Source organism: Mesoplodon mirus (genome assembly GCF_964341445.2).
Source record: "Mesoplodon mirus genome assembly, chromosome: 6".
Classification (NCBI taxonomy): domain Eukaryota; kingdom Metazoa; phylum Chordata; class Mammalia; order Artiodactyla; family Ziphiidae; genus Mesoplodon; species Mesoplodon mirus.
The window spans coordinates 15806621-15878709 of NC_138982.1; the positions used below are offsets into that span (position 1 = coordinate 15806621).

Consider the following 72089-nt stretch of genomic DNA (forward strand, 5'->3'; position numbering starts at 1 on the left):
CCTTCTTCTTCTCTCTGTGTTTCCCCTCAGCTTTATTCCTCTGCATTTGATTATTTTACCATCTCCTTCTTTCTAATGTATTTAAATGCTTTCTACCTGATATGCATCTTTGAACTCTTTTCTTGCCTGACTTTTTTCCTTTTCCATCACATGGTATCTGTCTCCTCATTTGCTATTGTGCATTATACTCACATTCTAGCTGATATATTGCACAGATTTTCCCAAACTTATAATTTCAGTTCCCAGTACATAAACAGACAATGCTCTTACTTGTTTTTCCATGATACTTTGATTCTCCCTGAAGTTTTAATTTTACTGCCCATTGTCATATTTTTCTATTCCCTTTTACGCCTGTGAATACAGACTCAATCATTTACTTGTGCCAATTTTCTACGCTGTCATACAAATTCTGTGGCAGTTTCCTCGCAAATGATGGACTTGAAGTGATCAATCCATCGCGTGTCTTAGAGCAACTTTCTCTTCTCCGGTTAAAATCAGGAGTGGGTTTAAGTGAGCCAGAGATTTTTGAGGAAAGAGATTTCTGTCATGAGAGGAGTGACTACCGTGAAGGGAAAAATATCTCAGTGAAAACTTCTTTCATGTTTCTGTTGACAGTTCTTTTTTTCAAGCAACTGAGTCAGTTATAATTTTTAGCAAAATTTAATTACATGCAGAGAGTAAACATCTGGAAATCATCTTGGGTAATCAGTGTGAACTTATACGGTAAATCAGAGACTTATATGCCAGAGTTTAGAGATTACAATCTTAATAATCATTATTCATAAAAACCTTTGTTTTCAATCTGTCTTTAAGAAATAATTAGAATTCAAGGCATTCATGAAACAGGAAACTTGCCACTTTTTTTCTTACTTTATGTATATCTCCCTCAGGACAGTGGGGGTTTTGGAAGAGGGAGTTAAGTACTGGTTTGTTTTTGGTGTGTAAGCTTTTGTCTTTAAGTCATTTATTTGTGAAATTTAAGAAGCAGTAGGGATTCTAAGTCAGGCAAGTAAGCTGGAAAACAATACAACTTGAAAATTACCCAGGCGTGAAATCCCCTTGATCTAAGGAATGCTTCCAACATTAAGTTCTCCATAAGCATGAACTATAAATGATAACATTCCAAAATTAGTTTTTTGAAGGAAGGCTCATAACAGGAAACTCGATCATCTGAAATTAACCCAACCTACCTTCTTACTAACCTAAAATGATAGCCTCCGCCCCTACCCAATATGACCTAAAAATAATAGATTGCATCTCACACCAATGTAACTTGGCTTGAGCCCAAGGATTAATACATACATGACACTCAGAATTGCATCCAAAAGAAGAAGCAGCATTCTCTTTCTTGTGAGCTGTCACAGCGCGGTAAGCCTCCCTGGCTCCGTAATCCTAATGAATGTTCGTCGTCTACACTGTGTTCCAGTGTGAAATGCAGAGCGGCAACACTCTTTGCTGTGACTCTCAGGAGGCTGCAGTTTCAGAAGGTGTGTCTCAAACTCTCTATTCTGAGTCTTCCATTCTCAAAGGGATTTTGTGTCTTCACTCTGAAAGCTGATAACCTGAGGAATTAAAAGGCTGAGACAGGGAAGAAACACAAGGAAAATGCTTGTTTTTATTTTTTCATTTTACACGAGATAGTCGTATGGATATAGACCAGAAAATGCTAGAGGTAGGAGAATAATCGGTTTAAAACAGTGAAGAGTGGGGAGAGACAAGGAAGAGATGAAGGTGTAGAAAATAATGGAAAACAGAAAAAGTGACCAAAGGGCAGAAGCAGATAGCAGGGCTGCATACTGACTTTTGTGGGCCTTGGGAACTTTTGCCTTATGGGTTTCATTCTCCATAAGAAAATATTAAAAATTAGATTTTACTACAGCGTTGGAATAAAGGTGAATATACTGATATTTGTATTAAACTGTTTTAACCTGAAAGGTCATGTTTTTCTGCTGATTTTAAAAGAAATAAAAACATTTTTGTGTGCTTCTAAATTATTATGGGCCCAAGGCACCTTTCCCCTTTGCCTAGTGGAGAAGTGGGCCTTATAGGTAGAGTGAGGGAGGGGGAGTTAGCAAGAACTCTGCTCAGAAGTGCGGGGAAGAGTTTAAACTAGCAACGTAAAAATTAAATAAATACAGATAGCAGTGCCTCACCATAGTCTAGATCTAAATTATGTGTTATTCCTAATCACTCCAGCTAACTGTTATTGAACAATTACCATGCGTTAAACACGTCACATGCTGTATCTCACTCATTCCACACAACAACCTGAAAGTTAAGCAGACAAAGATGTGCCTTGAAACCTTAGGGCCCCTCACTTGCTCCGCTTCCTTCCAAGCCTCTGTACCCAGTTTTTAAGAGGGTCTCTCAAGATTGTATATGCGTCAAGACCTACAAAACCTGAACTTGTTCGTATAGGTGTATATGTATAATCGGTGTATGGACAGACAATATCCCCCCAATTCACTGTTCAGCTCACTGAAACACAGAAAGGCTAAAGGATTTGTAGATTGTTCAGAGTCACAGGACTACTGGTTAAAGGATAGACTTAGGGAGATTGAGTGTGGCTAAAAAAAAATCTTGATTCATAGGTTAGAATCAGATTGGATGCAAAAATAAGTGCAAGGTGCCCAGAACTCCATTCTCAGCCTACGTTTCCCAGGTAATCTCTTTAACATCTCCGGCTTTAGCTGTCACCCCATGGCTGGTGACCATCAGATGTATAGCTTCAGCCGTTTCAGTTAGGATGCTTTCAACTGCCATTAATAAGATCCTCACCCAATGATCATAAAAGATATGAAAACGCTCATGTGAGAGGCCATCCAGTGGTAGAGTAAGCTTCCAAGATGGCTGATGCACAGATTCAACAACATCGTCAAGGAAACAGGTTTTCCCTCTGCACTCTGCAGTCTTCAGTGCTGGCCTCATCCTGTAGCTTAACACCTTTGTGTCTGTAGGAAAGTTGTCAGCAGCACCAGAGCTATAGGCTTCCTCATCCAAATCCACTGAGAGAGAAAGCCTGGCTTCCCATGCCTTTCCAGAAGCCTCCTTGCCTCTCATTGATGGGAATTAGATCACATGCCTATTCCTGAACTAATTTCTGGCAAGTAGGATACTTTTAGATCAATCAGGCCTACCTTCGAGATGAGGCCAATTTCCTAATTCACTGAGAGAGGAGTGGAATGGGTGTTGCAGAGTTGGCAACAGTGTCTGCAATGTGAGCTCCGACCTGGTCTGATAAGTGCCCAGCAAGCATCTCCCAATCTTACCATCCACAGTCATATTTGGTGCAACATGTCCAAAGCTGAACTCATAGTCTGCTTCTAGAAACTGCTCTTCCTCCCATGTGCCTTATTTGGAAAAATACAAAACCAGAACTCAGAAAATAACCTTCAACTCCTCTTACTTCTTCACCCTCCCCATTGCCCAGTCAATCATCAAGGCTACTGCCCGCCAGTATCCTCAGCATCACCCTATTTCATCCCCTCATTACTCCTTACTTGAATTATCATAATATCCCCTTACGTGGCCTCCTTTGACCCATATCCCCATTTGCTACCAGAAGTATGTTTCCAGATGGAGTAATAAGGGAAAGAAAGCTCATGTCATTACTTTAAATAACTTCCATTAGTAGCTCCCCATTAGCTTCTGGATACAACTCATTTATTCATTTATTCAATATATACTTACTTGGGGTCTCCATAAGACAGAATCTGGGCTCAGTGAGATGGATAAAAGGATGAATAAAATCAATGGGGTCCCTGCCTTCACTGGGGTTTACAGTCTAGGGGACTTTGGAGGGCATGGATAGGAGGCACCTGGAGGGAAGTCCTGATCCAGTTTTTATAGTAAATCAGCACTTTGAGCTTGCACGTGGGAGGGAGCTGGGAAAAGAGCAAATAGCAAGCAGTGTCCCCAGCTCCCAGTGTCCCCAAAATTTCCTGAACCTTAATAAATTACTCATTGTATTGTCCTCATAAGCGTTTGATTATGTCCCCATCTCTCCATTTAGACTATTGTCTTGTTCAACTTTATATCCCCAAAGACTAAAATTTCTGTGCAGCTTATTTTTCATTTCATCAATCTGTTTATTTATACCCTGCCTTGGTTCCCCCCCACCCACCAAAAAAATATTTGGGGCTGCCTGATCCACAGTAGAAATGCAACAAATATGGAACAATTTTACAAGTAAAAAGACCCCGAGACCCAGAAGCTTAAACCTGTTGACCAAAGTCAACCAGGTAAAATTCTTCTGAAAACTTTTCCTGTGAAAGTTGGAAGAGTTATCACGAAAGGCAAGTTCTCAATCATAGGAAGTATCTGAAGACAGGCTGGATGTTGTGGGTCATTGGTTATTCTTAGGTTCTTGTGGTCTTGTCCAAGCTGTGATTCTACAAAGCACAGTACAGGTAAGTGATTTACAATACCTTAGAGAAGTTCTTAACTTTAAATACATTTTACAGTGATTTTATCTCTCAAGTTCAAGATTTTAGATATTTTAGGGAATTTTTGGTTAATACCTATAAATAATATTTATATAAAGTTTAATAGTCTCCAGGCCAATACATACTCTAATGAGAATCCAAAAGTATGTTTACCTAGATAAATTTACCTTTTAGAATATGAATGTGGGGCTTCCCTGGTGGCGCAGTGGTTGAGAGTCCGCCTGCCAATGCAGGGGACACGGGTTCGTGCCCCAGTCCAGGAAGATCCCACATGCCGTGGAGAGGCTAGGCCCGTGAGCCATGGCCACTGAGCCTGTGCTCCGCAACGGGAGAGGCCACAACAGTGAGAGGCCCGCATACCACAAAAAATAAATAAATAAATAAAAATAGAATATGAATGTGTATAATAAAGATAGCACATTTTGAATTTTGTCCACAAAAGCAGTTTCAAGTGAGTGAGTTGTGCTAAATGCCTTTAAAGAATAATGCAACTTCTGGAAATCCCATGGAGGCAGCCAAAGTTGTCAATGAAATAAGAATTAACCTTGAGGGATATTTTAATATACGAATGCTCCTAATGAGTATGCTAAAATCATGTGAAATATCTCTCATCAGTATCAACAATTTGTGAGGCTTATCACGTGGATGGAATACTGAGGATATGAAGGCATTAAATGTCCAAAGCCATTGCCTTAGGATGCCCCTTGGATTCTTAAGTGCAATTTTTATTTAATTGGAGTTCATAACTTTTCACTGGACATTCTACCTCCAAATTATAATTAAAGTAACTGTGAAAATTATTGTTCTTATTTTGACTGTGTGACCAAAATTTCTGCCGTACATTTTGTATGGAGCAGGGTGAAATTATTCTGTAAAAAAATAAAAATAAAAAAATAAAACTTTGAAGACATTTTGATAGAATTTACCTCTCCTAAAAACTTTCTGGTCTAATCCACGATATCTAGCTGAATAGCATTGCCTACATTCTTCTTTATCTATTAAAGAGTTATTTGTAGACTCTACGATGAGCCTTCTCCTACCTCTCTAGAAATGCCAGAAATACTACTAAACCCATGAGATATAGTAATATTTTTCTAAAAAACACCTAATCAAATTTCTCCTTTCCAGGCATTTTCTTCTTTGTGGAAATGAGCTGCAAAAGACCTGGCAATTCAACTCTCAATTATAAACAAAGCCTACTTATCTTAAAACTTGGTCAAGGCAGAACTCAGTCCACAAATCTCTTTTCAAATTGTGCCTAGTAATTTGCTTTGTGTTTGTGGAAAGACACAGCTTGTTAATAGTAGGGCTCAACTGCTAAACTTAGAAAGAGAGTCCAAGAGGAAGAACCCAAGGTAAACAGAAACTTCCAAAAGTTGTAAATAACAAAAGACACACAGATGAGGTGTGTTTCATTGAGTTGCCACATCATAGGCTCATAGTAAATTAGTACAACATGGCTCAAGATCTATGTGTACAGTTTCTCCTATTACCTAACACAATGTAGACACACTTATCACACTCCAGTCCTTGCCTTCAACTAAGAAAAGTAAACAGTGTCATGACATCATTCACAGCCAATCACAGCACAGCCACGAGGACGAAGGAAGTGTTGGGAGAGTCCTTTTGCAGCTGAGAGACAAGGTGAGAGACAGTATGTTTGATAAGTTGTCCTAACATATTCCTTGGGGGTTCTGAGCTGTATTTATAAAGTAACATTTGTTGGTGGCTCAAAAACTGTCCTAGGAGGTGGGCAATATGTCACGTTCCAAAGAGGAGTGATTGTGGTGATGGACCTAAGGTGACCAGGAACAACCTTTGTTCACTGTTCCATCACATGGCTCTATAATAAATATTAGTCATCCAGTGTACACATAGGATGTGGTGAGGCTTCCTGTTGAGGGCAAAACCTTCTTCCAGAGATCAGAGTACACTCCCTGTTCTAGGCAGATCCCTAATCAGATTTACTATCTTTACCTTGGAAAAAACCACGGCTTCCCCATTAAGTAGAAGCTGTCACAGAGCAGCAGCATTGGCGCCTATATATTACAAGTTCTCCTTTTTCCTTCTGAGTCCCAAAGAGTTCATGGTTTCCTGGTTTTGATTAAACCAGATTGTATGTTAAAGTTGTGCTTCTCTCCCTTATCTAGCCTCCCCTAATTTAATGTAAAATGTTCCAAATGATCTCACCCTGTGGCTTCATTGACTAGAGATACTGCAAAATCAGAAGGCACCTCTATTATACTAGGAGGCACACGCGCATTTTATCAGACTCTATCTCTTCTGTTCTCTACGAGAACACAGTTCTCTCAACACAGGTTTGTAGATCCTTTACTGGACTTCAGAAGTTTTAAAAAAAATAGACACTATGATATCATCAACCACACAAAATATTGTATTATTTCTTTCGCTGATTTTTACTTAAAAATGTAAATATAATGTGGTTTTGACTTTTTCCGTACAATAGAATAGCCTGTTACCTTAAAAATTCTCAATATAGGACACATCATATGCTATCTCTTCCTATTCAAAAAAGTAACAGTGAGTTAGAACTGACAGAAAGAACTGACACTTGATAACTACTTGGGATTTATGGAGAAACAAAATAACATGTTATATACACAGAGCAAATCCTCTGAGCAGCTTTACTGACCAGCCATACACCCACTTTATAGATACTGCCTCATAGAGGATGAAGCCTGAGCCAAGTTAGATCCTTTCATTGTGACTGTTGCCTTTCTAAGAAGGATTGTAGAGTTTTAAGGAAGGCCAAGCACCCTGTTTGGGCAGCCTGGTGACTGTAGCAAGACTTTCTCTTAGACCCCAGCCCATCCTTCACTCTCACCAGGCACTTCACACTTGCTCCGATCCTCCTAGATGGAGCGAAATATTAATAATTAGAACTCATTGGGTAGCTGGAGTCTCTTGGTATATTTTAAATTCCTCCGCCTTCAATAAAAAGCTCTCTCAGTGACACTGACTGGCATTTAATAAGATGTACAGCTGGTTCTGCATATAAGGTGCCTGAAAGTTGCCACTGTGTCTTAACAACAAGTAAAAAGCCGAACAGACTGAAAAATCAACAATTCTTCCTGGATCCTTAAGAGCAGGGAGGACACAGGGCTAATCACTGCCCCCAAGATTGAAGAGAGAGACATGCGAACACAGGGAGCTGCTGCTTACCAGAACAGAGACTCAGGAGTACGTCTGGGTAGGAAAATTCCCTGATCTGTAATTAATGAATTGCTGGAGGCTGAGTGAGAAAAAATATGAGAGTTAAAAACTCCAGGGGCACCCAGTCATACGGGGACCCCAACAATATTGTAAGATTTACCTCCAGGAGCTTGACCAGTTTCCCACAGTAAATTTGGGGGGAAATCCTCTTGAGCTCCCTGCAGGAGGAGGGGAAAATAAACCATTTTGAAATATGCCAGAGCATTTTGTTCCTAACAAGCCCTGCCCTCAGGTGGCACTATTTCACCAGACCCTACCTGCTAGGGTATTATCACAACCTAACTGACATGGGGAGGGGAAATACCCAACTCCAGCCCACTCTAGCCATCCTGACACACCTAAGAGGGGAGAAAAATACAGAGAAACACTTTTGAAGTCCATAGTCTAGAAGCATAGGCTCACTGAAAGACTGAGATCTAATCATAGGAGTATAGAACACTTCCCCTCTCCCCACACCTCACTGTCACATTACTAAAGGTTTATTTACAGCAGTTCCTTTTATCTAGTACATTATGCCTAGCTGTCAACAAAAACATACAAAGCATACTACAAGACAAAAAATTTGAAGAGATAGAGCAATCATCAGAACCAGAAGTGGCAATGGTATTGGAATTATCAGACCAGGAATTTAGAACAACTATGATTAATATGCTAAGGGATCTAATAGATAAAGTAGAATAGGTGGGCAATGTAAGCAGAAAGATGTGAATCCTAAAAGAAGAACCAAAAAGAAATGCTGGAGATCAAAAATATTGCAACAGAAATGAAGAATGCCTTTGATGGGCTTATTAGTAGACTGGACACAGCTGAGGAAAGAATCTCTAAACTTGAGGATATCTCAGTAGAAATCTTGAAAACTAAAAAGCAAAGAGAACAAAGACTGAAAAGAAACAGAACAGAATGTCCAAGGACTGTGGGATAACCAAAAAGGATATAACACATGCATAATGGGAATATCAGAAGGAAAAGAAAGAGAGATAGGGACAGATAAAATATTTGAAATAATAATTTCAAATTTCTGAAATTCATGAATGGTATTCAAAAACTGAGAATTTCCCCAAATTAATGTCAACACAAACGACATATCCAGGAAGCTCAGAGAACACCAAGCAGGATTAAAAACAAACAAACAAAAAACAAAAAAACCCAAAACTATACCTAGACATATCATTTTTCAAACTACAGAAAATCAAAGAAGAAGAAAAAAGTCTTGAAAGAAGCCAGAGAGAAAAAACCTTGCCCACAGAGGAACAAAGAAAGATAAGAACTACATCCAACCTCTCTAGAAACCATGCAGGCAAGAAGAGAGTAGATACCAACCTAGAATTCTGTACCCTATGAAGTTATCCTTCAAAAGTGAAGGAGACGGCTTCCCTGGTGGCGCAGTGGTTGAGAGTCCGCCTGTCGATGCAGGGTACACGGGTTCGTGCCCCAGTCCGGGAGGATCCCACATGCTGTGGAGTGTCTGGGCCCGTGAGCCATGGCCGCTGAGCCTGCGCGTCCGGAGCCTGTGCTCCGCAATGGGAGAGGCCACAACGGTGAGAGGCCTGCGTACCGCAAAAAAAAAAAAAAAAAAAAAAAAAAAAAAAAGTGAAGGAGAAATAAGGACTTTCTCAAACAAAAATTGAGAAAATTTGTTGCTAGTAGACCTGCCTTACAAGAAATGTTGAAAGAAATTGTTAGAGAGAAGAAAAATAATATAGGTCAGAAACTCAGATCTACATAAAGAAAGGAAGATCATTGAAGAAGGAATAAGTGAAGGTAAAAAAAAAAACCTTTATTTTACTTATTTTTAATTGATCTAACAGATAACTGTTCAAAATAATAATAGCAACAATGCATTCAATTATGTATGCATGTGTATATTGCTCATGCATATATATGCTTATGGATGCGTATATATAAATGAACTGAATGACAGCAATGATAAAAGGGATGGGAGGGAAGAATTAGTATTATTTTGTTATTATAAAGTACTCACACTACCCATGAAGTGGTAGAGTGTTATCTGAAAGTAGGCTTGGATTAGTTGTAAATGTATATTGCAACTCTAGGGCAATCATTAAGAAATGGAAAAGAAAAAGCATAACTGATATGCTAAGAAATAGGAGAAGATGAAATCACATAAAATGCTCAATAAAACCACAAAAGGGGGCTTCCCTGGTGGCGCAGTGGTTGAGAGTCCGCCTGCCGATGCAGGGGACATGGGTTCGTGCCCCGGTCCAGGAAGATCCCACATGAGCCATGGCCGCTGAGCCTGCACATCCGGAGCCTGTGCTCCGCAACGGGAGAGGCCACAACAGTGAGAGGCCCGCGTACCGCAAAGCAAAACAAAACAAAACAAAACAAAAAAAACACAAAAGGCAGAAAAAAGTGGAAGACAAAAATAGGAACAAAGAACAAGGACAACGAATAAAAATCACAGTAACTAATATAGTAGCTATTAATCCCACTATATCAATAATCATTTTGAATGTCAGTGGTCTAAATGCACCAATTAAAAGGCAGAGATGGTCAGAGTGGATACAAAAACAGGACTCAACTATATGTTTTCTACAAAAATTCCACTTGAAATGTAAAGGTGCATATAGATTAAAAGTAACAGGATAAAGAAAAATATACCATGCTAACGTTAACCAATAGAAAGCAGAAGTAGCTGGACTTCCCTGGTGGCGCAGTGGTTAAGAATCCACCTGCCAATGCAGGGGACACGGGTTCGAGCCCTGGTCTGGGAAGATCCCACGTGCTGTGGAGCAACTAAGCCCGTGTGCCACAACTACTGAGCCTGCACTCTAGAGCCCGTGAGCCACAACTACTGAGCCTGCACTCTAGAGCCCGTGAGCTACAACTACTGAGCCCTCGCTCCACAACTGCTGAAGCCCACACACCTAGAGCCCGTACTCCACAACAAGAGAAGCCACCTTAATGAGAAGCCTGCACACCACAACGAAGAGTAGCCCCCGCTCACTGCAAGTAGAGAAAGCTTGCATGCAGCAACAAAGACCCAACATGGCCAAAATTAAATAAATAAATAAATTTATATAAAAAGAAAAGAAAGCAGGAGTAGCAATATTAACTTTAGACCGAACAGAAATCAAAGTGAGGAAAATTATTAGGGATAAAGAGGGGCATTACATAATGGTAGGGGCCAAGTCTCTGAAAAGATGTAACAGAGCGTCAAACCTCATGAGACAAAAACTGATAGGAGAAATAGATGAAACTACTATCATAGTTGGAGATTCAACACCCCTCTAAAAGAAGTGGACATACCTATCAGACAGAAAATTAATAAGGATATAGTTGAACTCAATACTGCTATCAACCAACTGGATATAATTGACTCTTTCATAAAACAACAGCAAAATATATGTTCTTCTCAAGCTCACATGGAACATTCCCCAAGGCAGACCACATTCTGGGCTATAAAATACACCTTAGCAAATGTAAAAGAATAGAAATCATACAATATCTGCTCTTGGACCACAATGGAATTAACTAGAAATCAATAACAGAAAGATAACTGGAAAATCCCAAAATACATGGAAATTAAAAAACACACTTCTAAATAACACATGGGTCAAAGGAGAAATCTCAAGAGAAATTAAAAATGAGATTTACATCTACCACACACCTAAAATCCAGGATTGTTCTTGGCCAGAAGTCACTCACAAGCCTGAGCAACTGCTCAGATCACTGAGATCCATCTATGGACAGTTCCATCTTACCTGTACCTTAGTCCTCAAGCCAGCCATCACTGTTTCCTTTACCTTGGTTTGCCTACTTCCCTCTAATCTCTGGGAAACTCTTCCTACTTTACTGATCTCCCTCTGTTCTCTATAAGGCGAATGTCATGTCTCAGACCTCCAACCACGTATGCTATCACAGTCAGGACCAACACCAGGATGCTAGGACGCCCAGGCCTAACTATCCACCCTCATCTCCTTCAGCTTTATAAGGGCTGCTCTGAGGCCATTGTAGATTTGCCCATTTGACTTTATTCTGATCTTGTGTCCAGAGTTTAATGGGGGGAAGGTGAAGGTACCTTCTGTCAACCTCAAAACCTATGGTCCTCAGTCAAAAGGATTTCAGGGACAACTGATCCCAGAGAGCATCCACTCTTTTCCATCCTTACCCCCAATCCAAGATTTTATCTGAGCATCATAAAATAATATCAACAGCCCTTCTCTGTTTCAGTCAGTTTAAGTCAGTGATTTAGTGATTTTGCACTTCCTGATACTTTAAAGGACTTTTGAAACAGAGTCCTAAAATTTCTTTTGACCTTGTTAAAAGAGTTGTTTTGGAACAACTTTAGAAAAGATTCCAAGATGGGATTGGGAGAAAAGAGCTATAGACATAATATGTTTTATATTCAGAGTTTCTTCATATCAGATAAGATTATTTTATAGAGAATTTCTCTTATATTCTTATTTTTTAAACCACATTTTTCTTGCTGAGATGTGTCCAATGGAATTATTGAGCCCTAAACTTCTTTCCTACAAGGGGCAGAAAGTGTACTTCCTAGAGAGAGATGACATCTCTGAAATGGAGCTATTTGTGGAAATTCTTAAGTCTCTCAGGGGGACTTTTTCTTTCACTCAGAAGGATCGACCACAAAGCAGGTGGTCCATGCTCTGGTGAGTTCCAGGGCTAGCCTTTGACAAAACTGAGTAACTGGCAAAGTTAGACTTTGCCAAATCCTCCTACACATCCACACCCACGGCCCAGACATACACCAAACACCACGAACCCTAGTCTGGCCAATGTCCAGAAACCTCCCACCTTCCTTCTCCCCTTTCTGTGAAAATATCCCCTCAGGAGGCTTACCTACTCTAAATAGAGGAAATAGGATCACATTACAGAATATTGAAAGTCATTGGAGGTTTTACAGTTTTAAAAACACTAAAAGTCATCTAGTAGAATTCTTTTCAGAGCTGTTCATTTGTAATGTTTTAGCTGCAAAACTCTTTCTTCAAAAGAAAACTTGAAAGGAAGAAAGCAAATAATACAGATTATGAATATATATCAAAGAAAAGCAATATATACACAAAAAAATCAATATATAATTAAGACAATCAAGAGCTGCTAGAGCCCTCTCCTTCCCTAGAGGGGAAACTGAACATCCCCAGGGTTAGAAAACTACCAATCTAATCCAGTCTCTTCAATTCACAGATGACGATCTTGAGCCCCAAACTGAACCAACTTGTCCAACATTGCCCAATGAAACGAAGACAAGGGTCAAATGCTCTTCAGGGACATGTCCTTACTATCACCGAGCCTGACACAGGTCCTCAGAGATCCTGCAATAAATGTCAATTATCTGAATTCAACAATTTATGCTATGGTGTTAATGGCTGGCACCATCTTTATACATTACCCCTCTTAGCGGTGTTTGCTTTCATTTGAACAGGATTCCGTTCCTTACATCAAAGAAAGGAATATCTAACAGCAAATATCCAGATGTCACGATAGGCTTGTTGGTACAGAAAACTGAGTGTAGAATAAAAAAACCTCCAGAGAGGGCTATACTGTCATTTGAAAATCATGTACAATTTTATAATATAATTTGTGTGCTGGGTCAGGGGCCGGGGAAGAATCAAAAGCAATACTTGTTGTTTTCATAAAAGTATCTAAAATAAGAAAACCTAAACCAAAGCATACTGACTGGTCTGATGTGCTAAAGTTAGAATGAGGAAATATTCAGAGTTGGCCCTTCAGGGTAGGACATGTTTGTTAGCTACTTGTGATGTTAGCACCTGTGTGGTACAATACACTCTATGTCACAACATGAGCAGAATGTTTTCTGTTTCAAGATGAGTGTAAGTTTTATTTTAAAGTTTGCCTTGATATTACAGTAATATAGTACAAAAATAAGGCTTTCAGGCCTTCAAAATGTATTTCTGTCTCTTATTCTATTTCTTCCTGCCCATAAATTGAGAAAGTTGCAAGAAATAAGTGGGGGTTATCGAAGTAAATGATGGCAGGTATTATACTGTGAACAAATGTATCAATGGAAAATCAACAAAAATTCCATTTCTTGGAGATTTAGAAAAATTGAGTCTTTGGAAAAAACAACTACACTACCCATCACCACCAGCAGCCTCACTCATTACGCAACCAAGCTGACTATATACGTTCCCTTCAGTCCTTCTCCTTTTTACATTGTTACTATTATTGGAGTGTGGTTTGTTACAATGGGAAGAAAAAAAGAAACTCATGTCAATTATGGTTTCTCATTTATTGCAAAAAAAAAGAGATTCAACTTCCCAGTGTGTTGTAAATCCCAACACTCAACAGCTCTGTGTGACTATCATCTTGATAGTCAAAATCATGCAAATCTAATATAAAATGCTATGAAGTTGTTTATTTTTCTTCAATTCACTGGTGTCGGCAACACATGAAATTGAATAAGGAAGTCACAAGGGTGGTGAAAGTTTTCTATCTTGAAGTTAGAAGTTAAAAAAAAATCCATTTTACATTCTGTGTTCTGTCAAAGCTATAGCTGGCAAGAGAATTAAGAAGAAATTCCAAATTATTTTCCTGTCCAATTCTACCATCAAATGACGAACATCAGTTTTTGCTCTCAGTCAAATCATTGTCCTTTTCAGCCATTTTGATGGCTCCATCAAAAGGGTGTTCTGTTCAACTGTTTGCTCATGTGTCCAGAGATGGTGGGGAGGGAAAAATTCTATAGTGGATCCTTAGACAACATGGGTTTGAACTGCATGGGTCCACTAATAATGGATTTTTTTTCAAAAGTAAGTACTACAGATTACAGTACTACATGATCCGTGGTTGGTTGCATCCAGGGATTCGGAACCATGGATACAGAGGGCCAACTGTGGAGTTATACTGGATTTTCAATTGCCCTAACCCGCACCTTGTTCAAGGGTCAGCTGGATTTTGTGAACTATGCGAGACTATCATTAAGGCTTAAAGTAAAAATGATTAGAATGTCTGCGGAAGGTGCTCCAACCATCAGAATTCTTGCTGAAAATCCAAGAATAAAAGTTAACTTTTGTTGCCAAATATCAGCCTCCAAATCTGGCCAAGGCATCTGCAGGAAGACCTCAGCCTTGCTTCCAGAGCACTAGACTGTCTACCTTGCTTTGTGAAGATCTGCATGCTCGTCACATATTTCTAGCCTTTGCTGAGTTCTAGATTTTTTGAGAAATATGATTAGCTGCTTTCAAGAATTTAAAGATTCAGTTGCCCTATTTTTGGAATGCAGAGAAAGGGTTAGGAATAAGTCTTCAAAATACTTAATAATCAGTACTGCATGGGCAAGGACAAGTGAGGACTCAAGCTGGCCACAAATAATAGGTATGGCTGCATTGGACTGTGTGTAGTGAATACCAATTTTTTCACCCTTCAAAAATAACAATGAGAACGAAACATAGGTATCAACATGGAAAGATGTCCAAGTTAGAGACAAGTGAGAAAATAAAGTTGAATGATACTATGTATAGCATGGCTCCATTTATAAATGTTTAGAAGCATCTAAAGAGACTTACAAAATACTCCCATAGAATTTTGACAAACATGTGCAGAACCTTGGGCAATAAGATCTCCTGAGGCTGATTCCTAAATTCTAGTCCTGATTCTATCATGTTGCTTAACCCTTTCATGCCTCAGGTTCTGTACAATCAAGGAGTTAGATTAGAAAATCATTACACCTATCTACAGTTCTAGTTTGCTGTGAGTGTAACAGTATTCTTCCTTAGTTTCCTTTTGTGAAATAAGGGGTTAAAAATAGCTTCCTCAAAGATTATTGTGAGGCTTTAAACAAGCAGGTTTGTAAAAGTCCTTGGTAAACTTTTATATTATATTATATTATATTATATTATATTATATTATTATATTATATTATATCAATAATAATCCATAGCCTTAAAAAGCCTCCACTACCATTTATTAGTTGTTTGTACTAGTTCCTCCTAACTTCAGCTCAGTTGGGGATATTACCTACACATATTCTTTATCATCAAACAAAGAGCTTTAGATTTAAGGTTATTTCAGGGGCTGAACCATATCAAATGTCAGCCTCAGGAAGAAAAATCTATTGCAGCAAAGTTGACAATTAACCTCTGAAAAGTGAATCCCATTTTCCCACTGATGTCCTTAGTGAAATCAGAATCATGTTTCCCAGAAAATATTTCAGTGGATCAGGTGACAAACTCATTTTCCTATTTGAAAAATTATAGAAGTCAGATTAATCTTTGCAGGGTCTTTGTCAACTAAAATAGTCTATGGTTCTGATTGTATTTTAGGATTCAGTCCAGGAGGTACTCTCCCTCAAACTGAGGTGACAATGAATGGGACCCGCTCAGATTTCCATAGTGCCTTAGGAATGTGTATCCTTTCTTGATGTCAATCCAGTAAAGTTGAGTTTATTCCAAATTTGCTTCTTATTAAACTGTGTGAGAACAGAAATAGGATTTGGTGATGGATGTCACTGAGTAAACAATTTAATATAAAGAACTTCCTAACAGCCAGAGTTGTCCAATATACTGGGTTGGCCAAAAAGTTTGTTCGATTTTAAGTAAAAATAAAAGACATTTTTCATTTTCACCAAGAACTTTATTGAACAATGTATTTATTAACCGAATGAACTTTTTGGCCAGCCCAATAGAAATAGCCTGCCATTGGATGAATTGAGTTCCCTGGGAGGAGAAACAGTCAGGAGAGGGATCTCACTGATTGTTGGGGAAGATTGTCTATTTTGTGTAGGGTACTTGTGTTAATCTTTCAACTCCTCTAATGAATTGTCATCATGCTGAGAACAAGTTTTTTCCTTTGGCTTGTTTCTGGATTTCTGGACACATTGTAGACATTCAATAAATATATCTTTAAAGAATGAAGAAATAACACAGAGAGGAAACTTGCATTTATCAAGAGGGGCATAGGGAAAGTTTAAGATCTCTTAATTGTGAAATTCTTGGAAGGGTTCATTGTCCCTTGGAAAAGTAAATTCAGTAGTAAAAGTGCAATGTCATAGTGACCGTTTTGAAATTTTTCAGAACTCTTTGCTACCTCCAGACAGTTGTCCATTTTTTCTTTCAGTTGTCTGCTTAGACTATTCACTTTCTTTATAATTTCAGGCCCTAACTTTATACTTGAACCTTCTGGAACTAAGAAATCATTCTTTTCGCTGCACCATGTATAATATTTAAAAGAGCTATACTGCCAAATCATCTTTTACCAGTGGAAGCCACATATTGATAACAAAAAACGCTTGATTCCAAAAAGTTTGAAGTCTTACATTATGGCAAATAAATCACAAAGTTGGTAACTTCTGAACTGTACAAAACTTGTCTGATTCGAATAACATATTCTTGAATCTCATGTTATTCTTGAGTCCATCCAGTACCCTGATTTGCTCATGTCTGTGTTTCACACCCTGAGTCTCAACTCTTTAGTTGGTGGTAAAATCAATTTAATGGGTTACAAACCAGAATTTTTGAAAAAAAAAAAAAAGAGTGAAATGGCAAATATCAGAATGCATCATATCTAATAAGGTGAAGTATTTTTTCACAAAACTTTTATTTTAGTAATTTAGATTTATGTGTATGTGTGTATATACATGTGTTGTGATGTAAAATAGATTTCTTACAATGGATCATGAATGAAAATAGTTTTGAAAACCACTGGTTTACAGGCTGCTCCAGGACCCTTAAAATAATGTCAACAGTATGTCTCTGGCTTAAAAGGTCCACTCACTACCCAATTGTCTCAGAAGATTCTTTTGATAGATAATCAGGCTTATACATGGTAAAATTACTCAGTTCAAAATTTTTTATCAGCAGTAGGAGGAACAGATGACCCAGTTCTCAAAGTTCATGCACTTGAGCCAACTGGAATGAAAATAAGAAGTGTAGGATGTTATTTATTTTACATCATCCACAGACGAACGGAAGGACAAGTGCTTCATAGCGCCAAGGGTCCCGACATTTATGACCTGCTTCCTTCTCTGGTGTCTATACACAGGCATCCTTCCTTCCCTGGATTTATCTTTGTTGCCTTTCTTCTTTCTATCTTAATAGCCCACTATTACAGTCTCCCTTATTTCTTTTTTTCAGGCACTTGGCAAATATGGGAGGCAAAGTTTACAATAGTTAAGTATTTCTAAGCATCTTACTTTTAAAAGGTTGTTAGAAAGGAGCCCTTTCATCTACCCTCCTGACTTTTTTTTCCTTCTCTTCCCCCGCTCTCCCAAAACCACAAGAGAAGTAGTTAAGGCCACTCCTGTTGCTTAAAGTGGGCTCTGTCTCCTCTAGAGTGGAAAAGATTCTATGTGTGCTGGCAGTAGTTGGAATAAGTCAAAATCTTTAAAAAGATAAGTGAATGTAAACAGTTTTAAATTACCTTTTTAAATGTTCTTTCAGTAGCTTTACATAGCTATAAATAATATACAGTTCACAAGAAGAAGAAAGTTGATTCTTATAAATATTTTATTCTTTCAACAGAACTAAAATGTTGAATGCATTTCACTTGGTAATATATTCTCCATTTAGTGGTGCTTTTCAAAAAAGCTTTTTTTCCCCCCATTTCCATCTTATCAGTATGGTGCACAGAGAATATTTTACTTGAGGCTGAATCTATTTTCCCAATTTTTTTTGGAGTGTCTATTCTCTAAAGAAAGTATTATTAAAAGCAGACTTCTTCAAAATGGACTTTAACAGTAATTATTTTCTTTGAATATGAGAAGGATATTTTGATTTCCCAAATGCACGTTAACTGAATTCTTGAACTGGATCCTTTTGTGGCTGAATTTTCTCTATTTTTTTTCTGTAATAGAAACATGACATTGCCTCCGAGAGAATGCTGAAGCTTAAGACTCCTTGGTACGTGTCTTGCATGAACTAAAGCCGAGGATATCAACTTCATTTTTCTACTCTGCTGTGACTTCTAGAGGTCACCAGTAACTTTTGAAATATGGACATGCTCAGTTTATCTTCTTCTTCTTTTTTTTTTTTTTTTTTGCGGTACGCGGGCCTCTCACTGTTGTGGCCTCTCCCGTTGCGGAGCACAGGCTCCGGACGCGCAGGCTCAGAGGCCATGGCTCACGGGTCCAGCCACTCCGCGGCATGTGGGATCTTCCCGGACGGGGCCACGAACCCGTATGCCCTGCATCGGCAGGCGGATTCTCAACCACTGTGCCACCAGGGAAGCCCTCAATTTATCTTCTTGTCAAGCTCCATGAAACCGCTCTTCAGAGACAGCAAAAACAACTCAAGTTTTCTGTGAAGGGACCTCTGATGGTGGAAAAGACATTTTGTTTTGGGGGGCCTCAGTAACCTCCACTGTATAAAGTAAGAAAGTTATCTAGAATAAACTCCAAGGACTTTTTTTTTTTAACTTTCTAGCTCTAAAAACGCTTTGATTCTGTTAACCAATACTTAATCGTCAAGTTGACACAACCAATTTTTACATTATTGTTGTGCTACAAATGTATTAGTTTATTTTTATGCTGCCTAGAGTGGACTTCTTAGAAATATATTGAATTTCATTGTATTATATGTAAATCTGAGCATTTGTCAATGGGAGAAAAAAGAGGAAAGCTAACACTGGCTCAATTATTAAATAAGCAAAGCAAAGACACTGGAGGAGTGTAAGAAAATTTCACAAGGCCAGAACGAAGACAACCTTTGAATTTCTTCTCTCTTTTGTTGAGACAGGTGACCTGTAAAATGTGCAAGATCAGAAAAGACTCACAAATCAGATGGTCAGGACAGTGGCAGCCCACGCCCACAGGACACAATACAATTTGGTCAAGGTACAGTAGTTTGGTTGTTAAGAATCTTATCTTTCTTCTAGTAGCTATATAAACTGTTTGATGTGTTTGTTTCTTCAAAGGCTCAAAAAAAGGAAAAGTTGCCAACATGATTCCCAAAATAATTAATGAAAACACGGCTCAGCCAGCAGCAGCTGATTTGAGTTGACCAGCCTGTACCTCGAGGCAACAGGAAAAAAGATCCTTGCAGCCCTCTCCTCAGGCAGGAATGCTGCCATTATCTTGTTCCCGATGGAGAAACACCTCCCCACACATTCCCATGGATTGCTGAAACTAAAGGTCATTTTCCTCCAATCTAGAAAACAAGGTAAAGGGAACTAAGGTAGGGAGCTCAAATGTAAGTTTTGAGAAGCTTCCAGAAGCCTTCACTTCTGCCTAGAAACTTCTCAAGAGGAGGCCTAGGGCTAGGGAGATAAACAGTACTATCACATTACTGATCCTAGAGATGTTTTCCCCACTCCCATTTGTCTTTGAAGTAAGGTACCCAGAAGCAAAAAAGAAAAAAAAAAAAAAAAGAAAGAAAGAAAGAAAGAAAAAGAAAACAACAACTTGGGATAGACACAGGAACTATATTACATAGATCCCTATCTCCACCTTACCAATCTTTTTTTTAAGTTTATATATTGAAATTTTTCAATATACAAAAGTAGAATAGTATAAAGCACCCCCATGTACCCATCACTCAGCTTCAACAATTGTCAACTCCTGGCCAGTCTTGTTCATCTCCACCCTTCCCACTACCTGCCCCCCTCCCAGATTATTTTGAAGCAAATCTCACACATCACATTATTTCACAGATTTTAGAGATGACTTTTCTTTTTTTTTCTTTTTTTTTGGGGGGGGTGGTTTGCAGGCCTCTCACTGCTGTGGCCTCTCCTGCTGCGGAGCACAGGCTCCAGACGCGCAGGCTCAGCGGCCATGGCTCACAGGCCCAGCCGCTCCGCAGCATGTGGGATCTTCCCGGACCGGGGCACGAACCCGTGTCCCCTGCATCGGCAGGAGGACTCTCAACCACTGCACCACCAGGGAAGCCCTAGAGATGACTTTTCTTGATGACTTAATTCTAAGTCTTTCATTTTGCAGAGGTCAGGAAATCCAAATGAAGGAAGCAAAATGAAAACTTTAGGTAAAATTATGACTGTGATTAAAATAAATTATATAAACTTGTTATAACCTAAGTGGAATTTTCATTATATCCAAGAAATGGATGTCTGTTAACCATCAGGCAGTCAGCAAATATTTATTGAGTGTCTCTTATGTTCCTGGTTCTGAAACCATGCACCTCAGATTGGGACTTGAATTCATGTGCTGGGACTCGAATCCAGCCTAAACCTTGACTGGGACTTGAACCCGGCCAAAACCCACAGTCTTCCAACTGAGATCACACACCTGGTTTCAGGACTTACTGAAGCTCAGGTTCTTGATGTCTCATCGCAGAAAGAATTCAGTGAGAGACAAAGTGATAGGTAAGAAGTGGATTTACAGAGAAACACACTCCACGGTTTGGACCATCTCAGAAGATGAGAAAGTCCTTGGGAGAAACACACTCCACAGACAGAGTGTGGGCCATCTCAGCAGGTGAGAAAGGCACCAGGGTATGGGGTTGTCAGTTTTTATATTGATAGGTAATTTCACAGACTAATGAGTGGGAGGAGTATTCCAGCTATTTTAGGAAGGGGTGGGGATTTCCAAGAATTGGGCCACCACCCACTTTTTGACCCTTATGGTCGGTCTTGGAACTGTCATGGCACCTGTGGGTGTCATTTAGCTTGCTGATGTGTTACAGTGAGCCTATACAGAGGCTCAAGGTCTAGTGGAAGTCGACTTGTTCGCCATCTTGGACCCATTTGGTTCTAATCAGTTTATGTCATATCCTTGGGCTATGCCATTCTTTCAAAGGTTGTACCCTGCCCCCTTCCCTCCTGTTTCATTTCTGTCAAATCACAAAGCCTTAAAAAAAAGACCAATGGCTCTGATATATGAATATACAGTTATTTTCCTAGGAACAGACCAAAGGGGGGGAAAAGTAGAAGTACATGCACATCATTAAAGAAAACAGGTCTTTGTGGTCACAAAGTTAATAAGCTTTTATTATTTATTAGAACTCAAAAACAACATGAACTTAATTTATTAGACATTCTCAAGGATAATAAATAGAAGATCTGAAATCACCCTTAGACATTTGGTAAGGTTTTTCAGTAGATTTTTTATCTAGCAAAAATAAAATACCTCAGAAGACAAGGCCCTCCTGATTTTAATAGGGCTACCTTTTCCCAGCTAGCCTTCTAGGAGCAAATGCAATCTTGTCCACACAGACTTACATGCACCTACATTCCTGCAAAGAGTGCAATAAAGGTAAAGATGGGACTTCCCTGGTGGCACAGTGGTTAGGAATCTGCCTGCCAATGCAGGGGACACAGGTTCAAGCCCTGGTCTGGGAAGATCCCACATGCTGTGGAGCAACTAAGCCTGTGCACCACAACTACTGAGCCTGCGCTCTAGAGCCTGCAAACCACAACTACTGAGCCCACATGCCACAACTACTGAAACCCGCACGCTTAGAGCCGGTGCTCCGCAACAAGAGAAGCCACCACAATGAGAAGCTCGCATGCCACAACGAAGAGTAGCCCCCGCTCGCTGCAACTAGAGAAAGCCCGCGTGCAGCAATGAAGACCCAATGCAGCCAAAAATAAAACAAATAAAATAAATAAATTAAAAAAATTTTAAAACCCTTTCTTTAAAATAAATAAACAATAAAGGTAAAGATGAAGAAAGGCTTCATTATGGGGCCACTTTACATCTTTACATTTCAAGATGCAGTTCTTTACAATCTAACAGCCTATCTTTACAAGCTAGTAGTGAGGTTTTCTTTAAAAAAAAATAGCTTAAGAATAAAGATTCTCTTATCTAAAAAATTTATTTTTCTTTCCTTTCTTCAATATCAATATTCTATTTTCTGATGAGTTGAAGATTTCTCTTGTCCTAAATTGGCTCATTAAAAATATCCATAGGCTTCCAAATTTACTTTAACTTGAAAAAATTTTACCTCAGTTTTGAAAGAACTGTCTCCTCCAAACATTCCCACTTCTTCTGAATGCTCCCTACCTCAGGGAGAGCAAAGTTTCAGCTTTCAGTAACTCTGAGCACAGCTCTCTGCCTCAGACTAGACCCAGATTCTCACAAAACCAAAACAGAGACGGGATGGGACAGGGAATTCTCATGAGGTCTCACTGAGAAACTCATAGTAGACCCTTTCTGATGTCTTCTAGCTCTTAGACAGTTTGGACACAGTTTTGTTTTATGGCAGAATCTGTATTAATTGTTAAAGTTCTTATATTCACAATCATAAGCATTTTTCAGTGTTCATTCATTGAACCAAAGTAGAAATTTAAAATTTTGGGGGGGAAAGTTTACTTATATTATAAATAATATATTTTCATCATCCTCAAATGTCTTGAACACAAACTGAATGTTTACTAAATAATGCTTTGTGGTTCTTGAGTCAAATGTTACTAAAACTTGGTATGTTGAGAAAATTGAGTAAAAGAAGCTCCACATCGAGGGGAAGAAATACTTCAAGAATTTTCCATGAGTTGGTATGTCTTCAGATTGAAAAATATGTAAATATGAACTTCTTTGACCTCTTCATGAAGTAGATGTTTTTCTTTGAAAAAGAATTATTCATACAATTAGTTATACCATAAAGAAATCTTTTTAATTCCATCTTTGCTAGTAATTACAGGGCTATTTTTCATTCCCACCTCCAATATTGACATACCATGACATGCAACATGCGGCCTTATAAAATCAAAATGTATTCAAAAGCCCTACAGAGAAGGACCTGGCAGTCAAAAGGGGAGCAATCCTTGCAGAATATTCTGATGATAAAAATAATGCCAGACTCATGGACTCTTTAGGGACTTAATGTCCAGGTTATATAGTTTATAAAGTCTTACATTTATAAATGAGATAATTGGGACCCAAGGGCATTATGCTGTCTACCTAAAGTTGTAATGGCAAAAACCACTTGTTTATATCAACAAACCTTTACTGAACATCTGCTCTATAGCTGGCGCTAGAGATGTTTTGGAATAAAGAGATGCAAGCCACAGTTCCTGCCCCTGCCTTCCCTGCCCTGCCCAAGGGGTTCACAGTCCAGCAGAGATGACTATCTAGGAAGCAGATGTACAGAGTGATAGGCATCTTGATGGAGGAATCCACAAGGTGAACCCCAAGACCCAAAGAGCAAGAAATCAGGTAAAACTTTCTGGATGTGGTGGGCTTTGAGCTGGAAATAAAGGAACTGGTCAAGAAAGGAAGAGATCAGAAGAAGAGGGACCGGCTCCTCGGGTCTTTCTGCATTCACATCAGACCACATCTGCTGTTAAAATATTTGGAGTCTGAGTTTGGTTTTTGTCTGTGAATGATTGTTTCTCTAGGTCAGAATATGGTACTAAAGGAATGAAAGCCATAAAGGGAAAGAAACCCAAACCAGCCACTTAAAACAAGTCTCCCACTGACCACAAGGGGGAGAAGATTAGAGATGGCTGGGTTCAGGCAAATCACTCATCACTCTTGCTAAAAACTACCAGTAAGCAGCTTCCATGGGCAGAACCTTCCTATAAATGACAGTTTGCTTCCTGACTTATTCATTTTATCAGTCTGTGTTCCTTTCAACAATCACTTTGACATGTAGGTAGAAAATAGGAAATCTTCAGGATAGAATATGTAAACCACAACTTCATTAATTCAAGCATTTATTGAGCTCCTGTTATTTGCCATGTCGATTTTTTAATGATATTTTAATCATACTTTTAAACCTTTTTAAAGGGTTCTTGGTCTTTGGATTTCCCCCATTTATTTATGTGTTTATCCAGCCCCAACCTTGAAGGCATTCCTAGTCTAGAAAGATAGTTACACAAAGAACTCCAGGACGATACTGTGAAAATTACATTGCCCCACGGAAAAGAGTGATCAAAATATAGAGGACGGAGCCCTGTGGATTGAAGGAGACCAATAGACTAAGTATTGATGAAAAACAAGATGAAGAGTGGCTGCAGAACACCCGCAGAACAGCCATAAATGACACAAAGTTACGAAAAGTGGGATTTCTGGATATTTTAAATTTGTGTGTAGTGCCAGAATGTGTAGAGTTGGAGAGTGGTGTCAGAAGTTTATTTAGTCATTTATGGAGGCTGTGGGCTCTTCCCTGTCCTCTAGGCTCTGAACAACTGGCGATCTTCTGGACCTCTGGAAGAGAAACCTCATTTCTGACCAAAATTTAGGACTCATGGTCTGACAAATATATGAGGAAAATGCGTCGAAGATTTTAAGTCAGGGTTGTCACAGAAAATCCAGGGTGTATGGTTGCAATGGCCAGCAAAATTCTATGGGCTCCCTGAGGGGGAAAAGAATCAGGAATTCCCTGGTGGTCCAGGGGTTAGGACTCAGTGCTTTCACTGCCGAGGGCCAGGTTCAGTCCCTGGTCAGGGAACTAAGATCCTGGTAACCGAGTGACACTGCCAAAAAATCAAAACAAAACAAAATAAAACATTCCTCATGGGCAAGGAAGTCCTTTGGCCTAAAAATAAATGTGATAAACAGAAAATTATGAATCAATACTGGGTCACTTCAGACCTAGTTCAAACTGATTCCCTGTCAGTTGCACTCATTAAGCTCAACTGAGCAAAGTAATTTTCCAGTGTCAATGGATCCCACATTAAGACAATATTATAAAGACTTAGCAAAGAGCTCTGGTTGCTGGAAAATCTAGAAGTTGCTTTTACTTGTTTTTCTCTAATCTATCCCAGTCTACAAATATTTATATTTTCACCAGCATTTACTAGAAGAACTATTCACCAGATATTTCCAACTCTCCGCAATCTGACATGTGGTCATATTGCACTTTGTCGGCCCTTTTTGGTTGGCTCAGGCCATGTGACTATTTCTAACAAACAAGATGAAAAAAATGAAATAAATCAGAGCATATAATTGCTGTTTTGAGAGTCCTCAGATCACTCTTCTTTTTGGCACAGAGGTCAATTACGTTCAAGATGGCAGCTGCTCTGTTAGCCAAGGTCAATGAGAGAAGACAAAAAATGTAACCTTTGTCTCAGCGTCTGCAGCCAGACCTAATTTCCTTCAAGACACATTCCCACAGCCTGGTGTTTTCAGTGACTGCCATTGCCTTTCTTGTATCACCCCAAGACTAAGCAGTCTCTTCATCTCACTTCTCTCCCTTAAAATGACAGGCTAGAGGGCTTCCCGGTGGCGCAGTGGTTGAGAGTCTGCCTGCCAATGCAGGGGACATGGGTTCGAGCCCTGGTCTGGGAAGATGCCACATGCCGCGGAGCAACTGGGCCCGTGAGCCACAACTACTGAGCCTGTGCATCTGGAGCCTGTGCTCCGCAACAGGAGAGGCCACAACAGTGAGAGGCCCGCACACCACGATGAAGAGTGGCCCCCGCTTGCCACAACTAGAGAAAGCCCTCACACAGAAACGAAGACCCAACACAGCAATAAATTAAAAAAAAAAAAAAAAAGACAGGCTATCATCTCCAAAGATCAAATTCGTTTATGTCCCCAGTTGACTTCTTAGAAGTGTGTTTACCTATATGGGAGATATTTTTCCTTCTCTTTGGTCTACGACATTGACTAAATATCAGAACAGAAGCTGTACTAGGCAGTAAAATGACAACCAGCAGGAGTAGCACAGAAGGAAGGCCAGAACACTTTAAATACTACTTTGGCTCTGAATTTTCATGACAGAAAAGAAAAAAGTAGAGAATTATAATTACTAAAACTTATTGAGGCCTTACTGTGTGTCAGGCACTGTTCAAAATGCCTTTCACTTTTTTGGTTTGTTTTGGGGTTTTTTTGGGGGTGGGTTGGGTTTTTTTTGCAGTACGCGGGCCTCTCACTGTTGTGGCCTCTCCCGTTGCAGAGCACAGGCTCTGGACGCGCAGGCTCAGCGGCCATGGCTCACGGGCCCAGCCCCTCCGCGGCATGTGGGATCCTCCTGGACCGGGGCACGAACCCGTGTCCCCTGCATCGGCAGGCGGACTCTCAACCACTGCGCCATCAGGGAAGCCCCAAAATGCCTTTCATTTAACCCTCACAACAACTGTATAGATAGGTATGTTACTACTGATTTAACAGCTGAGGTTATCAAGGCTCAGAGAAGTTGGGTAACTTGCTCAAGGTCACCCAGACAGTAGAATATTGTGACAGGATTTCATCCAAGATAGCCTCGCTCCATAGTGCATGCTTTTGACCATCACTCTACACTCACCGCCTCCTTAGGAATTGGGTGGGAGATGGGGAATATGCTTTTTATATTTTGGTGTAGCATTATTAGGCTTGAAAAGTTATTGGGCTTGAGGAGAGGCCGTGTTCTAACTCCTTTGTGAATGATTTTTATTTAATTCCATTTACTTATCTCACAGTTTTGTTTTTACTTAACTTTCCATGTGTTTTTTGTCTTGTCTCTGTAACAAGCTTTTAACCTTCTGAAGACAACCCTTTGAAATCCTCTAGTGCCTAGAACAGTGCCCCTTGCATAGGTCAGGAATTAGTTGCTGATTTGAGTTTCAATGAGCACGATTCCATCACAACTTCCTTTCCTCCCTCCCATCCTGCCCTGGGCTTTTTTTTTTTTCTTTTTAATCCTTTTTTTAAAGGCTTTACCTTTTTAGAGCAGTTTTAGGTTTACAACCAAATTGAGAAGGAGGTACAGAGATTTCCCATATACCCCTTGCTTCCATAACCTCCTCCATTATCAAAATGTACCATATCACTCACCAGAATGGTACATTTTTTACCAAGAATGAACGTACCTTGACACATTATAATTACCCAAAGTCCATTGTTTACATTAGGGTTCACTCTTGGTATTTTATTTCTTTGGCTTTGGACAAATGTATAATGACATATATTCTTCATTAGAATATTGTACAGAGTATTTTCACTCCCTAAAAATCCTCTGTGCTCCGCCTATTTCTCTCTCCCCTCCATTCCTACCAACAATAGCACACCCACCCCATCCCTGGCAACCAGTGATCTTTTTATTGTCTCCAAAATTTTGCCTTTTCCTGAATGTCTTACAGTTGGAATCAAAAAGTATGCAGAGTTTTCAGATTGGCTTTTTTCTGTTAATAATATGCATTTAAGATTCCTCCATGTCTTTTCATGGCTTGACAGCTCATTTCTTTTTAGTGTTCAATAATATTCCATTGAATGGATGTACCACAATTTGTTTATCCATTCACTTACTGAAGGACATCTTAATTGCTTCCAAGATTTGGCAATTGTGAATAAAGCTGCTTTAAACATCCTTGTGCAGGTTTTTGTGTGGACGTAAGTTTTCAGCTCCTTTGGGCAAGTACCAAGGAGCATGACTGCTGGATCATATGGTAAGACTATGTTTAGTTTTGTAAGAAACCACCAAACTGTCTTCCAAAGTGGCATTTTGTATTCCCACCAACAACATATGAGAGTTCTTTTTCTTCACATTCTCGCCAGCATTTTGGCTATTCTAATATGTACATAGTGGTATCTCATTGTTGTTTTAACTTGCATTTACCTGATGACATATGATGTGGAGTATCTTTTCATATCCTTATTTTCTATCTGTACATATTCTTTGGTGAGGTGTCTGGTAAGGTCTTTGGCCCATTTTAAAATTGAGTTGTTTGTTTTCTTATTTTTGAGCTTTGTGTTCTTTGTATATTTTGGATAACAGTTTTTTATCAGATGGATCTTCTGCAAATATTTTCTCCCAGTCTGTGGCTTAACTTTCCATTCTCTTAATGGTATCTTTTGCAGAGCAGAAGTTTTTAATTTTAATGAAATCCAACTTATCAATTATTTCTTTCACGCATCTTGACTTTGGTGTTTTACCTAAAAACTCATTGTCAAACCTGAGGTCATCTAGGTTTTCTCCCATGTAATCTTCTAGGAGTTTTATAGCTTTGCATTTTACATTTAGGCCAATGATGCATTTTGAGTTAATTTTTGTAAAGGGTGTAAAGTTGTGCTTAGATTCATATTTTTGCATGTAGATGTCCAGTTGTTTCAGCACCATTTCTTGAAAAGACTATCTCTGTTCTATTATATGGCCTTATTATATTGCCTTATATTCTTTGTCAAAGATCAGTTGACTCCATTTATGTGGGTCTATTTCTGGGCTCTTTATTCTGTTCTACTGCTTCTATTTGTCTATTCTTTCACCAATACCACACAGTCATGATTACCATAGCTTTAGAATGAGTCTTGAAGTTGAGTAGCATCAGTCCTCCAACTTTGTTCAACTTCAATATTGTGTTGGGTCTTTTCCTCTTCATATAAACTTTAGAATCAGTTTGTTGATGCACATAAAATAACTTGCTGGAATTTTGATTGGGATCTGGGACTCTTTTTAACTCATCCTTTAACCTCCTGGGTAGGGAGACTTTGGGATAAGTGCTGTAAACATATTTTAGAGAAGTCCTCTCTTCTCTTTTCTCCTCCCTTCCTTTCTTTTTCTCCTCCTCCTCCTCTTCCTCCTTTCTTTCTCTCTCTCAAACTAGTTGTAAGACCACGAAGAGGGTAGGACCAAAGGGACCATAAAAACAGTCCATGCCTGCTAGACTTAAAATTTTAGCTGCTTTCTCAGGATAGGATGTGGAGGTAACTGCAATAGCGTGAAAAGAGAAATGATCTAGGAGTCAGGACACAAACTGGAGTCTTGCTAAATATCAGGATGTGCTGTACAAGTCACTTGGTCAACATGGGCTTCAATCTTTCCATCTGTAAGAAATAATGACAGCTAATAGTTGTTGAGCATCTATTATGATTCCTGATACTGTCCTAAGAGGTTTAAATGAAGGAGGATGAATAGATCGGTGTTTTTCAAACTTTACTTTTATTCAAGGGAACCCTTTCTTAAAATAAAGTCTCACATGGCTCCCCAATACATAGAACAGATAAAAGGGGAATACCACTTTTATTTATAAGTTGAAAAGTACAACATTTCCTAATGAAACAACTGAAGAGATCTCAATTTGTGACCACCACTGCATCCAGCTTTGATCTATTACACATTTGAATAGCATGCATATCTTTAGTCTTAAAAATAACTAAAAACAAATTCACTCAAATGCTTGTGGATCCCTGAAAGCAGTTTTGTGGGATCCTTGGTTTCCACAGAGCACAGTTAAGAAGCCGCTGGATGAGTTTATCTCTGAAGTCCCTTCTGAATTACATGTTCTTTCTGCATCTGAGCCTGGCTCAAATGGCAAAAAATGCTGCCAAGAATACACACAGACCAGTCACTTTTCTCCACATGAAGGAAGATGCCTCCTTTTCTATTTCCCCATAGACCAATGCCCAATACTATAAAGCTATCACTATGACTAGTTTTAATTGAGTCTCACCTTTAACAAGTGTTGGTGGCCAGGAGTAATGCTATAGCTGTGACCGTCATGACTGCTTTGGGTTTCAGCGTGGATTCCACCTGTATAAATCTGGGTATTTCCAGAGGCATCAATTCAAGCTCAATACACTTTTGGATGCTGTCAGACCTGAAATCCAGGGAGGAGGAAGCTTGAAATAATATCACATCATGAATGTCAACAATGCTGCTTGGATGGAAAGACGAGTCCCCATCCCACTATTTACCTGTGGGATCCTGGCTAGTCATTTTGTATTTGGGGGCCTAGTTTCTTGAACCAGAGATCAACTCCATGTCCTTTGCAGCTGAATCCTTCTTTATTCTCTAAGTAAACATCCTTCTGTGATCAGCTGCACTGCCTTGTAACTTCATTGCTTCACAGTTATCAGCAGGGCTGGCTTCGTGGACAAGCATCATGTGCATACAAAGGGCCTCACAGTCAGGGGGCCCTGTGCTTGGTTTAATGCTATGCCGTTGCCATCTTGAAATTCTTTTTTAAAAAAAAATAAATTTATTTATTTATTTATTTTTGGCTGTGTTGGGTCTTCATTTCTGCGTGCGGCCTTTCTCTAGTTGCGGCAAGTGGCGGCTACTCTTCATCACGATGTGCGGGCTTCTCATTGCTGTGGCTTCTCTTGTTGCGAAGCACAGACTCTAGGCATGCAGGTTTCACTAGTTGTGGCATTCAGGCTTCAGTAGTTGTAGCACGTGGGCTCAGTAGTTGTGGCTCGTGGGCTCTAGAGCACAGGCTCAGTAGTTGTGGCGCACGGGCTCAGTTGCTCTGCAGCATGTGGGATCTTCCTGGACCAGGGCTCAAACCCTGGTCCCCTGCATTGGCCAGTGGATTCTTAACCACTGCACCACCAGGGAAGCCTGCCATCTTGAAATTCTTAATAATTTAATCTTTCAACTCTGTTTTGTAAGTGAAGTTCAATGCACATAAGCAGAAGGGATACAGGAGAGATGAATGTCCACCACTGTTCCTTGCCACCCCATTAGCATAGGCTTCAAGATGCCCACTGGCACAGAATCCCAGTGAACCCACAATGCATGGGAGTTCAGTAAGACCTGATGCAAGTACAAAGTGTGTTATGTCTATGACTGAGTAAGCAGTGGTGCTCACAGCTCTGAGAAGCCAAGCTTTCTATTCGAACCAGAACTTGCTTTAAATGCAGAAAGAAGGCAACGCCATTCTAAAGCACATAAACGATCAAGGAATACTAACATATTTTTTGTTACTCATGTTATTCCTCTGCATTAGCTAACCACTTATGCCAAAAATGATGACAAAGAAGAAAAGGGGAAGATAGGGAAACCTATTATGTCTTTTTTCTTTCAGTCCTTCCTTGCTCATCAGTAAGCGGAAGGCAGAGAGTGTTAGTAGAATGCGTGAGTATCGAGAAGTGAAATAAAAGCAGCTGAACTAATTTTGTAAAGCTTTTCTACTGGTCTGGCAAGAGCAAAATACATATGCAACCATGAACTATGAAATACAAATTGTATAATTTTGGTTATTCCATGTATGAGTGAAGTGTTCTTATATTTGCATTTAAATCTGGCATTGCATGATATAAAACAAATGTTAAAATTCATAATAACATTTTAATTTTTCTTTACTTAGAGCAGCATTAGGTAGCAAATAAAAAAACAGTGATATGAAATACATAGGTATAAAGCTAACAAAATATGTATAAGATCTCTATGAGGAAAACTACAAAATTCTAATAAAAGAAACCGAAATGGGGTTTCCCTGGTGGCACAGTGGTTGAGAGTCCGCCTGCCGATGCGGGGGACACAGGTTCGTGCCCTGGTCCGGGAGGATCCCACACGCCGCAGAGCGGCTGGGCCCGTGAGCCATGGCCGTTGAGCCTGTGAGTCCGGAGGCCTGTGCTCCACACAACGGGAGAGGCCACAACAGTGAGAGGCCCGCGTACCGCAAAAAAAAAAAAAAAAGAAACCGAAGTAAGTAAATAAAAGGAGAAATATTCCATGTTCATGGATAAGACTCGATACTGTTAAGATGTCAGTTCTTCTCAGATTGATGTATAGATTCAATGTGATCCCAATCAAAATTCCAGCAAGTTACTTTGTGGTGATTGACAAACAGATTCTAAAGTTTATATTGGAAAGGCAAAAGACCTAGAATGGTAAACTTAATACTGAAGAAGAAGAAAAAAGTCAGAGGACTGGCACTGTACCACTTCAAGAGTTACTATAAAGCTACGTTTTCAAGAAAGTGTGGTGGTGTTGAAAGAACAGACAAATGAAACAGAATAGAAAGCCCAAAAATAGACCCACACAAATATAGTTGACTGATCTTTGACAAAGCAAAGGTAATTCACTGGAAAAAGCATATTCTTTTCAATAAATGGTACTGGAACAAGTGGACATCCACATGTAAATGTTTTTTAAAAAGAATTTAGACTCTGACCATATATCTTTCATAAAAATTAACTCAAAATGGGTCATAGACTTAAATGTAAAATAAAAAACTACCAAACTTCTAGAAGATAACATAGTAAAAAATAAACATTAGGCATATGGAAAATCTCTCCTGGATTATCCTTTATTCTCACACTACTACCACAATTCACTTCACGCTTGAAACCAGATGTGTGGGTTTTCTACACATCAAGCAGTTCTCTGATAACTGGGCATCCTACAATTTAACTCAATTCTGACACTATCTACCTGGAGACCACATCAGATCTCACAGGTTAAGGGCTCAGCCCTATAAGACTGCCCTTGCCCCAACTTCAGAGGTCAATTGAAATTCCCAAGTCGTCACCTATACTTCTGACTGACCTGCTATAAATTGAGGTTCCCACAACCCCCTTTTGGGGTTCCATAATTTGCTAGAATGGCTCACAGCACTCAGGAAGACACTTACTTACATTAACTGGTTTATTATAAAAGGATACAGATGGAAGAGATGCATAGGGCATGGTATGTGAAGGGTCCTAATCAAAGGAGCTTCTATTCCCATAGAATTGGGGTAAAATACCCTTCAAGCATACGGATGTGTTCAACCAATCCCACTTTGGCGATTTTTATGGAGGCTTCATCATGTAGGTATGATTGATCATTAACTCAGTTTCCAGCCCCTCTCCCCTTCCTGGAGGATGGGGGAGTGAGGCTGAAACTCCAAAACTTCTAATCATGGCTTGGTCTTTCTGAAAACCGGCCTCCATCCTGAAATTATGAAGGAGTTAACCAAGAGTCAGTTCATTAGAACAGAAGACAGACCTATCACCCAGGAAATTCCAAGAGATTTGGGAGCTCCATGTCACAAACTGAGGTCAAAGACTAAATATTAGAACTAATACTAGAAATACTAGACAAAAGATCTCCTAGTGCTCTTATCACTTAGGAAATTACAAGAGTTTTAGGAGTTCTGTGCCAGGAACAGGGGCAGAGACCAATATATATTTTTTTCTATTATTTCACACGAGATGACCTTGTGTTTGACAGTGAGTTTTGTTTTTGTTTTTGTTTTGTTTTTTTATTTTTGGCTGTTTTGGGTCTTCGTTACTGGGCGCAGGCTTTCTCTAGTTGTGGCGAGCGGGGGCTACTCTTCGTTGTGGTGAGTAGGCTTCTCATTGCAGTGGCTTTTCTTGTGGAGCACTGGCTCTCGGTGCACGGGCTTCAGTAGTTGCAGCACATGGGCTCAGTCTTTGGAGCATGCGGGCCCTAGAGCACGCAGGCTTCAGTAGTGGTAGTGCGCAGGCTTGTAGTTGTGGCTCGCAGGCTCTAGAGCACAGGCTTAGTTAGTTGTGGTGCACGGGCTTAGCTACTCTTTGGCACGTGGGATTTTCCCAGATCAGAGTTCAAACCCGTGTCCCCTGCACTGGCAGGTAGATTCTTAACCACTGTGCCACCAGGGAAGTCCTGACAATGAGTTTTTAAGATGTAATGCCAAAACGAGATGAAAAAATAATTGTTAACTTGGATTTCATTAAAATTTAAAACTTCTGCTCTCTGAAAGATACCATCAAGAGAATGAAAAGACAAGCCACAGACTAGGAGAAAAATATTTGTAAAAAACGTATCTGAGAAAGGACTTGTGTCCAAAATATTCAAAGAACTCTTAAATCTCAACAATAAAAAAATAAACAACCTGATTAAAAAGTGCATACAGGGCTTCCCTGGTGGCGCAGTTGTTGAGAGTCCGCCTGCCAATGCAGGAGACACAGGTTCGAGCCCTGGTCCGGGAAGATCCCACATGCCACGGAGCAACTAAGCCTGTGCGCCACAACTACTGAGCCTGTGCTCTAGAGCGCACAAGCCACAACTACTGAGCCCGCGAGCCTAGAGCCTGTGCTCCGCAACAAAGAGTAGCCCCAGCTCACCGAAACTAGAGAAAGGCCGTGCGCAGCAACGAAGACCCAACACAGCCAAATAAATAAATAAATAAATTTATTTATTTTAAAAATATATATCTAAACAGACACCTCACCAAAGAAGATATACAGATGTAAATAAGCATATGAAAAGATGCTCAATGTCCTATGTCGTTAGGGAATAGCAATTTAAAACAACAGAGATACCTCTACATACATACTGAAATGGTAAAAATCCAAAATACTAACAACATCAAATGCTGGCAAGGATGTACAGCAATGGGAACTCTCATCCATTGCTAGTGGGAATGCAAAATGGTTCAGCCACTTTTGAATACAGTTTGATGGTTTCTTACAAAGCTAAACATAGTCTTACAATAGGATCCAGCAATTGCACTTCTAGGTATTTATCCAAATGAGTTGAAAATTTTTGTCCACACACAATAAAATGCTGCAAATGAATGTTTATAGCAACTTTATTTATAGCTGCCCAAAACTGGAAACAACCAAGGTGTCCTTCAATAAGTGAATGGATAAACAAACTGTGGTACACTCACACATTGAAATATTATTCAGCAATAAAAGGAAGTGAGATATCAAGCCACAGAAAGTCTTGGAGGAAGAATCTTAAATGCTTATTGATAAGTAAAAGAAGGCCGACTGAAAAAATCATTTTGTATGATTCCAACTATATGACACTCTGGAAAAGGTCAAACTAAGGAGACAGTAAAAAGATCCAGTGGTTGTCAGGGATTTGGGGGAGCATGGAGGAGGAATGAACTGATGGAGCACAAGGGAATTTTAGGGCAGTGAAATTACTCTGGAGAATAATGAAATGGTGGATACATAACTATGCATCTGTCAAAACCCATAGAACTGTACAATGCTAAAAGTGGACCCTAAAGTAAATTATGGACTTAATTAATAATTATGTGTCACTATTGATAACAAACGTACTACACTAATGGAAATAAATACATTAATAAAAGAGGAAACTGGGGGTGGGGGAGGGGTATATGGGAACTCTGTACTTTCTTCTAGATTTTTTTGTAAACCTAAACTGCTCTAAAAACATAAAATCTACTAGTTAAAAACAAGAACAACATCACAACCAGTCAAGAAAGAGAGGGCGGGGAAAAAAGGAAATGCTTTATATTTTAACACCTTCAGTAGTATTTTTCCCTGCTTTTTGAACAAGGGACCCGACATTTTTACTTTGCCTTGGGGCCTGAAAATTATGTACCTGGCCCTGTTTATCACTTTGTATGAATAATAATAACTAATGTTTATTGAGTACATACTATGCACCATGCACAATGCTAGGCACTTTTAATATATAATTCCATTTAATTTTTACAACAACCCTATGAGGTAGGTCCTATTTTCATGCCCCCTTAGAAATAAGGAAATCAAGGCTTGAAAAGTCGGTGTCTTGATCAAAGTCACTTAGCTTGTAGGAGAAAGAATCAGACTTGAACCAAGCCATCTGATTCCAGAGTCGGTCCCAGGTCCTGACCACCAACTATAACCACTGCCATCTTAGATTTCAAGCTTTCTGAGCTAATTCTTTAGCTATGCCATTGATTGCCAAATATAAACCTCACTGACTGCAGCGCTCAGGCATCTGCCAAGATGACAGTCTTGCAATTTTAATCGTCTTGGGCGTAATGTGAATATTCTCAACTAGCAAATACTTTTTTTTTTTTGAGGTACGTGGGCCTCTCACTGTTGTGGCCTCTCCCGTTGCGGAGCACAGGCTCCGGACGCGCAGGTTCAGCGGCCATGGCTCACGGGCCCAGCCGCTCCGCGGCATGTGGGATCTTCCCGGACCGGGGCACGAACCCGTGTCCTGTGCATCAGCAGGCGGACTCTCAACCACTACGCCACCAGGGAAGCCCAGCAGATACTTTTAACAAAGCCCCTTAAATTCTTTGGATGATGCAAGCTGTGTAAATGCACAGGAGTCTTGTGAACATCATCATGGACGGTACTTCTTTAGACACATAAATCATGAAGGATTTCACTTTCTCTAAGAAAACATGCAATAGATACATGCTTTTATAAAGCCGACCTCGACAATTTTGATTCTGAACTGAGAAGACGCACGCAAGATTTGAACAACAAGAAAAAAAATCAAAATGAGTCCTCTCAGCTTCTTTGCATAAGTTTTTCCCATACTTACTCTTGCTTTTTTTTTTTTTTAACTGGCGCAGCACATAATTACAGGGTTAAGCAAATGAGAACTTGTCATCTGCATGGGTTTTGGGGCGCAGTTGTCTGTACAAAGTTCAGGACTATGACCATCCCGTAGGCCTCAGCTGTGTAGCACAGATGTGTGCCTCAACTTACCAGATCAGGTCAGCTCTGCAGAAACCAATCTCTCTCATAGTAACCGCTGATCTTTAAAGGATCTGATATGAACTGGTCTGCTGAAGTGGGTTCTGTTCTTCTGATAGAAAGCCAGATACAACTGAACGGTCAAGGCTGTCGTGAGAACCTTTAGAAGTTTGAAGTAGATGTGTTTAATCCTGCTGTGATAGAGTGAGGTAGCCCATACATCTCTGCTCCTTTGGTGCATGATGGAAGCATGGGGGATATGTTATGATAAAAATCCCAATTATGCCTTCCACCATCTGTTAATAGCATGTGCTTGTGGACATGTTGCCAGGAAATATCGAGAACAAAGGAATGAGAGGCTCTCATTCCACAGAAATGAATCTCAGCTCCCACTGACGCTTGCTGGTTTGGTTACAGATGTGTCCGTGGCCTCAACGCCCAGCCCCACGCAGCACAGAAGGCCGCCTTGGGGAAGCTAAACCAGGCCAGGTCTGTTTGCAAGATGGACTCAGTGGAAGGCAACATTGACGGTTTTCTTACAATGTCTCAAAAATACAATTAAAACAGAAAGAAGCAACTAGCTCCCACTTCACATTCGTATATGACTAGCTCACTGATAAACTTATTAAAAAACCACAGCGCTCTATGAGGAAAAGGCATGCACATGGCATGTTTTGAATCAAGTTTTATAAAAGATTAAAATGTACTATTTAAAATATATAGTCTGGAACCGTCATATCTTTTTTTTTTTTTTTTTTGGCGGTACGCGGGCCTCTCACTGTTGTGGCCTCTCCCGTTGCGGAGCACAGGCTCCAGACACACAGGCTCAGTGGCCATGGCTCACGGGCCCAGCCACTCCGCGGCATGTGGGATCTTCCCGGACCGGGGCACGAACCCGTGTCCCCTGCATCGGCAGGCGGACTCTCAACCACTGCACCACCAGGGAAGCCCTGGAATCATCATATCTTATTCCATCAAGAGAATTTTTTCTTCCAAATGACTGAGAATAACTGTAATAGACATAAAACAATCTATAGAAATAAGCAAGAACTTAATATAACTAATATCTATCTATATAACTAATATCTATTATATTATAGATATATAATAACTAATACATAATTAGAACCCATATACAAAGCAATGCACTGAACTATTAGTTTCCACCTCTATCTAACTAAACTGGTATCAGAGTTAACCAGTAAAAATTCTACTATATTTTTGAGATTTGTCTATTTTATAATGTGATCCTAGAAAATACCTGGATTTTTAAGAGACATGTCTAAAGTACTACAAGATGGAAATTATTGTGTTCCAGGAAACCGATAGCATATATGAGATGTTAGAAGATGCGCGATTTGCCCATTATAACATATAAACAGGGATCTTAGCATACAGACCACATGCAGAAATTCCTTGGTAGAAGTTAGAAATACATCTGTGAAAGCACGAACTCTTCATCTATGTATAAAATAAAACAAAACTGAAATCTTATTTTTGTCCCCAAAAACCCCTTTGATAATACCTTTGAAAAGTTTTTTAATTAGGACAAAGTTTCCTACCAGCATCATCACTAAATAACACCTTCCTACGCTCACCTTGCCAAAATTCACTTCCTTCCTCTCCAGCAAACATTCCTTCTCTGGAGTCTTCTGGCACTGCATTTCCCTTGTCAGGGGAGCTGCATGGTGCCCCCATCCACCCTGAAAGCTGGCTGTCCTCAAGAGGAAGGTCACACAGAAGATCTTTTTTTTTTTTTTTTTTGCGGTACGCGGGCCTCTCACTGTTGTGGCCTCTCCCGCTGCGGAGCACAGGCCCTGGACACGCAGGCCCAGCGGCCATGGCTCATGGGCCCAGGCGCTCCGCAACACGTGGGATCCTCCCGGACCGGGGCATGAACCCGTGTCCCCTGCATCAGCAGGCAGACTCTCAACCACTGCGCAACCAGGGAAGCCCGAAGATCTTGATTAGAATGAAATTCATGCATCGTTTTCTAGTGTAACCTACTCACTCTAGAGGTGAAGAAATGGATGCCCCCAAAGTTAAATGATCATCACATGGCTTCTTACTTTAGCTGCTAGAAATAGAACTTCTGATTCTCATTATAGTGTTCCTTCTACTACATTTGCTGCCTTTCTTTATCCATTTGTCTTTCCACCTCTCTACTCTTCCCACCCCCACTCCTAACAGAACCCCTAGCCCGAATCAAACTGCGATGGTTACTCTTCAACCCCATTCTCACTGGACTGAAAGGAGGAGAAGGGGAACGCCCTCCCCTTCCGTTCTCTCTTCCTGTGTCCCTTCCCCCTGTCCCCTCTGTAAACAAAATTTTAAAAGGGTTAATACCTAGGCACATCATTTTAATGGATTTTTTTTTTTTTTTCAGTATGCAGGCCTCTCACTGTTGTGGCCTCTCCCGTTGAGGAGCACAGGCTCCGGACGCGCAGGCTCAGTGGCCATGGCTCACGGGCCCAGCTGCTCTGTGGCATGTGGGATCCTCCTGGACCTGGGCACGAACCTGTGTCCCCTGCATCGGCAAGCGGACTCTCAACCACTGCACCACCAGGGAAGTCCCTGGATTTTTAAATTAAGAAATTAACACCTAATTCTTGTAGAATACTTGAAAGATACAATTATAACGAATAAGACAAAAATCACCTCTAAATCCACATCACAAAGATAGCCCCTGTGAAGATATTGATCTATTTTCTTTCTAATATTTTTTCAGTACATAGCTCTGTTTTAATATTCTTGAGACTATCTTAGAGATAAGGTTTTAATTCCAGCTTTTTTTCTCATGTCACTGAAAATAATTTAAAGCATTATTGTAACTATTGCTTGTATTTTATTATAAACTCCATATTGAAAGGATTGCTGACTCCTGGTTAATCATTATAATGGACTCTGTCTTAGTGGAGTGCTGGTAAACTGGCTTTCTGGGAAAAGAGCCCTGATTTGCAGCATTTGCCAATTTCCATGGTGTAAATACTACTCCTATGACTGATTTCAAGCTACCAAGATTTAACAACTGACTCCCAGACATTTCTGAAATTTTAACAATAGCTTTTTTGAAATTTAATTTTATTTATTTTTGGCTGTGTTGGGTCTTCATTGCTGCGCGCAGGCTTTTCTCTAGTTGTGGCAAGTGGGGCCTCCTCTTCGTTGTGGTGCGCAGGCTTCTCATTGCAGTGGCTTCTCTTGTTGCGGAGCACAGGCTCTAGGTGCATGGGCTTCAGTAGTTGCAGCACGCTGGCTCAGTAGTTGTGGCTCGCGGGCTCTAGAGCGCAGGCTCAGTAGTTGTGGCTCACGGGCCTAGTTGCTCCACGGCCTGTGGGATCTTCCCTGACCAGGGCTCGAACCAGTGTCCCCTGCATTGGCAGGCTGATTCTTAACCACTGCACCACCAGGGAAGCCCTTTAACAATACCTCTTGCAAGCTGGTATGAGCCAGTGGCCACACACCATGGACTGGGTGTCATATTTCTGCCCTCAAGACACCAACACTTAAGTAGGGTGGTAAAGAGGTCCTTGATAAGCAAAGAAATCGCCTTAAACCCATGGCTGTCTTGGTCTTCTCCTTAGTGTTTTCATCTAGCTGTGTTCCCAGCTGATGGTCTTCACTGAGTAATCTGTCTCTACTAATGACCTCAGGAAAAGACTGGCAAACAGCGTGGAATATCCTTCTAGACTTCTTTTCACATTCCTTCTCCTGGTCCTTCAAAATCACCTTCCCTAGGCTTTGCTTCCTACTCTCTGTTGCTTTTCAATCCTAATGGTTTCCAGCTGTGTAACTTCTATTCAGGTGCCGTTACATATGTTTTAAACATGGAAGAACACAGTTAATCTGAAATGAAGAAAAAACAACTGACATGTAACTAACCTTGTGGGTAGGTGGAATGAGCTTTCAATCAGCTTTTTTTTTTCATCTATTCACTGACCTGTTCTTTTTAAAAATAAATCTTAAGACTGTGACATTAGGATCAAATGCAGAGCTTTTCTGAAAGTTTGATTGCCTAGAATGGGATTCTGTCGTCCATGAGCTTCAGAATAAATATGCTGAATTTGAATTTGAAATGTTTCATGTATCATCATATTGCTATTACTCTTGGTCTTCTTAGCTAAGTAAAAAATTAAGTAAAATCTTCAGATATTATCTGAATTCATCTCGTTTCCCCACAAAGCTTAAGTGCAGAGCTTACGTGCAATACATTTGTTAAATGAATGAAGACTGACATGGGGCATAAAATGAATAGCAGTAGAGGACTTCCCTGGTGGCTCAGTGGTTAAGAATCCGCCTGCCAATGCAGGGGACATGGGTTCGAGCCCCGGTCCAGAAAGATCCCACATGACTGCAGAGCCTGCACTCTGGAGCCCGTGAGACACAACTACTGAAGCCCGTGCGCCTAGAGCCTATGCTCTGCAACAAGAGAAGCCACTGCAATGAGAAACCCGCGCTCCGTAACGAAGAGTAGCCCCCACTCACCACAACTAGAGAAAGCCCCCTCGCAACAATGAAGACCCAACACAGCTAAAAATAAATAAATAAAAATAAATGAATGAAATAGCAGCTCTCTATAAAGTAATGTCTGCCCTTTAAAAAAAAAAGAATAGCAGTAGAGAAAAGGTCAAATATTACAGTGTTAATTGTGTCATAAATAAAGCTTAGGAAGTGAAAGGACCTGGGGTGAAATCCCAGTTCCCTACTTACCAGTTGTGTGACCTTGAATGAGTCATTCAATCTTTCTGCGCCTGTTTCCTCATCTTAAATAGCTGGATAATACCTATTTTTGTAGGTAAGATTGTGAGGTGTTTCAGTTATTTATCTCCATGTAACCAGCTACCCATACTTAGTGCTTTAAAACAGCCATTTATTTTGCTTTTAATATTGTAGGTCAGGAATTTGGGGAGGGCTCAGCTGGGCAATTTGTCTCTGTTCCACGTGGCATCTGTTGAGTTTGCTGGGCTGGCGGTCAGAGATGCGTGTCATAGGTATATATATACCTTCATGTGCATTAGTGCCTTAGTGCTTCCTGGCCTTTCCCTCTCATCCTCAAGGTTGGGGGGGGGGTGGATGGCAAACCTTTCCTGTAAAGGGCCAGATAGTGAATATTTTAGTCTTTGAGGGCCATATGTTCTCTGTCACAACTATTCCACTCTGCCATTAGTGTAAAAGCAGCCATAGCTAATAATGTAAAGAAATGGCTGTGTTTCAATAAACTTTATTTATGACATTGACATTTAAACTTCATATAATTTTCATATACCACAAAATATTATTCTTTTGATTTTTTCCCCCAACCTTTAAAAAATGTAAAAGCCACCTTAGCTCAAAGGCCCCGCAACATAGGCAGTGGGCTAGATTTGGCCCATGGGCTATAGTTTGCTGACTCCCTATACCTGGGCCTTTATATACAGCTTGGGCTTGTTGCCGCATCATGGACACACTTCTTATATTAATATAATGGCAGGCTTCCAGCAGCAAGTGCTCCAGAGACAGGAAGTGAAGGCAGCCGGGCTCTTAAGGCCTGGGTGCTGAAACTGGCACAATGTCACTTCTGCCATATTCTCTTGGTCAAAGCAGTCACAAGGCCCATGTAGATCGAAGGGGATGGAGAAATTAACTTCTCTTGATGGGGAAGTAGCAAGGTCACAGTGCGGAGGAGCCAGTGGAAGGAAGGGAGATGTATTGTGGCTACAAATACAATCTACCACATGAGGATCAGGAATAATGTTTGTAAAGTAACTTCCTTGTGATGTGCACTCAATGTAGGATGACTCACGTTACTATTAATAGTATCATTGTTAACTCTGAAAGGAGAGCGATCAGCGTTGAGATTCACACTGAGTTTCTTATAGGAGAAATGCAGTGAAAATTGTCCAAAATTAGGCTTTTAAGAATTTCTCACTTATATTTTCCTCATCTGCAGTAATGGGGCTTATAAGAGTACCTATACTGCAGAGTGGTTTTGAGAAGTTAATGAAATAAAATAGGAAAATTGCTTAGGTAGAACAGGCCTGGTATGAAGGCAATAACTGTTATTATTATTATTGTCATTATTATTTTACAGTTTGAAAAAAAAATTGTTTTCAGTTATCTAGGCTTTTCTAGGACTTCTAAAACCTAGACTTTCAAATGCAGCAGACTCTCAAATGCAAATGCAAGGTGCCAAATCACCTTGCTAATAACTTCAGGATATGTTGGGGAAAAACTGTTTAAAAACTGGGTTTAGGGCTTCCCTGGTGGCGCAGTGGTTGAGAGTCCGTCTGCCGATGCAGGGGACACGGGTTTGTGCCCCGGTCCGGGAGGATCCCACATGCCGCGGAGCGGCTGGGCCCATGAGCCATGGCCACTGAGCCTGCGCGTTCGGAGCCTGTGCTCCGCAACGGGAGAGGCCACAACAGTGAGAGGCCTGCGTACCGCAAAAAAAAAAGAAAAAAAAAAAACCCAAAAAACTAGGTTTGCCTTATTGAAAATTACACATATAAAAATACAATAGTTACAGATATACATACCCATTCATGTACACATTGCAGATTTCGAGATAAATTTGCTTTACATTTTTTAAAGACTAATAAACATGTTTTAGATGCATTTTACAGAAATGAAGGGCTCAGCAAATTTGAAATATTGATATTGATCACTGCAGTAGCAATGGCAAGGGAAGAGAAACAACAACAAAAAAAGAAAAGAAACTGATTCAGAATGGTAAATAGAGTGCCAACTGAAGCATTTGGGGTTTTGTTAATTGGTGTTGTTTTCAGTTGGTGAGTTTCTAAAATAAGGTGGCAACTGGGTAAAGGGATCAGGACACAAATGAGAGGTCTAAGCAACTGCAAATAAACTAGATTCCTGAGTAATAAATCTTGAATCTTGCTGTTTGATCACCCTTATCAGGCAGAAGCCTGAGAAAATAGAAGAGCTCTCCATTCTGCCCAGAAGGTCAAGGACGCACTTATCATCAGCTCTACATTCCTAAGGGGATGACCCTTTCCCGAGAATGCAGAAAATGGCTGCTTGATCTGGATCAAACCCTGGCTCGTGGGGCTAGATCTTCACTGGACCATGGCAAGGCAGCATGCAGCAGCTTATGACTTGGACTTTGATGCTATTCAACCACGGAACAAAATCTTTGTTGATGTGAGAAAACAGCCCCAATAAATTAAGTGAGAAAAATATGTGCAAAGCTACGGGTATAATGTATACAATTTTTATCAAGCAACACACAATGAATATATGTGGAAAAAAAATCACAAGGCCTCACCAAACATGACACAGACTGTCTCTGTGTGAAAGGATTTAGGATGATTTATATATATACCTGCTTCCTTGGAGTTTTTCTTTGTTTTCCAAGTTTTCTGCTGTATGTTACTTCTAAGACAGGAAACAGTTATTTTAAAATATAACTAGAATAGGGCTTCCCTGGTGGCGCAGTGGTTGAGAGTCCGCCTGCCGATGCAGGGGACACGGGTCTGGGAAGATCCCACATGCCGCGGAGCGGCTGGGCCCGTGAGCCATGGCCGCTGAGCCTGCGCGTCCGGAGCCTGTGCTGCGCAACGGGAGAGGCCACAACAGTGAGAGGCCCGCGTACCAAAAAAGAAAAAAAAAGAAAAAAAATATATATATATATAACTAGAATAGAAAGAAGTAAAACCAACGATTAAGTGATATTGAGAGTAAATAAGACGATCTATCTGACAGCGCTTGCTAAATAAATCAAAGCTCTACCTCAACACATAATATCTCAATTCAGTCACAATACACTATGTTAAAGATTTAATTAAAATTTGTATGTGAGTGAGGCTCAATTAGGAGGTATTATAAATACTGTGTAGCTATCAGGTACTACTATACTTAATTAAATGATAAAAACTTATCAAGAAAAGTGCATATGAAATTGCAGTTTCCAACGTAGAGACTTAGAGCAAACTTGAGCCTTGTGACTTACTTGTCACTTAAGGATCTTCAAAACAAATACCATCATGTTGGAGACCATGACATCATCACGTCTGAATCACGGGTCTATTCAAAGAGGCTGTGGTGGAGTGAGGTCAGGGGTGGGAGAAGGAGATTAGACCAACCAAGACATGTGTTATCCTTTCAGGGACAGAAAAAAAAGATCATTGTAGGATTGAATTTCTTTGTTTCCCTTCGGTTGTGATGGCATCACAAAATCCTCCTTCCACAAGGCAGTTGCTTCATCCTTTATTTCTCTAATCTCCAGTACCTAGCGCTTGGTGCATGGTATTGCCCACTAAATATGTGTGTGATGAAGAGGGCCAAAGTCTTGTTACAGGTCGGGAATGTGCTAAAAGCAATCCCAAGGTCCGTATTGTAGAAATACTACTTTCAATTACAGTTGTGCCGACACACAGCACGCTTAATTACTATTCAACTGATATGATTATCCCTGTTGATAAGAAGTAATCCTCACTTCCTTACACTTGTCTGCGCTTGCTTAGTCACTGACCAGTCATCAGTCACAGGCTACACAAGTCAAAAGGAAAAATGAACTGCTTGTTCATGCCGTAAATTCTCTAACAATACCTGTGTCGTATTTTCATTTTGTCCCCTTCACCTTTCAGAAACTCCCCATTTACCCAGTCATGAAAAGGAGGAAGTCTTTTGGTTTAACCTTATAGTCCCTGACTGGACGGGGAAAAGAATGGTTTTGTTTCTAATCAGATCTGTATGTCAGTTTGGAACACACATTCCCAGAAAGAGTGATTTTGCTCTCTCTGTATCTGATTTTGTTTGAATCTCCTGTGCTGCCTCGCCTATATGGTTACTGACCCAGGACTGTTCTGAATGCCTGGCTTGATTGCTGAAGGCCCTTGATAAGTGATACACTTTTGTCCTTAGCGAGTTTGCTGTTTGGGAGCATTCTGTAACCTGGGACCTTGGCTTGTGAGTGTCAATTCCCCATGGATCCTCAGGAATTAGGGACTGACCCTGTTGTTCCTATATTAAAAGCAAATCCAGGAAGAAAGAACCCTTCATGTGCACGTGTCCCGTGAGCTCATTCCAGAAGGGGAAGCACGCAGATCACACAGGGTCCCTTCCAGCTTCACTAAAATTTGGGTTAATTCCTTTGTGCACTGATTCAAGAAATATTTAAGTGCTGACAATATACAGACCTCTGTGCTAGGTTCGGTGGGGATATTCAGTTGTTAAAAGACACACCTCTAACCCTCAATAAATTTATATTACATGCCAATTTGCAATCTTGTTGGTACAGGCAAATTCTCTTCCAAATAAACAATACAAAAAGGAATGCTTCCATACCGAGTCAGTGGCCTACCTATTTCAAGAAATACTTGAGGGGCCTCCCTGGTGGCGCAGTGGTTGGGAGTCCGCCTGCCGATGCAGGGGATACGGGTTCGTGCCCCGGTCTGGGAGGATCCCATATGCCGCGGAGCGGCTGGGCCCGTGGGCCCGTGAGCCATGGCCGCTGGGCCTGCGCGTCCGGAGCCTGTGCTCCGCAACGGGGGAGGCCGCAGCAGTGAGAGGCCCGCATACCGCCAAAAAGAAAAAAAAAAAAAAAAAGAAATACTTGAAATTGTGTAACATCTACATGATTTTTTTTTAAGTGTATTGGCAGGGTACCATACAGAATATGTGAATTGTTAATGCCTAGGCACCAATTAAAGTTCCTGCTGTTCTTCGTTAGGACACTAGGTGTCTGGGAACCTGGGGCCAGGTTTTATAAAGGGAAGCTTGACCCATGTGGACAGTGTGATGTGGCTTCTCTACAGTAAAATAGTAATTCGTCAAAGGAATGTGAGACGTCATTTAACACAGCTATTAGGGAACTTGAAGGCATGGCCCCTGTGTTTTTCACTCGGACTTAGATTTCCTTAACCAGTAGGATATTTCAGTTCCTTCTTTGTTTCTCAATTCCTTAACCCTCTCTCTGTGACATCCTTACCCTTCGACTCAGACTGCTGCACCATTAGTTCTCTGATGTTTTTGGCAACACTGTCTAATTTCCTTCACAAATCATTAGAGGCTATTAAATGTCTATTCCAGAAACTCCTCCAATGCACATGTCATCCAGGCGGGGAGAGAAGTCCATTTGCAGAGGACATCCAGGAAGAGGAGCTCTGAGAGCCAACTTTCCAGCCCCACAAATGAAAGGGGAGAGTAGGTCCTCTAACAAACGCAAATAACTGTGGTTAATGATCTTAGCCCAATCGTTCTTATCTTATCATCTGGTTTTGGCTTTGTCCATCCTGTTAATTAGATTAGGCCACGACATTAGGGCAGATTATAAAATGAATAAATGATTGTGCTAACTTCTCTGAAAGCATTAGGGAGTTGCAGTCACCTCCTCATCTCCTGACCACCTTCCAGTTCAATATAGTAGAGTCAATGTAGGCAAAAGTCTAAAGCTGGTAATACTTTGACATTGACACCCCCCTTTAAAAGCTGTCACTTTCTCTTACCATTTGATAAAATCATTCAGTACAAAGGATGAGGGACTTGTGAGTTTCCCCTCATGTATCTTTGTAAAGCAGTTTTAGGTTCACAGCAGTAGTGAGAAGGTACAGAGATGTCCTATACACCCCTGCCCCCGTATCGATATCTCCCACTGAGCTGTACATTTGTTATAACTGACAAATACACATGGACATGTTATCATCACCTAACGTCCATAGTTTACATTAGGGTTCACTCTTGGTGTTGTCCAGTCTAAGGGTTTTGACAATGTGAAATGACATGTATCTACATCTACCACTGTAGCATCATATGGAAACATTTCCCTGCCCTACAAATCCTCTGTGCACTGCCTATTCATCTCTCTCTCCTCCCTAAGCCTGGCAACCACGGATCCTTTTACTGTCTCCAAAATTCTGCCTTGCAAAGAATGTCATGTAATTGGAACCATACAATACATAACCATTTCGAATTGACTTCTTTCACCTAGTTACATGCATTTAAGGTTTCTCCATGTCTCTTCATGATTTGATAACTCATTGCTTTTTAGTGCTGAATAATATTCTACTGTGTAGATGTACCAGTTTATTTATCCATTCACCTACTGAAAGATAATCTTGGCTGCTTCCAAGTTTTGGCAACTGAAATAAAGTTTCATAAACATCTATGTACAAGTTTTTGTGTGGACATCAGTTTTCAACTCACTTAGGTAAATACCAAGGAGTGTGATTGCTAGATCGTACGGTAAGAATAATGTTTATCTTTGTAAGAAAGTGACAAACTGTCTTCCAAAGTGTCTGTACCATTTTGCATTCCCACCAGCAATGAATGAGAGTTCCTGTTGCTCCTCATCCTCACCAGTATTTCACGTTGTCAGTATTTTGGATTTTTACAATTCTAATAGGTGTGTGGTAGTATCTCGTTGTTTTAATATGCAATTCCCTAATGACAAATGATGTCACGCATCCTCCCATATGCATATTTCTCATCTGTATATCTTCTTTGGTGAGATGTGCGTTCAGATCTCCTGCCCATTTTTTAATCAGGTTGTTTGTTTTCTTACTGTTGAGGGGTTTTTTTAATATATGTTTTGGGTAATAATCCTTTATAAGATGTGTTTTTTGCAAATATTTCCTCCCGGTCTGTGGTTTGTCTTTTCATTCTCTTGACCCTCAGGTATCTTCAAATGGAAACGAGACGACAGACAGTGCTTAATCCAAAGCAGAATTTCTTAACCTCAGTACTATGGACATTTGGGGCTGGATAATTCTTTGTCATGGGAGCCTATCCTATGCATTGTAGAATGTTTAGCAGCAACCTGATCTCTACCCACTAGATGCCAGTAGCTGCACCCCTCCCAGCTGTGACATTGAAAAATATCATGACATTAGTAAATGTCCCCTTGGGTGGGGAAAGGGGTTAACCCCTGACTGAGGATGTCTAATCAAAAGGAATGAATCAGTATTGATGAAATTTAAGTCATCAATGAGGAAAGGGAGGTACAGAAATATTTTGACTCAGAAGCCTTCCCAGTGCCCCAGGAACCATTGCTAGTGGGTTCCTACTAATCCCAACCTATTAAGTACAGTGATCATACATCTTGATTTATTTAGGATATGTTTACACCTACGGTCCCAGCAAAACTATTCATTGTGCCCCCTTTCACTCTCAAAGATATCCCAGTTCAGAAAATAAATTATAACTAAAGCCCATCTGGAATCTACAGGAACTATAAGCCCAATTTGGGCCCTCCTTTACTGTCCTCTGGTCTGGGGTGTCTGGAGTAACTAGTAACTATTGGGGTACAGATAGGGATGCTGAAGAAGTAGAGAATCAAGAACTTTCCCATAAAGCCTTGACTATGTTTTATTTGTTTTGTTTTTTCATAAATTTATTTATTTATTTTTGGCTGCACTGTGTCTTCGTTGCCATCCGTGGGCTTTTCTCTAGTTGCGGAGAGCGGGGGCTACTCTTTGTTGTGGTGCGCGGGCTTCTCACTGCGGTGGTTTCTCTTGCTGTGGAGCACGGGCCCTAGGCGCACGGGCTTCAGTAGTAGTGGCATGCAGGCTCAGTAGTGTGGCTCACGGGCTCTAGAGCGCAGGCTCAGTAGTTGTGGCGCACGGGCTTTGTTGTTCCGTGGCATGCGGTATCTTCCCGGACCAGGGCTTGAACCCATGTCCCTGGCATTGGCAGGCGGATTCTTAACCACTGAGCCACCAGGGAAGTCCATTGGCTATGTTTTTAAACAGCCCTGGAGTACAGGCAAAAAAAGGCAATGTCAATCAGAATATTTTGTGTTTGTGTATCTGATTTCATGCGTACTCATTAGTGCCTAAATGTTGATTTTCTTCCTGTACACTAGCAGCAAATTCACCACGGTATAATTCTACAGTGTGAATGGACAATTACTGTGTAATCTGTAACGTTAGACTGTACTTTCATCCAGTTTATATCAGGAGGATATAACATACGTCGTAGGGCAGAAATAAAGCAAGTGGTTCAAAAAGACCCTGTCTATTAATTTCAGGTATATTTATTAGCAATAATAGCCCTTCTTTCATTTTCATTTTGGAGCTAGTACAAATTATCAGACAATAACACTCAAAAATGCTTAAACTTTAGCTTTTTTTAATGAGCGTTATTATTTAGCCATTATTATTATTAAACTCAGGATTACTACTGCAACTGAATATAAACCATGACTTCCTGGCAGCCAAAGCAAAAAATAAAATATGAATTAAAAAATCAGTCATTCAGGGCCTCCCTGGTGGCGCAGTGGTTGAGAGTCCGCCTGCCGATGCAGGGGATACGGGTTCGTGCCCCGGTCTGGGAGGATCCCATGTGCCGCGGAGCGGCTGGGCCCGTGAGCCATGGCCGCTGGGCCTGCGCGTCCGGAGCCTGTGCTCCGCAACGGGGGAGGCCACAGCAGTGAGAGGCCCGCATACCGCAAAAAGAAAAAAAAAAAAAAAAAAATCAGTCATTCACCTGCATTTACCTCATTAAAGGAAGACTGCCAGTTCATCAGGAGACATAAATTTGTTTTTCTAGCTTGAATGATGTCCCATGAATTTAACAAAAGAGTATTTTCCATAAGGGACATCGAAAGGCAAAGCAAGTGGTATCTCCAAAAGCAGTTTTTACAATAATTGCAAAAAACATATTCCTGTGATAAAGCAGTTTCTTTTATTGTTCCCCAAAAGTGCTAAGAGCAGTGTGCAAAAGCCTAGAGGTGACAGCTAATGTGGGCTCAGTGGTGACAGTCAGGCGTTGCATTAATTGTTTTGCCTGTTTTAACTCAGTTAATATTTACACCACCTTAAGAGGGTAACGATAGGATTCAAACACAGGGTGTCTGCCACACAGCCCATGAGTTCAGCCGTTCAGATGAGTGGCTTCCAGGTGATGTGACTTGCTACAGAGTCAGAGCTTATTGATGCTAGAGAAATGAATGGTTAGCACACACCACAGACTCTTTCTAGATTCTAAAGTTTCAATGCTCTCACATGCTTGTGTGAGAGAAGGCGTTAGCTGAAAATTGAGGGCTAAACTTTCTTGGCATTCACCTAAATTGCAAGTTGTGTACATATGTATGTGTGTGCGTGTGTGTTTAATTGGATTTTCAATTTAGAGTGAGAAAACATTGCTTCCTACTTCGGAAACAGAAGACTTCTAGAAGCTCACGAAAAAGCTCATGAAATGACACGTCTTCCAGGAGAAGACTTCTAGAGGCTCAAGAAGGCTATTTGGAGAATTCCTCTAGTGGTCCAGTGGTTAAAACTCCACAGTCTCAATGCAGGGGGCACGGGTTCAATCCCTAATCAGGGAACTGAGTTCCCGTATGCCACATGGCAAGGCCAAAAAATTTAAAATAAAAAAAGAAATAGTGCTTAGATTTGAGCAGGTAATTTCAGGGAAGGTCAAGCTATGGCTAATAACCTTAAAAAAAAGAAAAAGAAGGCTGTTTGGACATCACATGACTCACGTGACTCTTTCCAAAAGAGAGCTTTCTTAAATTGAGGGTAAATGAGATATAAAAACATAAGGATTACATTTCCTTTAAAAAAGCAAGTGTTTAAAAACCGATAGAATGATTAACACAAGAAGAAATCGATACTACCCCAGATGGCTGGTCTTGTCCCACTCTCGAGAGAAAGCCCATCTTGGTTCTCTCTTACCTCTGGCAGAGGGAGGCCCTGCCAGGCAAAGTGAAATTTCAGGACACAAAGCTGATTAAAGTAGTAAAAAGGAATCATGAGCAATCAAAATACATTTTTAAAAAATCGGTAGAAAGCCATGGTATTGTTGGAGATCTGGTATGAACAGAGTGAAGCTATGTGAATCTTGGGGCAGGGACTAGCTCTCTTTTGGTGGATGTTTTGGTTGTCCTTGAATGTTAAGCACAGGAGAGGAAAGCGTAGGTGGCAAGCGCAGCTCCCCTCCATAAGTTCCCCTCCGGAACGACTTTTCTGTTTATCCCCCAAATTAGCTGTGAATTTCTTTCCTGCCAACTTTAAGTCTTCCTAGGCTTCTCCGTTCTGCCTGTCTTCTTGGATTAGATTCTCTCCAAGGCCAGGACCCCTGGAATCTCAGCTCCATTTCCAAGGTAATTTCTGCAGGAAAGCAAGTTTGGCAGGTTAGCTTTTAATATATTCGGTGGCAGATTGGGGGGGCCGGAAGGGGAGAGAGAGAACACAATTCTATTAGCCTTGGAAATCCAACTGGAACCCCTGTTAGTTACATGTTTTGAAACTTATTCGTTATCCAGACAGAGGACAGACTCCAGTGAAGCATTAATAGTTCATATAACAACCTTCGGAAGACTACCAAAACACAGCATCTCTCCTGGGCGGCCAAGACTCCAAGAGGTTTCCCTGGGACTCCGATGATTTTTCAGGAGGGTGGTCCTTGAAGAACTAATAGAGGTTAAGTCTGGGATGTGAGCACTGAAGTTCTCCGTCACTTCCCTAGAGCCTCAGAAGGAAGCCCTAGGCTGGCAGAGGAACAGCAGTAGCAATAGCCTGGCAAGGGCCTAGCAAGGACACCAAAGACTCTCAAGGAGACCTTTAATTCCTAAACAATAAATGGTCACGGAGTTACAGATAGGCTTTGTGAGGGAAAGAAATGGAGCGTTAAATCCAGCTTGTCCCAGCTGAGCCCGGCCCAGGGGCAGCACCCGGGTTGGGTCTCATCTGTCATCACAGTAGGGGCTAATCCGTGGGGCAAGGCCAGGGAGGATTTGGTGAGGAGGTCGTGGATGACTCCTGTGAACTCTGCGTTCAGGCCAGCACGCTCACCAAGGCAGATGACAGGTGTGAAGTCTTGGTGACATATGCTCAGGTGAAAAGTGCAGGGCATGGTGTTATCAACGCTTTGTTTGGCTGGGCAGTCATAATTCTCCCGAGGTCATAGGATCTTCAGTGTCAGATAACTTGGTTGGGAAAGGCAAGGGGATAGAGCTGCCCCTTGTTTGGGAATGTCTTTAAGGGTCACCTTAGCTGCTATGTAAATATAGTATCAGGAAAATGTTCACTTGTACTCATTGTGCTATTCGTTAAGCACCAAAAACAGGATTATTCTGGGTAAAAATTAAAGCTTCATGATTAACCAAGGGTAGTTCCTGACCAGTTTTTTTTTTCACCTTCATTACTCGCAGAACTTTTTTTTTTCACTTTACATACAGTAAATTAACTACCTCCTGATCCCATTTCTTTTCTTTTTTTTTTTTTTTTTTGGTGTACAATTCTGTAAGTTTTAACAAGTGCATAAAGTCATGGAACTATTACCACAGTCAGGATGCAGAACAATTTCCTCACCCACAAAATGTCCTTGATTCTTCCCCTTTGGAAAAATCCACCTGCCCTCAGGCTTTAGTAACTCCATACTACAGTTTTGACTTTTCCAGAATGTCATGTAAGTTGAATTACATATTATGTAAACTTTTGGTTCTGGCATCTTTCACTTAGTGTGATGCATTTGAAAATCACTGATATTGTAGTTTCCAGTTGTTGGCAATTATAAATAATTATAAATTATAAACGTTTCTATAAACATTTGGATATAGGTTTTTATGTGAACTTGAGTTTCATTTTTCTAGGGTAAAAGTAACTAGGACTGGGACTCCTAGTCATATGGTTTGTGTATGTTTATTTCATAAGAAATTGCTAAACTGTTTTGGAGAATAGCTATACCATCTTACAGTCTTATCAGCAATGTCTGAAAGTTCCAGTTTGTCCACATCCTTGCCAGCACTTGGAGGTGTCAGTTTTGTTTTTATTCTTATCCGTTCTAATAAACATTCTAATAAACTACCCTGTAGTTTTAATTTACATTTCCCTGATGACCAATATATTTTTGAGCATATTTTCATGTACTTATTCTCTACCTATGTATCTTTTTTTGGTGAAGTATCTGTCCAAATCTTTTGCCTAGTTTTATTGGGTTGTTTGTTTTCTTATTGCTAAATTTTAAGAGTTCTTTATATATTCTGGATACAAGTTCTTTGATGGATATGTGATTTCTAAAGATTTTTTCCCAGTCTGTAACTTGTCTTTTCATTCTCTTTAGCACGCCTTTTAAAGAACAAAGTTTTATATTTTTTTGAAGACCAATATATCATTTTTTTCTTTTGTGGATCATGCTTTTGGTGTTTTATCTAGGAACTCCTTGCCCAGTCCAACGTCATGAAGACCTTCTCTTATGGTTTCTTCTAAAAGTTGTATAGTTTCACTTTTTACATATCTATATATGATCCATTTTGAGTTAAAATTTTTTTAGAACTTTTTGGAAGGGGTTACTTGTTCATGGAAACCACCATGCTTATTTACATTTGGTCCCTGGTATATAAGCTTAGAGCTACAAGATATCTTTATCAGAGGTAGACCCAGTATTCATGTTCTTTAACCAATCAACAAATATTTATTAACAATGGCATTTCACTTTCATTGGTGCCTTCTGAGCAATTTAGAACGATCCTGGTTGGACATCCGGTGCTACGAGTTCACATCTCTGGATTTCATCGTCCTCACCGCTATTCCCATAGAACCAAAGCTATTTTCATTAGCAGCCCACTGACAGATACCAAGGAGTCGGAGTCCAAAGGGGAAAGTAACTGTCTTATATCTCTCCCGAGTAAAATTCCATTTATTTTTCTCCTTGACAAAAAAAAGACTCTATCTACACAAAGTGAAAAACAAAACAGAGGTAATTGGTCGGGTAATTCAAATTTCCAAAGTTCTACTGATCTTCTCCATCTTGACCACGTGCATATTAGCATTCTACACAGAATCAAAAGCAGCTTGGAGGTCACCTCATCCTCTAGTCCTTCATCCGACCACTTAATCGAGCCAATAAGTATTATTGCTGAGAGCCTCCTATGAGCCAGAGGCTGAGTACATGCCAGATAAGAAAATCAAAACCCAGCCAAGTGAAGGGAGCTGCCCACAGCCTGGGGCGTATCCAGGGGGGCACTAAATCATGGCTCTCACATTTCTCTCCACAGCAACTTCCTCACCTTTCTCCACATCCTCCACAGGTCATAACACGCTGATACTTCTCTCCCAGAGAGAGTCCCAGCCCTGTTGGTGAATGACAGGACATTTCTGTCTTTTGGTTTCAGGGAGTGGACTGCAGCTCAGGGATGTAGATTTTGGGAAAGAGACAGTGTTTGGGAAACAAGTTTAAAGAGAAGTCTTGAAAAGGAGGGCTGTGGTTTGGGGGGATGAGGTAACTAGAAAGAGAGGGCCAGGGGCTGTGGTTTGGAAAGAGCGTGTTAAGAAGGGAGGCTATGATTTAGGAACATTTTGAGAGGAGGGTCTATAGTTACTGAGAAGGGAGTAGGGGGAAGAGGTATGTGGTTAGGACAAGGGGGTTAAAAGAAAAGATAGGAGAAAGAAGAGTAGTTTTAAGAAGTGATCTGTGGACTCAGGCCAAGAGTTACTTATCTTAGACTCAAGTTTACCATTAGATACATTTCAAAAGAGTACCTAAAAGAACAAAAGTACAGTTTTGGGTATTATGCAGTGAGTTTTGTTTTTTTGGGGTTTTCTTTGTTTTGTTTTTTTTCACTTTATTTTTGGCTGCGTTGGATCTTCATTGCTGTGCACGGGCTTTCTCTAGTTGTGCTGAGTGAGGGCTACTCTTCGTTGCGGTGCGCGGGCTTCTCATTGCGGTGGCTTCTCTTGTTGCGGAGCACAGGCTCTAGGCACGCGGGCTTCAGTAGTTGTGGCTCGTGGGCTCACTAGTTGTGGCTCATGGGCTCTAGAGCACAGGCTCAGTAGTTGTGGAGCACGGGCTTAGTTGCTCCGTGGCATGTGGCATCTTCCAGGACCAGGGCTCGAACCCATGTCCTCTGCATTGGCAGGCGGATTCTTAACCACTGAGCCACCAGGGAAGCCCCAAGTTTTCGTGTTTTTTTTTAAACAATAACTTTGAATGTTTCCTCATTTAAAATAAGTGTTTAGGTAACATTCTCTTGCATTAATGATGGTTTAAGAATGCCACAGGATTTGAATTTTTTCTCCTCTGTCGTGGCCGGGTGGAAACCCTGCCTCTTTAAAGACAACCATGCAGGCAGAGCAGTATGCACTAGAGCTGGGATCACACCTGTCAAATAACAACCCAGCTGGGCACAGAGAGGTGGCAGCCTGAACCTTGTTTGTACATGGAATGAGAAAGAAATCTCTGGTCTTAGGTTAAGAAACTACCAAGTAGGAACTCAGATATGGATTCACTCCAGAGCCTGCAAAAAGAACAAACCAACAAGTTGGCCCTCAAAAATTTATGTAAGTTCCTGGGCTTCCCTGGTGGCACAGTGGTTAAGAATCTGCCTGCCAATGTAGGGGACACAGGTTCGAGCCCTGGTCCAGGAAGATCCCACATGCCGCAGAGCAACTAAGCCCGTGTGCCACAACTACTGAGCCTGTGCTCTAGAGCCCGTGAGCCACAACTACTGAGCCCTCGCTCCACAACTATTGAAGCCTGCAAACCTAGAGCTCATGCTCCACAACAAGAGAAGTCACCGCAAGGAGAAGCCCGTGCACCACAATGAAGAGTAGCCCCCCACTCACTGCAACTAGAGGAAGCCCGTACGCAGCAACAAAAACCCAACGCAGCCAAAGAAAAAAATAAAATAAAGTATAATGTTTTTAAAATAAATAAATAAATAAATGGGATCCTTGCTTTAAAAAAAAAAAAAAATTATGTAAGTTCTTGAGGGCCAAACCAGAGGGAAGACCTAGGAAGACCTCCAGATTCTTTGGTAGAGAAGAAAATACTTGGAGCTTCGGTCACTCAAGTGAGTGCCCTCATGTATTTATTTAAGATGCTGTTATGAACTGAATGTCTGTGTCCCCCATCACCAAAATTAATATGTTGAATTCCTAGCCCTCACAATGTGATGGTTAGGAGGTTGGGTCTTTGGAAGCTGTTTAGATCATGAGGATGGAGTTGAATGGGTGAATGGGATTAGTGCCCACATAAAAGAGACCCTGGAGAGCTCTCTGGTTCTCTTTCTGTCATCTGAGGACACAGCAAGAAGACGGCAGTCTGCAGCCCAGAAGAGGTCCTCACCAAAACCCAAACATGCTGCCATCCTGATCTTGGACCACTAGACTCCGGAACTATGAGAAATAAATTTCTGTTGTTTATAAGCTAACCAGTATATAGTTTTTAACATAGCAGCCTGAACTAACTAAGACAAATGCCTGGTGGGTAAACAGATGTTCATAGCAGTGTTATTCACAATAGCCAAAAGGTGCAAACAACCCAAATGCCCATCAACTGATGGTAGATCCATACAGTAGTATATTATTTGACCATAAAAAGGAATGAAGTTCTGATAGATGCTACAAAATGAACGAACCTTAAAAATATTATGTTAGGGCTTCCCTGGTGGCACAGTGGTTGAGAATCCACCTGCCGATGCAGGGGACGCGGGTTCGTGCCCCAGTCCGGGAAGATCCCACATGCCGCGGAGCAGCTGGGCCTGTAAGCCACGGCCGCTGAGCCTGCGCATCCGGAGCCTGTGCTCCGTGGCGGGAGAGGCCACAACGGTGAGAGGCCCGCGTACTGCAAAATATCTATATCTATATCTATATCTATATCTATATCTATATCTATATCTATCTATCTATCTATCTATATATATATATATATATATATTATGTTAAGTGAAAGAAGCCTGACACAAAAGGCCACATATTATGTGATTCCATTTAGATAAAATGTCCAGAATAGACAAATTCATAGAGACAGAAAGTAGATTAGCAATTGTCATAGGTTGGAAAGAGAGGAGTGAGTATGGCATTTCTTCTGAAGGTGTTGGAAGTATTCTGCAATTAGATAGTGGTGATGGTTGCCCAACTTAGTGAATAAAAAACTACTGAATTGTACACTTAAAAAAATAAAACTAAAAACAAAAAAGATGCCCATGGGACATATATCTCTTTCTGTTGTTTAAAAAAACAAAACAAGACAAAACAAATTATTCGTTCTGTAGCTGGCACTTCCCCTGCATGGGCACAGATGGCATCACTGTGGTCATCTCTACCCTACACTCCAACCAGGCAGGCGCACATAACATTTCCCAGCTCTGGGCTTTTGCTGAGGCCGGTACGTCCACTGGTAACCCTCTCCCCTTCTCTGCCTGTCAAAATCTGTGACCCTTTTGTATGCCACCCAATCCAGGAAACATTTTCCTCCCCTAGGAAGGCTCCTCTGTATGTTCAGACTCTCTGGTCACCCTTCTCTCTCTCACCGCCTTCAGCTTACTCCCTCCAGCATCATGGGATTTGTGTACCTGTATAAGCTTTACCTTGCCCTGCCCTGGAAGCCACTTGAGAGGCACAACCCTTGCACCTCCCATGATAGGCCAGTGCCCGCCCCGTGCTAAGAAACGAATAGAAATGACCTCTCATGGGCACACCAAGTCACTCTTCAAGGCACACTAGTCCTGGTCTACCTCTCCTCTCTACTGCTCTTGGTTATAGGGGGACCCATGTTTCTACCCTTCCACCCCCTACTGTCTCCATTCCCACAGGAGCAGCGTATGGGGTCTCAGCAGCCAACACACCCCTCACTCCCCCCAAGGCCTCCTGCCGCCTCTCGGACCACATAAAATCCCCGCTGATTAATGCTCGGGTCCTGTGATTAACTCTGAAAATGTTGAGGTCATTTTATTCTATTGTTCGTGCACTGACGTTAGGCCACGCCGCCAGGCTGCACAGCGTCGTTCCTCTTTCCACCCACCCCTCGCAGTGCACCAGCCTCTGATGTGGCAAACGCAGCTAAAAAACGAGGGAACGCGGCAAGGCTGCAGGAGAGGGGGTGCAGTTGGTGTAGGACCCAGAGACCCTGCAGCCAGCTCAGCCTGTCGGTGGGCAGGAGAGCACCTCTGCTCGAAGCACGGGATCTGTGTCTCTGTATTCCACGGGCGGCAACATTTCATCAGCAGCGTTTACTTCCCTCATTTCTTAGTTCCAACTTGGATTAACAAGCTAAACCTAAAGGCCTGTAAATAATTTTAGCCCAATTTACAAAGTTTGAATTTACACTTTCCTCATGATCGTGGCAAATTATTGCCAACTGAATCAGGTATTGAGTGTTAGAGAACATTCTATTTAAATGAACCATGTGGTGAACTCATCTGTAGAGCAAACGGTCACTTCCTAGTTTATTTGGATGTAAGTTTGGGATTTTTGTGCATTGGATTTCCTTCCAAGGAGGTAAAAGTTTTCTTAATAGGTACGAGGTAGACTTTGAAAAGTAGCTTATTTCTTATCACAGAAGAAACAGATGTTCCTATATCATGTGTGTTTTAAAACATAAAAGGAAAGACTGATTGAGAATTTATTATGCCTCAATCACGCTAACCACTCAATAAATAATGTTCAAATGAAAAATAAAATGAAAAAGAAATCACTCATATTCCCACAAGCCAGAGGTAACCACTGCTAACTTTGCGGTATCTGTCCTCCTAGCCTTTTCTGTGCCTATTTCCAGGGTATTGCTGTTTTATAAGCTGCTGTTTTCACTTAACAAGGCGCCGTGAACATTTTCCAGATCACTGACAAGTTGCAAGGTATTCCCTTGTTCAGTTGGATGCAGTCTAACTGTATCTCAAATGCTGACCCACAGGCATCCTAGCCTAGGGAAGGAGGAGAGACCATCCAGAATTATCCCCTCTCTGTGAAGCTGCATGACACTACATGAACACTTTTCTGTCTCATCCAAAAATATTAAGCTAAGAGAGTAAAATACACAACCCCCAGCAAAAGGGACTGCTGCTGCCAGTCTGTGAACATAGTACACGGCAGAAGTGTGGGTAGGTAGGTCACCTGTCTTGTGCTGCCTGCTGGGTGACATAGCTTGCTGGGGTTTTTTTTTTAAAGCCTCTGGCCATGGGAGGAGCTGACGGCAGCTTGACTGGTCTCCTGCCAACCACGAGGAAAGAAAAAACCCACTCGTACTGTCCCTTATCACTGGGCCTGAGCCCCACAAATAAAGTCATTTCCTCCCTCCCTGTGTGTCATGGATTATAGACTCCCAGTGTTTCCACTGACCTCTGTGATTGAGGAAGGATTGTTCTTTCCCAGGAGCACTAAATCTGCTTTGAAGTCCCTGCAAGGGGACTCAGAGGCTACAGAATGCTAAGCAGGCTGCCATCTGCACAAAAGGGGTGCATAACCTTCCAAGTCAAAGCTCTCCTTCCAAGGTGATGTTCAAGAATAATTTATATTCATGGATAAAGATACCAAAAGGAAGCTACAATAGGTAAATGGATCCAGCTCGCTCCTTGAGTCTATTAAGGGTTAGGATTTGATTTCCTTAGTTGGGGATGCAGTATAATAATTCTGCCTGGGAGTCAAAACGTCTCGGTTGCCGCCATTTCCTAGCCAGGTGACCATAGGCAAGTTCCTTGACTTCTCAATCATTCAAGTTCTTCAACTGATAATACAGATAATAATTACAAGTCTACATCAGTTTCAAAGGGCATGTTGTCCAGATTGCATTAGGCAATGTGCACAGGCACTTAGCACAGTTCCCAGTTCACTGTAATGACTTCGTGAATGTTAACTATTTTTATTGTTATTGCAATTGAGCTCCAGTCTTGTATAATGGTAAGTGATATATCTTATCGTGATCTGGGATTTAACCTCAGGGTCTATATCTTCGAGATAAAACCATGGAGACTACACTCAGTCAACCAGGGAATCATCCCACAGACGTACTGCTCTTGCTCCATTTTGAGGAATTGGAGGGTGGGAGGGAGAGACCAGTTTCTATGACAGGAAATACTCTTGTGAAAAAAAAAAGGAAAGAAGTGATGAGGTCATTGAGATCAGTCCAACGTTATCTGTAAACTGACTCAGTTTAGTAGTTTCACAAAGATGCTAGACTGTGATGCTTAAACAAAATTTGAAAATCACAGGGGCTTTCTGTGGCTTGATTTTACCACTTTATGTTACCACAGTAACTCAGAATAGCTTGCCCCAAAGGTGCTGCCATCATCAAAGAATTTGGCATATAGCTGTGGCTGCCATGTACCTCCTCCCTTATCCACCTTCTAGCACATGTGTACCCTTCCACCTGACCTTCTGTTCCTACCAGCCCTACGAGGTCTTATTTTGCCTGAGACCTTCATGGACTCAACAGCTGGGCCCAGGCTGGACTCAGTGTTATCATGACTTGGCAACTTCGCATTAATAGATCCAACCCCTGAAAGCAGCTCAGGATAGGAGTCCTCGCAGACTCTGAAGAGTCTGGAGCTGTCAGAAGGAGCCTGAGAGCTGGGATCCACAGGCATTCAGTTCTCACTTTCCCTCTTAATGGGAAAGTCACAGAAAGCCAAACAAGAGTAATTCTCCTTGTTAAATACTGATCACTATCTGTACTGGAACCATCAAATGTATGCCTGCCAACTGTCAGAGTCAGGAAGTATTTTGTGGGATTTTAGAATCTCTAATCAAGAGTTTGCCTCTTTCATTCTCTTCCAAAACTTCCTTCCTCGCCATCACCAAAAATAAAAACAAAAAAAAAGCCTACTTTCATAAACTCATGTGTCTTGTTCATAAAGATATTCCCAAAAGATGATGTACTTACCCTGGAAACTCCAGGTAACCACTCCTTCTCTCAGTAAGATTTTCCTAAACTCTTCCTTCTTCATTCCTCCCACCTTTGCTCAAACCCTCTCTCTCTCTCCTTCCCTCCCTCACTTCCTTCCTTCCTTCTTTTCTTCCTTTTGATCTAACTTAACCTTTCTTGATGCTATTTAGGCCGATGAGATTAACCCATGCTAAGAGTTTTGTGAGATCCTTACCCAGTCTATGTACATCATTCCCTCGTCTCAGCTCAGTATTTTCCTTTAATTATTCACTATTGACTGCTCTTACAGACATGCTGTGTAGTTCCAGTGTAAACAATGTGAAGTGCAGTATAGATGTCTTCTTAAATTAGATGATCCACAACTTATAAGATAGTTAACTACTGAAATTGTTATTACTTGTGCCTGATTACAGATGACGTGAAATATCTTGTTTAACATCCATTGTACAGCAATAATTATACCTGCTTGAAAATATCTCGATTTGGACTTGAGAAAAAAATAATTTTACAGTGCAACCACACTCAGTGACTATAACAATTTTATGCTGGATGTATCCTAAACCCATTTTATTTCATTACTTGGAAGTATATATGTCAGAGTTAAGTTTTATAATTTTCCAAAATCTATCAATGATATGGAAATGATCAGACTGTATTTTCAATTATAGTTCTTTATCTAATGGTTTGTATGCTCATTGGGCTTAGCTCACCAAAACTTTTTCCCATCATAGCCAAATGCTCAACTATGCTTGAACTGTACTTATATTTTAAACCTAGGGCTAATTATCAATATAAAATTTTCATTATCCTTTTAATATGATGAGCTCTAGCAATAATATCAGTTAAATAAAGGACTGAAGAATCAGTTATATAAAGAAATGTTTAACTCTGAATTATCGGGGCAGCTGAAATCCCATAAGGCATTTTGAGCTCGTAAAGGAACTATTTCCTCTGGGTGAAGTCTGCCCTGCCGTGCTTGGACCCAGGGCACAGGTTCTTCGGCAAGTGGAAACAGACTAGATGTCAGTACCCACTTGCCCAGGCAACTGCACAACCAAGCCCAGGAACAGGGTGTAAAAATTAGTTTAATTTACAAAGTTATTGATCTTTAATGTGCTCCTTCCAGTTCATATCCATTTCTGGGACCTAGCCCAGAAATGGGCATTCTGAACAGATGATAATCACAAGTATTCTCAAAAAAAAAAAAAAAGTGGGGGGGCATGGGAGCTGGTAGAATCATGAGTGAGCCAAACTCATGAGGATATCTGAAAGGGTAAAACCAAAATTAAGCGACACACTTCTGGAGTGAAGACAAATTGGGTAGAGGCACATTGATTGTGTCTTATATTAGTTTCATGGGACTCCTGTTTTTGACTACTTTCTTTAAAAAAAAAAATCTCATGGAGATATAAGTTGATAAAGTCATCTCACAATATGATTTGGCAGTAACAGTCAGAAATTTGAGTGTACAGATTCAAAGGATGTTGAATCTTTGACCCAGCAATTTCATTCTTGGAATCGATCCTAAAGAAATACTCACATATACCTATGAACTGTACAAGGATTGCAGCAATGTCTCCAACAGCAAAAAATTGGAAACTACACCAAAAAAATCATTAATAATGGGTTGGTTAAACAAATTGTGTTATGCGCACATTACGGGATACAATGTAGCCACTCATTAAAAATAGTAAGACAGTTCTATTGAACTGACAAGGAATTAGATGAAATACATATATATTTATATATTGATGAAACCAAAACAACAAGTTATAGAATAGTAGGAATCCCATTAACATAAGAAATGTGTATGCTGCATGTGCAAATGCATGTGTGTGTGTAAAAGCTGACAGAGGTATTTGGGAGGACATATCCCTAAATTATCATCTCTGAGAAAAGAAATGGGATCTGATGGGAGGGAATGGAGATAGGAGAGTAGAAAATTGGAGAAGACATTATTGGAAGACATTTACTTCCTCTTTATATACCTCTGAAATGTTTACCTTTTTTTTAAACAGTTAGCATGCATTGTTTTTGTGATTTAAAAGTTACTTTAAAGAAACTTTAAAGGACTAAAAAAGGAAAGAAAGAAAAATGATCACTTGTAATTGGATCACCCAAACACAACTATTTTTATTTTTGCATACTGTTTTCCAGGCTTTTATTATGGGCCTAAATATGTGTAAAACATACAAAATTGCAAAATTATATAAGAATGTCTGTACATGATCATCTAGGTATTAAATTGTAAAACTATTTTGGAAAAAGTTGAACAATATATTTTTTATAAATATGAATTTCCCTTGTGCTGATTTGTTAATTGTACCTGGTGAATTGACCGTTCAAGTCTTTTTTCCATTTATTTATCTAAAAAAATTTTTATTAGTAAAAATAATAACAAATCCTACTGAGTGTTTATCAAGTGGCATTTTGTAAGTACCACACAGGCAGCTCACATTTTAAGTTCACAAAGCCCCAGTAAGTATTACTGTTGCCACTATTTTTCAGATGAAGAAATTAAGACCTAAATAGTTTCACATCATAGGAAGTCCAACATCAGGGCTAAGGCTCTTGTTCTCACCACACTATATGACCTCATATCAATGTGTTAATTAAGATATCATCCTTTTATCTGCCACATTTGTTAAAAGTATTTTCCCAGTGCCTTGCATTTTTTGTGTTCTCATGTTTTTATATGCAGAACATATTAATATTCTCATAATAAATTCAATTTGGTTTTGTCTTTGTAATTTCTTCTATCATTTCTAAGCTTATAAAGATATCCCTGCTCTAGAGATGTGAGAAATTTTCCTTCCAGTGTATATATGTAGTATGTATGAATATATGTATTTGTATGTGTATATACACATAAACATATACATACATGCAAATTATATATTTATATATAAATATATATTTATATAAATATAAATATATTTATATTTATAAATATATATTATATATATTATATATAACATATATTTATGTATATATTGTATACATAAATACATGCAAATTCTGTAACCCACATGGACATTATCTTGGTGTACAGTATGAGACATCTAGGGATTTTTTTTTTTACCCTGACACTGCTGCTGGGCAGAGAATTCCTCGCCACTGTCCAGAGGAGATACTGAGCTACCAGGATTTAAATCTTCAACTTGCCTTTGCTCCAAGTGATATGATTAAGCCAAGATTATTTAACTCAAGCCCCAGTGAGTCATTCCAAACCCTTGAATCATTCTGACAGACCTGACAAAACTTCTGCTGAATTACTGCCTTGGAGAATTCTTTGCATGACTAGTTGAACATTGGATGTCTGTAAGCCTTATGACTTATAGCTCTTCATTATCTGGGCACACGTCTGACCCAATGGGCACACCCATTTTATTTCCAAAGGGAAGAAATATTTTCAGTGTTAAATTAGTAGGTGCCAGTTGGTGCTAAAATGTAGATCATCAGAACAGTGCATATAGTGTGTTACCATTTGCATGTGTGGCAATATATATCTTCCATATATAGAAAAAAGGATAGATATATATTAAGATATGGATATGGGTGGAGACCTAGGTAGACATTTGATATAAATGTAGATATAAATGTATAGATATATAGTAAGATACACAAAAATAACTGGTCAGGGGGGTTGCCTCTGGGCAAGAGAATCAGATGGCTAGGGCTGGTGAGGAGTGACCGAGATTTTTCACCACTTATCCGTATGTAACTTTTGAATTTTGTTTCATGTGCCTGTATAACCTATTCACAAATCAATTTTATGTTAAAAATAATGAAAGTTAAGTTAAGGCATTTCACTGGGGATGTGGTAACATTTTCTAGTTACCTTACAGAAATAATGCAGGGTCGATGATATGAGAGCTTGCTAATTCCAAGGTGGTTGGTAACATCCTGCATTATACAAAATTTAACTCTCATACAAATCCAGCAGTCTGTTTTGGTTGTAGGGAACTACATTTCCCAGGCTTCTTTGACCTCTGGTTTCCATCTAGGTTCAGCCCATGGAAGGCTAGGGCACTAGAATGAAGGATGGAAGGAAGGAAGAAAGCAGGGTATTTTTCTCTATTTCCTGGGTTATTTCCAGCACCAGTTATATGGTCTCAGCTCCAACTGGGAAGCCTCAACTATGGTTCTGGGTCTCACTGGAAGACCCTGATTTCTGGGCTCTGATGATGCCACTTCCTATCGTCCCTCTGGCATTAAGCTGGGAGCAGCTTCCTACTGTTGCAACCTCTGGAATTCTGCTCTGGATTCCATGTTCGGCTTCTCAGTCCTTCCATTTCCTAGGGAACCAATCCTCTATATTAAATTCCCTCTGTTGGAAAAACCTGGAATGGCTTCTGTTTTTCTGGTCAGAGAGCCTGACAGATCTACTTCAGAAGTACACATTTTCTAGTTCTTGCTTTACAATCCCTTGCCCTCAGGACTCTTTCATATAATATACGATCTTGGGTTCAGATAGCAGAACTCCAAACACATGGAGCATGTCGTCTTTGGCACTCCACCCCTATGTTTCATAACTGCCATTCTTTATCATTGCCCAATGTTGTAGATGGCTTTTTCAATGACACTCTTAGTAGATACACATTTAAGAATAACAGCCTCTGCATTCTTTTCAGAACCAGAACACTTAGGGCATTAAATGTGGAAACTCCTCTGGTCAGACTTTTCCTTCAGGCTCTGGTTGAGCTATGGAAACTCAGATTCAGAGCTTCTCCCTGAGAGAGATTTTAGGGGGAAATGACAACGTGGTGCTCAAATACAGACACTTCCTTTCTCAACTGGCTTTGTTTCAAGCTGTTCTAGCGTAAGAAATCAAAATCCCATTCCACCTGTTCCTCAGGAAAGACAATTAATCTTGTCCAAGCCAGTGGCCTTTATTTAAAGATCACGGGTCTATCTTCTGTCACCACAGGGTACTTGCTAAAGTTTAACCTAAGCCTAACTACTACAGATGATTTATAGGTTCATGAGAGTTTGCTAACAAATTGTTGCAAATGATTGGGTTTTCCCAATTCATAAGTTATCCAAATTATGTTCTGGCCTGGTACGAGCCTTATCATTCTTCATGATGACAGGCAGTGCCTGATTCAAGCCTTCTTACTTACGCATGGGTCTCACATCACCGCCCGTCTGGACTCAGTGGGACCCCGCCCTTCCTCACCACCCCTGCACGTGTCGCTTCCTTCCTCCACCTGCTGCAGGTGAGCATGTATTTCCTTTCTTCCCTCACAATCCCCTTCCCTGATGCTGACCCAATCCTTCTACCCCCAATCACATCACTGTGGAGCAAATCTGAACTCCACCTCACCCCACTTCAACCGTAGAAACTGTCCCCATGCCCATCCCTCGACTTTTAGCCTTTGGGCCAGTGCCACCCGTTCTTTCACTGATCCTGTTAATGTCCTCATGCTGCCACCTCAAAGGCCTGTCCCTCCAACAAGATGCCCTTAGCCCTGACACTATCCCTGACATAGAAACAAACAACCCCAGCTGTTAAACATTCCATCTGTGAAGGTCCTGGTATCTATCTCTCTTAGTCTTTTAACTGCCCCCCACTAATCTGCACCTCCTCTGTCCAATATCCCGTCCATCAGTTGTTACCCCTGGCCTGACCTGTCAGAGGTGAAGGAGCAGATTTGCAGGGATGCCAATGAAGCTTAATCTCCAGGCATCCTCGCACAGCTCCCTTCCGAGGTCCCATGTCTAATCTGGTCTTCCTAATTGTGTATTCATCTTCTTGGAGAAGACCCCCATATGTTATAACCTCTGGCCACCACAAAACCTGGCCCTGCCCCTGTTTGGGTGATCATTCCCTTGATTATCTTGGAATTAGGGGAATGTTCCCACTCCATCTGACTGCTGCTTCTAGGAAAAAAGTGCTTCTAGAACCACAAATTGAACTTTGCATGCCCTCAACCTTAGACACAGTGTTAAACCTGGTGGTTAGTTTTAATTATATGGCCGGTGCTTTGTTACAGCTACTTTTTTAGATTAAATAGGTTTTAGCTGATTGGCTTTGGAAACCAACCACCGAAAAAGTGACTTGTAAACAAACTCCTGGAATGTAAGCCATTTCTAAATTGCGGGCTTCAGGGACTTAACATTAACGAGAAAGCCCATAAACCACGTGTGGAAATCTATGTATAAATACTGACATTTTGTCCCATGAAAAAAGTTACTCATTAAATTCAATCAAAGGATGTAGCAAAATTTGCAATATCCAACAAGTCATGATGTGTAATTATAGCAATCAGTCATCTGTATTTTCTGGGGCAGTTTCCATTTTAAATGTTCTGCTCTATGATCACCCTGGATGACTCTCTAGTTCATCATTATAGACCCAGAAACTAGTACAGTGCCTGGCACACAGTGGCACTCAAGCAATGCATGCAAAATGAATGATCGTATAATACTGTTTGGCAGACTATGTGCTCTGCTTTGGATTTTAAAACTATGGTCATTGACTATTTTTATAATGGGCATATACAAGCAACTTAACAAATCTTTTTATGACTTTTAAGTCTATATGTTGGCAATCATGCAAATGTACTTAATTTTCCAAATCTCATCTGCAAAACAAAATGGCTTGGGTTTCAACAGAAGACGTAATATATACATTAATGTCTCTATCCTCAGTGAGACAATTCTTTCCCGGACGATTACACAGCCTCTTCCAGAATATTGTGTTTATTTTCTTATTCATGCGGAGGAATGCTTTTGTATCAATTTTGGCATGTAAATAGTTTTATTTTTAAATAATCTGTATAGTTACAGCATTCTAACCTCCCACAAGTTCTGCTAAATGCTACAAGTCCCTTACACACACTCCAATTTTCAGTCTAAGGACTCATTAACTTTCAGTGAGCCTATGGATTCCCTCCAGCAAGTAGATTAACAAGGTGAGTATGATGAAGAAAAATTTTTATGTAAATTATCTTAATCCTTCTAAGAATCCAAAAGGATTCATTATAATAGAGTGATGACCAGGAATGTCTTTGATTTCTGTATTCCTGGACCACACCAGGATTACAAATTGGTTGCAGCTTCTCCACGGCCTCTTGTCCCTCCTTTTCTACGCTTTCACCCCAACGAGAGAAGTTAAGAGTCAACTGTTGGTGTTTGGAGAACATATTTGGAAAAAAAATAGCAAGCAGGTTTTTTTTTAAATTTCAGATTGAAAATAACTTCTTGGGTCTAGGAAAATTTGTAGCTTTGGAGCTCGTTTGAGGATGGAATCATTCATTTCTCCATCAGAATACCAGTCATTAGCACAAAGATATGTTCTCCTGATACCATTGGTCCTTCTCCCCACCCTGTCTCCCACCCACCCAAGAACACTCCAGAAGAAAGTTCTTTTCCCGTCCTTTTTTTTTTTTTTTTTTTTTTTTGCGGTATGTGGGCCTCTCACTGCTGTGGCCTCTCCCATTGCGGAGCACAGGCTCTGGACGCGCAGGCTCAGCGGCCATGGCTCACGGGCCCAGCCGCTCCACGGGATGTGGGATCTTCCCGGACCGGGGCACGAACCGTGTCCCCTGCATCGGCAGGCGGACTCTCAACAACTGCGCCACCAGGGAAGCCCCTTCCTGTCCTCTTTTATTCACTACAAGCGAATTTTCAACCCAAGTCATACAAGAGCATATCAGCAAATCTCTTGGTCCTGTATTGCAACATATGTGGGTGTCCACTTCCTTTCCTGACTTTTAAAATAATCCCTTCCACCTTTATTCCTGATCTTTGACCAACAGAGTGAGAGATACAGCCAACTCCCTTCTCCACGGAGCATGACTAATGCCTTTCATGGCTGGGAACTTACCTGGAACAGACACAGAATGTGATAGATCTTACAGATTATTATTTTTATAAGTACATGAGTGGTCTCCACACAAACTAGGAAAGTTGCTGAAAATCTGGAGAGGTTTTCAGAATACCTGAAAACCAGATTCCACTTAGCCATCCTTTGAAGAAAAAAGCTTCAGGCATTTCAAAGGAGCAGATCTTTCTGACAACTGGCTGCTCCCTCCCCCACCACCTCCCCATCAGAGGGCTATTAGAATACTGTTTGAAATGGTGGTGGTTTTTCAGAAAATACCAGGTTCTCCCACTTCAAAGAACAGCCAGCAGAGCCGTGAGTTATTGCTTCTTCCTGGGGAGTTCTCCCTGCCAGAGTGTAAGGAGACATTCTCATCTTTCCCTATTCTTCCCACGCAGAAGGAGAGGATTTTTTTCCTTCCTAGTTCTCTAAACTAGCCCAAAGAGAATTCCTTGTGAAGAGCACTTAAAGCAAGATTTCAGAAGATCTCAGGTCTACGACCTTGTTTTATGGTTAGAGAGGAGGAAAAGTGGGAATTGTGGAGGAGGAGGGCAGTGGTCAATTTAGTGCTTTTAAAAAAACATAATTCAAAAAGAGTCATGTGCCACAGTGTTCACTGCAGCTCTATTTACAATAGCCAGGACATGGAAGCAACCTAAGTGTCCATCGACAAATGAATGGATAAAGAACATGTGGCACATATATACAATGGAATATTACTCAGCCATGAAAAGAAACGAAATTGAGTTATTTGTAGTGAGGTGGATGGACCTAGAGTCCGTCATACAGAGTGAAGTAAGTCAGCAAGAGAAAAACAAATACCGTATGCTAACACTTATATATGGAATCTAAAAAAAAAAAAAAAAATGGTACTGATGAACCTAGAGGCAGGACAGGAATAAAGACGCAGACGTAGAGAATGGACTTGAGGACATGGGAGGGGGAAGGGTAAGCTGGGACGAAGTGAGAGAGTGGCATGGACATATATACACTACCAAATGTAAAATAGATAGCTAGTGGGAAGCAGCCGCATAGCACAGGGAGATCAGCTCGGTGCTTTGTGACCACCTAGAGGGGTGGGATAGGGAGGGTGAGAGGGAGACGCAAGAGGGAGGGAATATGAGGTATATGTATGCATATAGCTGATTCACTTTGTTGTACAACAGAAATTAACACAGCACTGTGAAGCAATTATACTCCAATAAAGATGTATTAATTAATTAGTTAATTAAAAATTAAAAACAGAGCACACTAGTGAAATAGATCATTTTCTCCCCTGCAGGAAGGGGGTGGGGGCAGGGCAGGGAGTGAGGCAGCCTCTTAATGACCTTGGTGCCTGGGTACTGGAGGAAGAGGAAGCAGTTCCATCTAGTTGCACAGAGATGAAACTGTTTGCTCACTTACTTCCAGCCAGTTGGGGTCCTTAATTACCAGTCCGTGCTCACAGAAAAGGAGAACTCAGCAAGAGGCTGGGAACCAGAGCTCTAAACACTAAATCCTTTTGCCTAAGGCTTGCTGGGGCACCTGATGAATTCTTGACCTTGTTCATAAAACTTGCTTCCAGCAAAGTCAAATGGAGCAACCTTAACAGTTTTGAATATTTCACTATATTAACCATCTTGCCTTTTAAAGCAACTTTCCACTTAGAGCAGGAGCCTCCATCCTTCAGCCCTGGGAGAGACAACAACAATCTCTGTTACCCAAGTTGGGAAACCAGAAGCAAATTGTCAGTGGACTCAGAACACCTCCTTTCCAATTCTTCTTGGTCCTTTTCTGAAGAACTGAGCACAAGCTCCGTCTCAGAAGCCATGTTGGGATGCAGTAGGGTTTGTCCCGTCCCTCCCTCAGTAGCTGCTTGATCTCCATGCCATTTCCTAAAGAAGGATCTCCATGCTCTTAAGAAAAGGTAGGGATGCTCAAATCTTTAGGCATCAGAGAAATGCAATTCAAAACCAGTGAGGAGGTACCACTTCAGAACCACTAAATAAAAAAGACAGACAATAAGTCAGACAGAGAAAGACAAATATCGTATGATATCGCTTATATGTAAAATTTTAAAAATGGTACAAATGACCTTATTTACAAAACAGAAATAAAGCCAGCAGATGTAGAAAACAAACTTATGGTTACCAAGGGGGAAAATGGGGGGGAAAATGATAAATTGGGAGATTGGGATCGACATATACACACTACTATATATAAAATAGATAACGAATAAGGATCTAGTGTATAGCGCAGGGAACTCTCCTCAATATTCTGTAATGACCTATATGTGAAAAGAATCTTGAAAAAAGTGGATATATGTATATGTATAACTGATATACTTTCCTGTACAGCAGAAACTAACACAACATTGTAAATCAACTATATTCCAATAAAAATTAATTTTTAAAAAAAGACAAGCTTTTTGGTGGGGATGTGGAGAAATTGAAATTCTCATATGTAGTGGTGGAAATGTAAAATGGTGCAGCCATTGTGGAAAACAGTCAGAAAGTTAAACATAGAGGTACCGTATAACCCAGCAGTTCTATTCCTAGGTATATTCCTAAGAGAAATGAAAATATGTCTACACAGAAACTTACATATAATGCTCATAACAGTGTTCTTCATAACCACCAAAAAAGCGTGGAAAGACCCTAACTGTCCATCGACTGAGTGGACACATGCAATGTGGTATATTTATACAAGGGGAAATTATTCAACCATAAAAAGGAATGAAATACTGATACATGCTACAACATAGATGAACCTTGAAAGCATTATGATAAGTGAAAAACGCCAGTCACAAAAGATCACATATTGTGTGATTACATTTCTACGAATTATCCAGAATAGGCAAATCCATAGATACGAAAAGTAGATTAATAGTTGCCAGGGGCTAAGGGGTGGGTAGGAGAATGGTGAGTGACTACTGACAGGTACAGGTTTTCTTTCTGGAGTGATGAAACTATTCTGGAATTAAATAGTGGTATTGGTTGCACAATTCTGTGAATATACTAAAAACTGTGGAATTGTATATTTTAATGGATGAATTTTATGGTACCTAAATCATATATCAATAGAGGTGCAGGAAGGAAGGAAGGAAGGAAGAAAGGAGGGAAGCAGACTGGTTGGGATAAACACTGACTATGTTTAATCTTGCCCCCTCAAT

At 40.6% G+C, this 72089-nt stretch overlaps 1 long non-coding RNA gene across 1 annotated transcript; it reads right to left on the reverse strand.

Annotated features, from left to right (window-relative positions):
* Positions 1-3766: 3766 nt before the first annotated feature.
* LOC309806658 lies at positions 3767-36835 on the reverse strand. Its single transcript, XR_014294415.1, has 4 exons — positions 36589-36835; positions 7780-7837; positions 7629-7698; positions 3767-4391 (listed from the first exon to the last, which is right to left on the reverse strand). It is a non-coding gene; the product is annotated as an uncharacterized lncRNA (long non-coding RNA).
* Between the last annotated feature and the right edge of the window lie 35254 nt (positions 36836-72089).